The sequence below is a fragment of the Oncorhynchus mykiss genome, chromosome 13 (assembly GCF_057628025.1).
Source record: "Oncorhynchus mykiss isolate SJ-2025 chromosome 13, ASM5762802v1, whole genome shotgun sequence".
In the NCBI taxonomy this organism is placed as follows: Eukaryota; Metazoa; Chordata; class Actinopteri; order Salmoniformes; family Salmonidae; genus Oncorhynchus; species Oncorhynchus mykiss.
The window spans coordinates 16,546,968-16,617,880 of NC_143034.1; the positions used below are offsets into that span (position 1 = coordinate 16,546,968).

Here is a 70,913-nt window from a genome sequence, read left to right on the forward strand (position 1 = left end):
AATAATGATAATAATCATTATAATTATAATTATGATTCACAATCAACGTGTTCAAAAACTAATTTGTTCTGTCGTATCCAAATATCCTTCACCTACTAATAACTTGAATTCATAAATCACAATTGTATAAATAGCATGATCATGAGTAGAACCCAGTACAACTCTCTCTACAATTACTTTTTAGGCCTAGTTTTATATTGGTTAGAGCGTTGGACTAGTAACCAAAAGATTGCAAGTTCAAATCCCGGAGCTGACAAGGTACAAATCTGTAGTTCTGCCCCTGAGCAGGCAGTTAACCCACTGTTCATTGAAAGTAAGAATTTGTTCTTAACTGACTTGCCTAGTAAAATAAAAATATAACAAATATTATATATAAATTATTTTTTATTTTTCGTGAAGGCCTATTTTCATTGAATGTACCAAACAAATACAATTCAAGAAGGTTGATCACATTTCGTTCATAGAACAAGCATATGCCACTATGACCATTTAAAAATAGGCAAATGAATCTGCACGAGGCTATCAAAATATTCAAACTATAAAAATGTACTTCCGTGCAATTCCACTTTCACGCAGTATGATTCATACAGGAGAAACATTTGGCCTAAATGTAAACAACGTTTTAAAAGGCTACAATAAATGTATGTTTTTCGAGATGCTTGTTTTTTTTATAAGAAGTTAATGGAAAAATGTTTCAGTCGTTCGTGTAGCTATCGAAAATATATCATCCACTTAACCATCCATCAACAACGCATAGCCTAACTTTTCCCGCGTGAATCTCCTGAGCATCAAATCAAATCAAATGTGTTTATATAGCCCTTCTTACATCAGCTGATATCTCAGCTGTACAGAAACCCAGCCTAAAACCCCAAACAGCAAGCAATGCAGGTGTAGGAGCACGGTGGCTAGGAAAAACTACATAGAAAGGCCAAAACCTAGGAAGAAACCTAGAGAGGAACCAGGCTATGAGGGGTGGCCAGTCCTCTTCTGGCTGTGCTGGGTGAAGATTATAACAGAACATGGCCAAGCATTGGGGGCAAAACTATTTTCCAATGCTTCTCCTTGACCTCAGAACGCATCGCGTTACCCAACATTCGCTTGGCGTCGTTGGATTTAATGCTTATTTAAACTACATGAACGGACATGGTGACTCGAGCCCGGTTGTCAGTGTAAACACAGTCCACCGGTGGCCTTGTTAGGCACTATTTTACGAGCGTCCCGACTTCCACGAGGACATGACCTGTGGCGTTGATATACCACGAATCAGAATGCGCGCCGGCGTGTCTGCGAGCCGTGTAACCAGACTTCATCATCAGACATATATCTGACAATATCCGCCCTCCTCCTCCTCCTCCTCTAGGTCTCTTTCTAGTCAGTGAATCATTGTCACGAGTAGGCCTATACGCCTCTGCAGTGTCTTGCTATGGTTTATGGTTGGGCCTAGTCGGCATCTGTATTAAGTCAGATTTCAGGTCAGATTTCAGATTGCATTTGATTCGACTTTATGGCACAGATATGGTGCACGCACATTTGAACTAAGGAACACGCACACACACACACACACACACACACACACAGGCACACGCACACACACAAGCAGCAAATGGGTGGACTAATCTGTCTGTCAGAGCTAGCTAATACTATGGCACCTCTCTGCGTTGTGTCTGGTGAGGGAAAACCCTGCCTCGCTGCCATGCATGAAAAAAACGTTACTCGGGCTTCAAGAGTGTCTGTGTGAGTGAGGGACCGGTCTAGAACCGAGGGCACAAAGTGACAGCCGTGTATGTGTGTGTGTGTGTGTGTGTGTGTGTGTGTGTGTGTGTGTGTGTGTGTGTGTGTGTGTGTGTGTGTGTGTGTGTGTGAAACGGAAAGGGAGTTGATAGGGAGCAGATTGTATTGGCTAAAAACGTCAATCAGTTTTGCTGGAGGAATGTTAATTGCCGCGGATACCCTGCTTATCGTCCCCACGGAGTTATTAATATACCCGGATAAGAAGGCACAGAGACACCCGCCATGGGATACTGCTGCAGCTAGCTACTCTTCGCATAGGATTTTTGTTTACTTATAATGTGTACGATGTGCATGGCATCTTTGGACTAACGGGCTGCTGCAGAACGGCTAGCTTATAGGCTAGTCTAGGGCTAGGCTACTCATGTTATATCGGTTATTGCCAATGACCTACTGTTCAAATTTGGGAAATTACAATAGTGTTATGTTTGTTATCCTTGATCAAAAACGTAGATCTGTTGTTCCACAGCACTAATTAATGTGGGGACCGGTGCTGCGTTTTTGCATGCAGTCTGTGGAAGGTCGAAACGTGTACCTGCTGTGACACATCTGCTCTGACATTACATACAGATGTCGTTTTTTGAATGCAGTAGAGTTACACCCTTTCCTTCTTGATTCATTGGTGTATTGTGAAGCATATACACTGAGTGCACCAAACATTAAGGACACCTTCCTAATATTGAGTTGCGCCCCCTTTTGCCCTCAGAACAGCCTCAATTCGTCGGGGCATGGACTCTACAAGGTGTCGAAAACGTCCCACAGGGATGCTGGCCCATGTTGACTCCAATGCTTCCCACAGTTGCGTCAAGTCATCTGGATCTCCTTTGGGTGGTGGACCATTCTTTATACACACGGGAAACGTTTGAGCGTGAAACACCCAGAAGCTTTGCATTTATTGAAACACTCACACCGGTGCACCTACTACCCTACCCCGTCCAAAGGTACTTCAATATTTTCTCTTGCCCACTGAATGGCGCACACACACACACACACACACACACACACACACACACACAATCCATGTTTCAATTGTCTCAAACATTAAAAATCTTTCTTTAACGGGTCTTCTCCCCTTTCATCTGTCTGGTCCCGTGTGGCTCAGCTGGTAGAGCATGGCGTTTACCACGCCAAGTTAGTGTGTTCGATTCCCACGGGGACCAGTAGGAAAAGATCAACAAAAATGTATCCACTCAACAGTTTAAGTCACGCTGGATATGAGTGGCAGTTAAATGGCCAAGACGTAAACATTGAAGTGGATGTAACAGGGGCTATCAATGAAAGAGCTTGTGCTCATATTGTTTTGTACACTCAGCGTAGAGCCACATTTAATTTCAACAAACAGTGCAAGATACACATACCTATAAAACCGTACAGGCCTACTCTGTGGGCCGGTTCCCCGCAAAAAGATTAAGCGCTAGACTAAAACGCATGTTCAATGTTCAAACGGAGATTCTCTATAGAAAGTGTTCGAGTCCAATATCTCTGTGTCCGGGAAACCGGCATGTCTCTATGGAATATGTTGGCCTAGCAGAGGCCGGACACTTGACCTTCACGCAGTGACAGGCATGTAGCTCGGCGTTTTCTCCTCCTGCTTTTGCTCGATAGCCTGTACAGATTTCTCACTCACGTCCCCAAGACATATGGCACATCCACAACCTGTCATTGACGCACTCCAACACAATATGTAGATGAAGTTGACAAGTTCACAAAAAGGGAAATGACTATATGTTCAGTATTTCATTGTCACAGCGCATGATCAGCTGGGTTTAATTTATTCGTTTTCGCCTTGGCGTAAAAGTCATATTTGAATTCCAGTTGATGGCCTACTTTGAAATATATGTATATTTTTTTGTCACTGTGTATGCTATTTCATGCGCTCCTGGAAAGAGGGAGCATGCATATGCGTTTGGTGAGAGTTTTCTGTCTCTCCGTCGTTCTCAAATGTGATTCCGGACCAAGTTATTTTAACAAATCATCCAAAACACATGAATAAGAATAACACTGATAAATTCGTAAATTAATGGGCAACCTATATGCCTATAGCGTAGAAAATGTAGGGAGGGTATTATATATAGTGAGGGGGTGTACAATGGAGGCGGTTCACCCTCTTCAATACCTCCGCTCTTCTCCCCTCCCAAAGCGTCCAAATACTTAGCTCGCTCGCGCACTGGCTCCTCTCACCACCTTCCCTTTCTTTCTGTTTCGTACATCCCGCCCCAGACCCAGACCCAGTGACATCACGGGAAGAGACAAGGGGCTTCGCCCAGCCCTGCTCCCATCTCCAGTTACAAAAACACACAGGAACTCAATTGTCAAAAGATCGCACCGCACGGCTGGTTTGTCCGTAGCCTATGGAGAACCAGGCCACACTTATAGGACTAAACCTTTAACCAAACCTTTGTTTCTTTTCATCAGGGGATGAGTTGGGATATCCAGCCGTTTAGCGCGCGCACCTCCGATTACAGAGCCTCTAAATCAAGTATTATTTAAAACGGGGTATATAGTATCACATGTTACTCAGCGGGTTCCATTTCCTTGATGCGCGCGAGCAGGACCTCGATGGCATGATGCTCCCGAGCCCGCTCACTTCCACGCCGTTCTCAGTCAAGGATATTCTGAAACTCGAACAGCTAGAGCAGCAGCAGCAGAGGCAGCGATCTCAACAGCACCAATCTCGACATCTGGACCCGCTACAGATCCAACACCTGTCCCACACCCAACAACACTTAGTACACCCGGACTCGATTCAGCAACAGCAGACCCAGTCCCAGCACTTCCAGGCGCCACCGTCCTGTATGCTTGCTTCAGCGGTCGACAGCCCTCCGTTCTCGGACGGGGAAGACAACATGGCTTACCTGAGTTCTCTGGCGGCCCAGGACGGGCATGGAGAGGCCAGTCTGTCCCCGGAGATGTTCGTTCATCCCGGGATGGGTCACCTGATCGACCCGAAGCTGGAGGTAGACCTGGAGGATCAGGAAAACAGTGAGTTGAACAATAAGATGATTATTTTGATATTTTTGTTCTGCTGAAATGATGTATGAACAAAGGGACACAAAGCGTCGCTTTGAATAAAATACCTAATACAGCCTCTCAATATACACACTCATGATCGTTTGGATCGACGGTATATATACAACCAGAAAATGTAAGGATAAAGCAATACATTATTGCGGAAGGTGACAATGTGTCTTATAAAGTGTCTTGGTTTTAGGCTAAATGTTAGGCGCAGGAGTTTCGTGAGTGTGTTATGATTTCAAAAGACACAAACGAGGTCTGTTATAATTCGACAAAAATACATTTTAATCCCAAATGGGGCCTGGAGATTGTTAAATAATTAAATAATCTCGTCTTTAAATCTCGGACTTTTTGAACGTTTTACAAATAAAACATTAATTTAGGTAGGCAGGAGAATAAATATCTCAACGGGTATAAATATGTTTTCATTATGCTATTGTCTTTATTCTAAGGGCTGCATAGACTGAGAAAATAGTTGAAATCATGACACACAAATGTTATTGGACTATAACTACTTTATAACCAACAGAATAGCATGAATGTTATAACCAATATAATAGCTTGAATGTAAATATGTCTTTAAAATAAACGACACAGAGTAGGCCTAGCCTGCAACCAAGTGAAAGTAAACATTGTGGAAAAATAGTTGTCTTTGGTTTTGATTTATGGTCATAACTTTAGACAGTATTTCTCACAATATTGCGCTTTTGTTTCTTTTACTTCATTTATCTAAACTCATTTATCTAAACTCATTTATCTAAACTCATTTATCTAAACTCATTTATCTAAACTCATTTATCTAAACTCATTTATCTAAACTCATTTATCTAAACTCATTTATCTAAACTCATTTATCTAAACTCATTTATCTAAACTCATTTATCTAAACTCATTTATCTAAACTCATTTATCTAAACTCATTTATCTAAACTCATTTATCTAAACTCATTTATCTAAACTCATTTATCTAAACTCATTTATCTAAACTCATTTATCTAAACTCATTTATCTAAACTCATTTATCTAAACTCATTTATCTAAACTCATTTATCTAAACTCATTTATCTAAACTCATTTATCTAAACTCATTTATCTAAACTCATTTATCTAAACTCATTTATCTAAACTCTATTATCTAAACTCATTTATCTAAACTCATTTATCTAAACTCATTTATCTAAACTCATTTATCTAAACTCATTTATCTAAACTCATTTATCTAAACTCATTTATCTAAACTCATTTATCTAAACTCATTTATCTAAACTCATTTATCTAAACTCATTTATCTAAACTCATTTATCTAAACTCATTTATCTAAACTCATTTATCTAAACTCATTTATCTAAACTCATTTATCTAAACTCATTTATCTAAACTCATTTATCTAAACTCATTTATCTAAACTCATTTATCTAAACTCATTTATCTAAACTCATTTATCTAAACTCATTTATCTAAACTCATTTATCTAAACTCATTTATCTAAACTCATTTATCGTGAAGTATACACGTTTTGAATAGTTTGGACGTTTTACTGTCACGGTGTTCACAAGGTATACTGACTGACAAAATAATTATACATTCATGTCAGTAAAACGAAATGAGTTAGCTATACACATTCAAATAAGTTACATTATGAAATATATTTCCCAAAATATTTTGTATTTTTATAGGCTACTTTAATAAAACTATATTCCTATTTTCAGAGTAGCCTACAAAATATTTATGCTCATATCTTGACACCACAGAGAGCTGTGGCGTGGTGTCCAAGCCGCTGGAGGGTGAGGACAGCGGCCAGGGGGACTCGGATCGGCCGGCCAAGCAGAGAACCAGACGGAAACCCCGGGTCCTCTTCTCCCAAGCCCAGGTGTTCGAGTTAGAGCGACGCTTCAAGCAGCAGCGGTACCTGTCCGCTCCTGAACGAGAACACCTGGCGAGCACTCTCAAACTCACCTCCACGCAGGTCAAAATCTGGTTCCAGAACCGACGGTACAAGTGTAAGCGGCAGCGGCAGGACAAGTCCCTGGAGCTGGCAGGACACCACCACCCTCCCCCGCCAAGACGAGTCGCGGTGCCGGTCCTGGTCCGGGATGGGAAGCCCTGTCTGGGCGGGACTCAGAACTACAATGCTCCGTACGGGTCGAACCCCTATAGTTACAACGGATACCAGGCCTACACGTACAACAACCCGGCATACAACAGCAATTACAGCTGTACTTACACCAGTATCCCTACTCTCCCCCCAACCACCACGGCTAACCCCTTCATGGCCATGAACTTGGGGAACATTGGGGGGCTTAGCGCCTCTCCACAGCCCCAAACGCACCAAGGGACAGCGGTCACGACATGTCAGGGCTCACTGCAAGGGATCCGGGCCTGGTAGCCCCACTCCGGTTACACCTTGGATAAAACCAGAGCATTGTTTTACACCCTCACCGGTGACATTAATCGAATCCTCTCATGCCGTTTTTTAAAGGGTTCTTCCCCTTTTTAAAATAAAGGGAGTTATTTCTCTGCAGTATTTCGGAAACAGTGTTGTTTTTATGTAGTTATTGGCCTTCGTGTCTGCCTGGTGGGGTGGCTGTCGTTGGATTAAGACTGAAAAGGTGCAAATTCAACATGTTTACTCCACTCTCGGTGACGGTCATCAGAAAGAAGCTGTGCGTAACGGTTGAAATGGATTTATGACCAACAATGGTCGCATTTTATTTGAATGACCAACTATCCAGTTAACGTTGGATATATAGGATAGGCCTAGTCACGAGACTAGACGTTTGATAATTGTGATATACGGACTAAGGGTGGTCTAGTTACTTGTAAGCATGTGCTTAAAAGGATGTCCGGATTATTCAACACTGATGGCCTATAGGTGAAGTTCCCAATCTCAAGGATTTGCTTGATATTTCTAATGTTTCTTTAGCCACGATGACATGAGAAGTGAAAGAGAGTGTTTGATTGTTTTCAAGCTTATGTAATCCATTGACATTTATTTGATTAATTCCATTTTCTCATTAAAAAAAGTCCTGGAATGGCAGAAATTGAAATGGAATCCAACCTTGGGCTCTGAACACAACTAACACCATTTTATAAAATCTCATAACTTGCTTTCGAAAACGAATAAATTCCATATTTTGCTACTTTGCGCAAACTTTCCACGGTCCATTACATTCTTTGTGAGGCTCTTGAGAGTTTTCTATGGTGGGATCCTAATTCTCCCACTGTGCGTGTGCGTGAGTGTGTGTGTGAGAGAGAGAGCGAGCGAGATGGATAGGCTAACTTCCCGTTATCTACAAGTTGTTCTAATTTGTCAAGATGTCTGATATTATTGAAATATCACCTGCTTTTCGATGCGCCTTTAATTACGAGTATATAAAATGGGGATATAAATAAGCAATAATGTTACAACATGCTGGATAAGAATAATCTCTGCAAATCACTTTCATCACAATCATTTTCAAAAAGCCACATCTAAAGTAGAAAGACGACTGACAATGAATAGACTACATTGAGGCATGAATGGCCTCTTGGCAAGATACGACATGGATATCAAGACAAGAAAAGGCTCATTCTCTCTCTTTAGACACAATTCCACTCAACCGGTGCACAATATTTCAATGAAAGCTGTGCATTCAAAATGTCCTATTCCCGCAATAGCAGGTAAACGTATTGCAATTGTAGCCTACTTATTCGAACACATGAAAATAGCTTTTTTAGTGCTAGTCTGATTCAGGTTGTTAGCCACAGCTTTGTTATAAAATCTTGCCATTTGGAAATGTGTCGCGCCCGGAAGGCGGTTGGAGAAGGCCAGGCAACAGGCACACTCGAATTAATTGTGCGGGTGCCAGTCTGTGTGAAAAGAGGAAGTTACTCTCCATTTGAGGCGCTTTAAGGACGCGATTAGCAACCTAAAATACCCTGAAAGAAGCAGCTCGAGCGGGGCTGGAGAGGCCGAATAATAGGCCTTATTGGATTCCTGGACAAAAGGTGTATGGTAGGCTGGCCCGGACACTCAGCAAAGACAAAAGAACCCAAGAGCTGAGAGATTGACGTCCTAATATTCCAAATTGAGGCACAGGCAGTGCGTTATTTTAACTGGCTGCGTTATACTGCGATTGGGATAGGGAAAAAAAGTGTTCACTTTTGTTCGCTTTTGGGGAGGTTTTTGTTCCCGAAGAAAGGGCCTCTGATTGGGGCGGAGAGGGAGAGCCCCAGCCGGGGCAGCAGGGCTGGAGGTTAGGCAGCGGGGGGCGGCTGTGTGAATGAACGGTTATTATTGCTACAAGTTTCACCATTTCTGTCTATCTGCGGGAAAATGGAGGACAAGGAGCAGAGAGAATTCAAGGAGGAGAAGAAGCATGGCGGCCTGGTTATGAGAAATGGGGCATTGCGTTATGAGAAAATAATATTTTTACAGAATAGAAATATAATCCATAGGTATTTGATCTTTCTTTTATCAATTTTGCGACATGTCGAAAATACCAGATTTTGATAGCCTGGGCTATTTGAAATAGCCTACCATCGGCTATAGACTCAATGTCAGTCATTCAATACACACTGAACATTTTATTACGATGCCTACATCTAAGAAACTTGATAAGTCTAATTGATTAAAAGATTAACATATCAGCCCACTTGGACTGCAGTGAGTAGACAATATGATGTTTAATTTTCCTACTATGTGACCATCTGAATTCACTATTCCTTATGGGCGGCTCAAACCTGTCATCATGACCTTTTGTAACAGCCAAACGTTTTGGAAAAACGTTTTATTTAAAAAAAATGTGTGCATAATTTTTCTGTTCACGTTAACCTACAATTGTTCAATTTCTCATATTTTAATCATGACAGACAGAGCTAGCCTCTGGCGGCAATGCCGTTGTCCCGGCTCTGTGGGAAACCGCCAGGCTCACGCATACCACAGTGGGCAGATCTGCAGAGCGCGAGGAGAGAGGAAGTGGAAATTAGACAGACACGCGAGCAGGGGTTCAGGCCAAAGACATTATCCAGACGAGGAGCAGCCGTCATCACAAGGCCTTGTCGATGAGCGCCATAAATACTGGCCTGGGGAGAATCTCTGAGGATAACTCCCAAATGGCACCCTATTCCTTGTTTAGTCCAATATTTTACATAGGCCTTGGACAAAAGTAATGGACTAGGCGATATAGGGAATAAGGTGTATTTTAGGACGCACAATGGGGGATAATCTCTTATTACTAAACAGCTAAACTAGAGCATCAGATGAACACACTAAATACGTCCCAAATTGCACCATATTCCCTTAATAGTGGACTACTTTTGACCAGGGCCCATAGGGCATTATATTGGAAATAGAGTTCCATTTGGGACGTATCCACTGTTACAGGGACTGGGAAATGAAGGATCACTGTTGGCCTAGCTTAAGTGAGCTCCCCGTGGGAAAGCGTCAGAGCCCGAGAATAGTTGAAGAGTTGTCATGCAGCATAATCTTCCGGGGACATATGTTGAAGGGAGGAGAGGGGAGAGGCTCCTATACTCGACACAAATAGAGCATGATTTCAGATAAACGCTGGACCTGTTGGACAGGTTTGGTTAAAACAGGAACTAGCGATGGGCCTACGATACATTCTTAAAACGCAGGTCTATAGGCTACAAAGTATATATTTTTTAAATGTAACCTTTATTTAACTAGGTAAGTCAGTGAAGAACAAATTCGTATTTACAATGACGGCCATACACCGGCCAAATCCAGAAGACGCTGGGCCAATTGTGCGCCGCCCTCTAATAATAGTATAATACTAATAGTACATAATAATTATTGGTAATATTGTTATTAGGCCTTTATTAGTATATATTGTTACTATTGAACAACAGTGTTGCAATAATAGGTTATTAGAAGCAGTTGTAAAATCACAAGCAATCATGCAGGGTTCATGCGCTACAGACCACAAGAACAGTTCAACTGAATAATTCAACGGGAACTTTTGGTCTGAAGACAGGATTTTGACTCCAAATAGCCACTTGTTGTAGAATTATTTTCCCAAGCTCTCTGACAACTCTCATCCTCCTTTGCCTAATTTGTTTTTCGTCTTTCCCTTATCCCTCAGAGTCGCAAGAGATGCTCCCTCCACAACCACATTCTCAACCAGTTCGCCCCTCCAGCGTGTACCTCTTCGGCTATATTTGTCTAGATCGAAATAATCAAATAAACCCTGATGGTTTGGAACGACTCGACTACTGTATTGTCCTATCGGGGGCTCTATATCGGAACCATGCTCTCCCTAATCTCCTGTTGGGCCCAAAACAGATTTAAACCAATCAGGACTCGCCTAGTGTTCTTGCGCTACTAATGGGGATTAATTGAGACGTAAAAAAAAGGAGGCCTCGAACTTGTCACCCCACTGATAAGCAACGTTCTAGACTAGAGTCTAGCTGGTTCTTACTCCACCGCTGCGTCAGGAGTAGAGCCATAGAGCATACCTGCTGTCACAGTGCGGGACCAGCCACTTGATGTATGTAAATAGATTTGGAGACAGCATGGCGTCGCCTCAGGACGCTAGCAGCCTCGTCGCTGGCTGCAGCAGAGTTTACGTTTTTGATTTGCATCAGTTTTAGAATCAGCCAGGGCACCCATGACACAAGCCAGTATTTGACGTCCATGCAGGTATGAGGACGTCGGGAGATGACGTTGAAACCGCAACACTAAGGGCAACAGTGAGCGCTGTTACCTTCAAGTAGGTTTCGCTAGGCGTTATGGGATGGGAATGACGGGCGGCTGTGTAAGCGTCTGCCTCTGATTCCAAAGAATGCAAGTTTGAATCCAGCAATAGAAAGTTGTTTTTGATATTTTTGTTTTAAGCCTATCCCAAACCTTAACCCTTAGCTTAACCATTCGGATGAACGTCTAATTCTAACGTGAGACTGTGAGAGCTGGTAGTTTAGAATACCCAATTGTGGTGTGAGGCTCTCAAATTCAAAGGACCAGAGCAAGCTGCAGCTTGCTGTGTTGGAGTGACATGGAACTTAGATAAAGAGAAGCGATGACCACGAGGAAGAACGACACAAATAGGCAAATTAAGATTCTAATCGATTCTCCATGAGTGGAATGGGAAGGTTAATTTAGCCTTATGTCAATACAATAAAACAATAATTACCCAAATGTTTGTGTTTTTGATTTTACATCAACACCCATGGAAAAATACCAGAAAAGGTTGGTTTCAATTAGGCTATTGACACACTTGCAATTTGGTCAAGCTTTTTCAATAGGCATAGAGTTAAAGCAGCCAATGCTTAAATGTGATTTTTATGGATTAATATTATTTATTTTACGCCATTCATATATTTTTGTAATTATGCTATTATTCTTAAAATATTTTCTGACATTGTGACACACACGCAAACAGTTTGATTATGCGGTTCTCTCTACACATGACCCACAACTCTTTACACTAAACCTAACCACAACCGCATCCGGAGCCGTTTGTGTGTTTTCCTCTCAGATGGCAGATTAAGACATATTCAACACTTATTAGTCATTATTTCTCTTTAAATCTACACAGCTGTGTGTGTGTGTGTGTGTGTGTGTGTGTGCGTGCGTGCGCGCGCGTGTGTGTGCGCGTGTGCGTCTGCGTCTGCGTGTGCGCGCGTGTGCGTGTGCGTGTGCGCGTGTGTGTGTGTGTGTGTGTGTGTGTGTGTGTGTGTGTGTGTGTGTGTCGAAATCTCAGAAAATACTTTAAGAATAAACAAATATGCTTAAAATCAGAAAAACACAAAAAGATGCATGAAATCTAGGAGTTTACACAACATTACAATAAACAATAGTTGACAGGCACACAAATAATTACAAAGAGAGATTGGTTCCAGAAAGGTTCGGGCCAAATTCTCTGAATTGGACCGTCTTTGGACAAAAGGTGTCCGATTGGGTGTCACTTATTAAGATCAGTTCTGACCAGAAGAGAACTGTACGGAAACTAGAGTCTTTCAGAGTGAAAGAGAAGTGGATAGGGCCTTGGCCTTTGGTTTTGAAGAGAACGGGTGAAACAACACGCCCTAAGGAGGGCCTGGCACCCTATTCCCTATATTGTAGCCAGGGCTCTCATCAAAAGTAGTGCACAATATTGGGAATAGGGTGTAATTTGGGACGCATCACAGCCCTTGCTGATGCGGGTTGAAGACACATGACACCGCCTCCAGTTGTTGCTTTACAGTACCGCGTTTGGTTTGATTAATCGCCGGGGCCTTTAGTAACATCTCCGCTAAAGAGAGAGAGAGGTAGTTAGTTACAAACAGAACCGCCCGCACCTACTGTATTTACCTGTAAGTGCGGTTACCCCCCCCCCCCCCCCCCCCCCCCCACACACACACACTTTCCAAACTGAAGTACGTCATTAGCAGCTGTTAATGACTCGTGCACACTCACACAATATAGCTCTCTTCCTTGCTTCGTCAACATCGAAATAACATAGCCATGTTTTCACCAAGACGTGCCCAAACAGCGCGCGCGCAATCTTAACTGGGATAGGAGGAAGAGGGGCAGGGAAGGAAGGAAGAAAGAATCAACTGCTGTCATCACATTCCCCAAGCAGAGAAGACATGTTAGTTAAAGACTGCAGTTAACCATTGGATGGTGTGGGATGTCGGCAGCGCTTAATTTGAGCTGGATCCTGTCGGAACAGGACCTGGCATTTCTCGGTTTTGGACGGTTTCGTTCCGGTGCCTCTTTATTGCATGACCTTTTTTCTCTCACACATTATGCAATGTCACAATGATAATAAAAGCTATCAAAAAGTTCATTCGAGTTGCCTCTTCGTTAATTCTCAGTTTGTCAGTGTCAAAGTAGCCTGTCATTTCGATCATTTGTGCAGTAGGGCCTATTATGGTGCTTTCAAGACAACTGGGAAAAACGAGGTCAAATCATTACGTCAGTGATCTTCAGGTTGGAAGTCGGATCTCTAGAAAGAGGCCTGGATTCCAGACTTGGAATTCCGAATTGGATGACCGTTCAAAATGAATTTGCCCAGTCGGTGCTAGTTTTATTTCGATGAGTATGAGTTCCTAGTTGTTTTGAACGCAGCATTAAAAAAGATTATGCCAAAGTATTCAGTCATGTAAAAGGACGTAGAATTGCATGAAATGCGTTTATAAAAGGCAAACATTTTCCCGGACCCTAGTCCACTAAACATTTTCCCGAACCCTAGTCCACTAAACATTTTCCCGGACCCTAGTCCACTAAACATTTTCCCGGACCCTAGTCCACTAAACATTTTCCCGGACCCTAGTCCACTAAACATTTTCCCGGACCCTAGTCCACTAAACATTTTCCCGAACCCTAGTCCACTAAACATTTTCCCGAACCCTAGTCCACTAAACATTTTCCCGGACCCTAGTCCACTAAACATTTTCCCGGACCCTAGTCCACTAAACATTTTCCCCATGTGTGCAACTTCTGTAATGCCTCAACACCACTGCTCTGTGCCACTACAAAAATGTAGTGATATGCATGCAATGTTTTATTATTATAAAATATATTTGTTTCTCATGCGTTCCGGTAACTCAGAGCTCCCCAGATCACCCCCCTCTTGCACTCACTTTTTATTCCTGTACCTCATGATTTACAAATTAAGCACTGGATGTCGGTTGTGTATGCGGTTATGGCATGATGCAACATATAGGGCTGGCTGGACAACGGACTAAAGTAGAGGTCTATATTATAGGCCGTTAAATATGGGCACTATGGTTTACAGACAGTCTCAGACATCCGAACAGCTGAACATTTTCGTTTTCTTCTCCTTGCCAAGTTTGTCATCCAAGTTTTACTGTTTCTTGTGCTGGGAACCAGGCTTTGGCGCGGGTGCGGACCTCCAACCGGGCCGAGGATAGGTCGTTCATCAGCCGCAAACATCTAAATATTTATCCCCTCTCTGATCTAGGCCTTACACGATAACCACCCAATGCTACTTTCTAGGTCAAAACAGACCTCGTTTCTGGGAAATTTCGGTGGGAATCATTCATCCAGACCTGACCAACACAACTGTCATCGTTTACATGCGCGAGGCTAACAATAACATTGTATTATTGTTACGTGGCAACCGATTAGCACCCCAGCCTGGCTGAATCACACAGGACACTTAAACCCACCCCAAAATAAAACATACAAATGTTGTAGTCTATTTTAAACTTTTTTTGTGTGACACTAACTATTCTTGCCAAATTGAAGCCATGGGACTACAAGGATCTATGTGCGCAAAGCATAGTTCTGATATATTGAGCATTACACGTTTTCACATCCCAGATCTCAGAACGGTTTTGTTATTCTTTTATAACCCATTAATAGCATCACCTTAAAAGGTAGGCTACCTAAAATGCAGAGTATCAAAATCCTAAAACATTTGTAAATCTGTTTTTTTTAGGGGGGTGCAATCACAGATAGAACCGTATGGCTCTGAAATGTCAACCTGGGTTCAGCCATGAGGTTCTGTCTGGCCCAGAATGTACAAATTCTTTCAATAGAGAAGTAGGCTACAGACTTTTCATGATTAAATAAAGATCTTCTTTCTAATCGCAACATCAAATATATTAATTAATGTTCATCACACATTTGCAATAGTTCCCTAACATGACAAATTCACTTTATCCTATGGAGAACTAGCAACAATGCTAAAGCTTAGCTCTGGATGAGTAAACTGATGTAGTATTCTGGTGTCTGACACCCAAAGTCAGTAAACTACGTGCTAGTTATCAATAAAATGTGGTAAGATTGTAATTTTAGTGAAATAACCCTTCCATGGAGGTTTTCATATTAATATAAAACAAGGCAAAAACAACAATGTCTTTCCCAAGGGCCTTAAACATGCTCTAAGGCAGGGTTTCTCAAATTCGGTCCTGAGGCCCCCCCCCCCCCCATGGGTGCACGTTTTGGTTTATGCCCCAACACGACTCAGCTGACTCAAACAATCAAAGCTTGATGATGAGTTGGTTATTTGAATCAGTTGTGTAGTGCTGGGGCAAAAACCAAAACATGCATCTAAGGGGGTCCCAGGACCAAGTTTAGGAAACACTGCTCTAAGGCACCTGTATTTGTTTCTACCATAAACAACTTACGTTATGGACATTCTTCTGAAAAAGTGGTGAAAAAAAATTGAAGTAATTTAAAAAGAGGACCAGAACCCACAATATAAATAATCAAGGATGTCGGACTATAACGTTCTATCTGCAAAATGTATGGTTTTGAGATGAGCATTTTTAAAGTGATGTCTTTCATGCCTCAATAAGTATACTGAACCAAACTATAAATGCAACATGCAACAATTTCAAAGATTTTACTGAGTTACAGTTCATATCAGGAGATCAGTCAATTGGAATAAATTCATTAGGCCCTAATTAATGCATTTCACATGACTGGGTAGGGGCGCAGCCATAGGCCCACCCACTGAGGAGCCAGGCATAGCCAATCAGAATGAGTTTTTCCTCACAAAAGGTCTTTATCACAGACAGAAATAGTCAGTTTCATCAGCTGTCCGGGTGGCTGGTCTCAGATGATCCCGCAGGTGAAGAGGTCCATTGCTGGTGTGGATACACGTGGTGTGTGGTTGTGAGGCCGGTTAGACGGCTTGTGGTAGAGAAACTAACAAAAAATTCTCCGGCAACAATTCTGGTGGACATTCCTGCTGTCAGCATGCCAATTGAAACTGCACAGTGGCCTTTTATTGTCCCCAGCACAAGGTGCACCTGTGTAATGATCGTACTGAATAATCAGCTCCTTGATATGCCACATCTGTCAGGTGGATGGATTATCTTAGCAAAGGAGAAATGCTCACTAACAGGGATGTAAACAAATTTGTGCACAACATTAGAGAAATAAGCTCTTTGTGTGTATGGAACATTTCTGGGATCTTTTATTTTAGCTCATGAAACATTGGAACAAGACTTTACATGTTCCGTTTATATTTTTGTTCAGTGTATATAACACACACACACACACACACACACACACACACACACACACACACACACACACACACAAAGTATTGAGACCCTTTGAATATTTCCACATTTTGTTACATTACAGCCTTAATCTAAAATTGATTAAATCGTTTTTTCCCTCTTCATCAGTCTACACACAATACCCCATAATGACACAGCAAAAACATCCTCCAGATGTGACACTTGGCATTCAGGTCAAAAAGTTCAGTCTTGGTTTCATCAGACCAGATAATCTTGTTTCTCATGGTCAGAGTCCTTTAGGTGCCTTTTGGCAAACTCCAAGCGGGCTACTGAGGAGTGACTTCCATCTGGCCATTCTATAATAAAGGCCTGATTGGTGGAGTGCTGCAGAGATGGTTGTCTTTCTGGAAGGATCTCCCATCTCCAAAGATGAACTCTGGAGCTCTGTCAGAGTGACCATCGGGTTCTCGGTCACCTCCCTGACAAAGGCCCTCCTCCCCCAATTACTAAGTTTGGCCGTGCGGCCAGCTCTAGGAAGAGTCTTGGTGGTTCAAAACTTCTTCCATTTAAGAATGATGGAGGCCACTGTTTTATATGTGCCTCGACACAATCCTTTCTCGGTGCTCTGCTGGCAATTCCCTGGACCTCATGTCTTGGTTTTTGCTTTGACATGCAGTGTCAACTGTGGGACCTTATATAGACAGGTTTGAGCCTTTCCAAATCATGTCCAATCAATTGAATTTACCACAGGTGGACTCCAATCAAGTTTCAGAAACATCTCAAGGATGATGAATGGAAACAGGATGCCCCAGAGATCAATTTCAAGTCTCATATCAAAGGGTCTGAATACTAATGTAAATAAGGTATTTGTTTTTAATTTTCAAAACATTTCTAAAATGTCTAAAAGCCTGTTTTCTCTTTGTCATTATGGGGTATTGTGTGTGGTTTGATGAGGAAAACATGTATTTAATCAACTTTAGAGTAAGGCTGTATTTGAACAACATGTGGAAAAAGAGAACGGGTCTGAATACCTTCCGAATGCACTGTATATAACCCTACATATAACTATCTCTGATTGTCAACCCAGCAGTGTGATTGGATTACAGACATAACCTGCAGGCACAACGTTATGGTGTTTGCCCAGATAGAACGTTAAAAACAATTCTTTATAAACATACTTAAAAAATAATAATAATCTGACATCTCACATGTAAAGGACCACCTAAAGAGCAACTATGTGAATTAGATATTTTCTTACCAAAATGTCAGAACCTTATAGTCCTAAGGTCATGAAGTTTAGAATTGCTGTGTGTTTGGTTCAAATGAGAAACACCCTTTGAATGAAAACCATCTGAGTAATAAACTGTTTATTATGCTTCAGCCCTATTCCATCAGGACTAACCAGCAGCTGGTTAAGTCTGGTCTGTTCTATGGCTTATGTTCAGACTCCGGCCTAGAGAGGCCTGTCTCTGTTCAGCTAGTACAATCCTTGCCACTCCTGTCATTTGCCAAAGACAGGAGAGGCATGCTAGCTAAAAAGACCTTGGCAAAAGCCTTGGTAAACGCCTTAAGGGAAGTGCACAAAAATAAAGAGTATGACTAAATCACTAAGTCTTTTTGCTTAGACCTACTTCACCAACGTTGTCCATCTAACAGGGTCGGGGTCAATTCCATTTCAATTAAGAAAGTGAAACAAATTCCAATTCCACATTTTCCATATTAAAGAGCTTTGAGCAGAACCGAAATGTCAGTGTATTTACTGAATTGACTGGAATTTAAATGGATTTGACCCCAACCCTGATATCCTAGTAATTTTATCCTAACCTAATGCAATGAATGATATAGGCTAGGCCCCACATGCTATTGTAACATGGTATACCTCGGGCTGTCGTCTCTCTGGGTGCAACTCAGAACCAGTATGACAGTGGATAGACTAAACATTCATCATTCTCTGTGTATTTCCAGGAGATATTATGCTCGTGTAAAACACACAAGTAACTGCCAAAATAAAGGAAACAATATTATGAAGTGTTAATAGGGCATTGGGCCACCATGAGCCATCCAAACATCTTCAGTGCATCTTGGCATAGATTCTACAAGTGTAGGGGACGCGACAGTTCTTCCACCAGAAATACCATCATTTGGTGTTTTTTTGTTGGTGGTGGAAAATGCTGTCTCAGAATCTCTCAAGAATCTCCCATAAGTATTGAATTGGGTTGAGATCGGGTGAATGACACACACACACACACACACACACACACTTTAAATCACCTACGCTCCTTTGAGACCCCTCTTACAAATCACTCAAATCTCTTCTAGTCATGGCAGGCAAAATAATGGTCAACTGGGTAGTTTTCTACATGACCCTAAGCATGATGGGATGTTAATTGCTTAATTAACTCATATTCACTTTCTATCTCTCATGTACTTCAATGTTTCCTTTATTTTGGCAGTTACCTGTATATCATAGGGGTGCGGATACAGCTGACACACGCCATATTACCAAACTTAATTATGACGGATGTTATTTACACACTATCCACTCAAGGCTGTGATGATGTGAGTTATTATCCCGCGTCCCAAATGACCCTACAGAGTGCACTACTTTTGACTAGAGCCCTATAGGCCCTTACCAAAAGTAGTGCACTAAATAGGGAATAGGGTGCAATTTGGGCTGCAGCCATTGTCTGTGTGTGTTTCATCTGCCACCAGCGGCATCACTGATGAAAAGGGTTTAGATTTTCATCCCACATTAAAACACCACTGACACACAGTTTAACAAACTATGGACAGGGCTGTATAGGCTGGCTACAGCTGAGGTTATTCTTGAAAATATAGGCCTATGCACACGGGCAGACAGACAGATGACACACAGGGTTTGTGAGGAGGAGGGGTAGGGATGGAAGAGGGGTAAGGATTGAGGAGAGTTAGGGACGAGCAATACAAGCCACCTTAGTATACAAAGTGCAGGGGCAATACTTTCTACGACAAAATAAAAAGGTACAGACTGCAGCTTTAACATGCACTTTTCCAGTGTTTTACTGTTAAAATAAGACATTTCTCACAGAACATTTTCAGGAAAAAAAAGAGACAAGACACATTGTAATGGATCATTTCTCTCCAGCACGTGGGGGCAGCAGTCCCAAGAGAAGACCCTGCTTCTGCGAGGCGCTGCCCATTAGCCACTATTTATTTACAATTCACAAAGTAATACAGGAAGAAGTTTCTCTTTCAATACAGATCAATCCTCTTCTCTAGCTTTTCCTCATTTTCATCACATCAAATTCACCCATCCCCCGTTCTTTCAGTCTTTGGTTTCCACTCCCAAACATGGCATACGGCAGGAAACACTCCTACATTCAGTTCTCTTTTCTCTCAGCAACTCCTTTAAAGGGGAAGTTCAGTATTTTAGGAGCTAGCGGTGGCTAAAGTTGGCTGACGTTTGTAGCGGTTGTTTAAAAAGCCCTGAAGCATTGACACGTTTCTTCTGGCCCATAGACTACTTTCAGGATGAGAAACCATCTGACAAAGTTGTAAAATAGTGAACTTCCCCTTTAAGTTAACTGTTAACATATTCAAAACGTTGTTCGCTACTTGTGTATTCAGTATGTTGTTTCTACCTATAGGTTCTATAGGGTGCCGTTCTGGGTGGCAGTTGGTTAGTCTATATGAGGGGGATATCCTGCCAAGTAATCTATTACAAGGATCCAAAATTGCCCTAACTTCCCCAAAATGCCAGGTTTTCCAACAGGTCATTGTTGGGGATTCAGGATGCCCTGCTTTTCCCCCTAATGATTACAGGAACATTCCTGGATAAACTGAGAATTTTGAAAAGTTCCCAGAATTTTTCAACCATATTAATGAAGGAACCTATATATTAAATCTTCATTTATCTGGTCGGTTCCAGAACACTTGGCTGAAACTCTACTCCTTTACAGATAGAATGAGTTGATCTAGGATAAGAGTAGTCCTACTCACACGTGTTCTTCTCTGTGATAACATGGCTTCAGAAATGAAGGTTCGGGTCCAGCAGGACTTTGTATTTGTGCGTTTGACTCATGGCGGCTGATTCGAAGGCCGTGTGTACGTAGTAAATGTTTCTAAAAGTTACCATAGGATAAGTAACCACATGTGTATAAGTTACTATTTAAATGATTAGTTACCATAGGATAAGTAACTACATGTATGTAAGTTACTATTTAAAGGATTAGTCACCACACATAACTGTAAATGACTATAAGTGCTAGAAAGTGGTGCGTGGTCAGAAGGTTCCGTCCCAAATGGCACCGTATTCCCTATATAGTGCGCTACTTTTGACCAGATCCATATGAGCCGTGATCAAAAGTAGTACACTATATAGGGGCCAAGATGCCATTTTGGACACTACACGCACTCTCAAGGGAAACGTCTTCTGCTCCCTGTGGGTCCTGGCCAAAAGTAGTGCACTATAAAGGGGAATAGGGTGCCATCTGAAACAAAGCCCATACATCTCAACAGTCTGGTAGACTAGAGGTGTAGCACACCCTCCCACCATCCTCAGAGGTGCTGTCCCAAATGGCACATTATTCTCTATATGGTGTCCTAGCGCTTTGCACTCAGTGATCTAGCGCTTTGCACTCAGTGATCTAGCGCTTTGCACTCAGTGATCTAGCGCTTTGCACTCAGTGATCTAGCGCTTTGCACTCAGTGATCTAGCGCTTTGCACTCAGTGATCTAGCGCTTTGCACTCAGTGATCTAGCGCTTTGCACTCAGTGATCTAGCGCTTTGCACTCAGTGATCTAGCGCTTTGCACTCAGTGATCTAGCGCTTTGCACTCAGTGATCTAGCGCTTTGCACTCCTATTTGATTTATTTCTCTCTTCCTCATTCAGTCAGTCACATCCACACACAGTCAACACCACTGTCTTGATCAACTCCAATGGGCTAAGTTGAACATTTCAAGTCAAAATACTCATATTCCTCAATGTCTACATACAGGCGGAGAAATACATTAACACAAGCCCAGTCACTATCTCAAAGATGGAAAAGGCAGTTATTGTTTTAAATAGCGTTGCATGAAACAATTTCTGGTGAATTTAATTCCCATTTCAGAATGCTAGACGAGTGGTAGTCCAGTGGTAGTCGTGACTATAGATATATCCTTAATGCTAAATCCACTGACTGCAGTCATCATCCAATACAGAGGTCTTCACTTGGTCCAAGTCCCCATGACCTCACCTTCCTCCCAAAGTGTGCCCTTGTTCACTTCCCTTCACTGGTTTGAAAGGTAATGACTGGTATAATAAATATGGTGGAAACTAGCCCATTCCTCCACCAACCTAATACTATTAGATTAGTGGGAAGTAGTGAACGAGTGCACATTTGCAGGAGAAAGTAGATATTATTGGGACTCTTTTAGATCTGTCCATAAAGTCAATGGAGGAGGGAGGTCGAGACTCAAAGCCCCCTAGTGGTTATAGTAGGGAAATGCAGAAATATAATTCTAATATATACAGTAACTGGACAGTTTATTAGGTACATCACCTCATTCACCAAAATGGATCGCTCCTACAGACAGTGAGTAGCGTGGCTGTGGCTTGCTATTTAAAGCAGGCAGACAGGCATTCAGTTACTGTTCCATTGAAAGCTAGAATGGGCAAAACGAGTGACCTAAGCGACGTTGAGCGTGGTATGATTGTTGGTGCCAGGTAGGCCAGATCCAGTATCTCAGAAACGTCTGGCTTTTCACACAAGACAGTCTAGGGTTTACTGAGAATGGCGCGACAAACAAAACACGTCCAGTCAGTGGCAGTCCCGTGGGCGAAAACAGCTTGTTGATGAGAGAGGTCAAAGGAGAGGGGCAAGAATGGTGCAAGATAACAGGCAAGCCTCAAACAGACACATAACGGAGCAGTACAACAGTGGTGTGCAGAACATCATCTCAGAACACACAACTTGTCGGTCCTTGTCACTGATGGGCTATTGCAGCAGACGACCACACCGGGTTCCACTCCTAGCTAAAAACAACAGGAAGCAGCTCCAGCGGGCACAAGATCACCAACACTGGACAATTTAGGAATGGAACAACATCGCCTGGTCTGACAAATCCCGGTTCCTGTTGCGTCAAGCTGATGGCAGAGTCAGAATTTGGCGTATGCAGCATGAGTCCATGGACTCATCCTGCCTGGTGTCACCGGTACAGGCTGGTGGCGGTGGTGTACTGGTGTGGGGAATGTTTCCTGGCACACCTTAGGTCCCTAGATACCAATTGAGAAAATAACTTTTCCGACACCTTGTAGAATCCATGCCCCAAAGAATTCAGTCTGTTCTGGAGGCAAAGGGAGTCCGACCCGGTACTAGATGGGTGTACCAAATAAACTGGCCAGTGAGTGTATATTTGAATTAAAGTGCCATGTACAGTATGTCTATAATAAACTATGTGAAAGATGGGGACTTGTTCTCTTATGTGAGAGGATAAGAGGAGGTCAGGTGTAGATGGGACACAGCTTTTGGCAACAAAAAACAAAAACTTCACTTTTGCTAACCTTAACCTAATTCTCCTAACCTGCTGAGTAAGTTCTAAACCTGCTGTGTAAGGTGAATGTGGACAAAAGCTGTATCTCTTCTAGTCAAAAATACTAGGGGGGGGGCTTTTATTTCCTGGTTAGTTTAGAAGGTCAGAGGTCAAATGGTTAGAGGTGGGGTTACTGTGGGGTGGTTATAGAGTTAGATAGAGGGGGAACTTGGCCCAAAGATAGGAGCTGAGCCCTCTAGTACATATCTATGGGGTGGGTTCCTTGGGGACATTTTGAATGAAGGTCTTCCCTCCCTCTCTACTTCTCTCCGTCTCGGTGGTGCAGCCTTCTCTCGTACTGGCGCTTGGTGATGACGTATTTGAAGAACTCGTAGACGGACCAGCTGATGGCGGTGGAGGGCATCTGATAGATGATCCTGGCCTGGACGCCCTTAAAGAACGCCGACCCACCCCCCATCCTGTACACAGTCCGGAACGCCTCCCCTAACCCCGAGATGTGGCGCCCCCCAGTGGCAGACGCCGTCCCTACACTTGCTCCAACCCCCAGCGCTCCAGGGACCTCAGCATGGACCGCTAGGGCCTCCTGGGTGTTGAGGAGGGTCTTACAGACATCAAGCGGGGTGGTGGCGGCGGCAGCAATGGCCCCGGCAAGCGCCCCGGAGATGACGTGAGAGGAGGGGTTGTACTGTCTGTGGGGGTTGAGCAGCTCCTGGAGGTACTCGTAGGTCATGAAGTGGAGAGCCTGGAAGGGGACGTTCATGGTCAGCTGGGTGGTGTAGGAGCGGTAGAAGGCCCCGGGGCCCTCACGCCTCCAGATGGAGCCCACGCAGTCAGACACGCCTCGGTACGGGGAGTTGTACATCTGCATACGCTGCTTCACCACTAGAGGGGAGAGAGAGAGACGGTTTAGAAGAAAAAAAAAAACAGATGTTGAAAACACACTGGAGCTTTTCAAGTACACAACCATACAGAGAGGAAGGTCAGCCTAGAGGAGGAAAAGGGAGAGGAGAGGAAGGTCAGCCTAGAGGAGGAAAAGGGAGAGGAGAGGAAGGTCAGCCTAGAGGAGGAAAAGGGAGAGGAGAGGAAGGTCAGCCTAGAGGAGGAAAAGGGAGAGGAGAGGAAGGTCAGCCTAGAGGAGGAAAAGGGAGAGGAGAGGAAGATCAGCCTAGAGGAGGAAAAGGGAGAGGAGAGGAAGGTCAGCCTAGAGGAAAAGGAAGGTCAGCCTAGAGGAAAAGGAAGATCAGCCTAGAGGAAAAGGAAGATCAGCCTAGAGGAAAAGGAAGATCAGCCTAGAGGAAAAGGAAGATCAGCCTAGAGGAAAAGGAAGATCAGCCTAGAGGAAAAGGAAGATCAGCCTAGAGGAAAAGGAAGGTCAGCCTAGAAGAAAAGGAAGGTCAGCCTAGAAGAAAAGGAAGATCAGCCTAGAGGAAAAGGAAGATCAGCCTAGAGGAAAAGGGAGAGGAGAGGAAGGTCAGCCTAGAGGAAGGTCAGCCTAGAGGAAAAGGGAGAGGAGAGGAAGGTCAGCCTAGAGGAAGGTCAGCCTAGAGGAAAAGGGAGAGGAGAGGGAGGTCAGCCTAGAGGAAGGTCAGCCTAGAGGAAGGTCAGCCTAGAGGAAGGTCAGCCTAGGGGAAAAGAGAGAGGAGAGGAAGGTCAGCCTAGAGGAAGGTCAGCCTAGAGGAAGGTCAGCCTAGAGGAAAAGGGAGATCAGCCTAGAGGAAAAGGAAGATCAGCCTAGAGGAAAAGGAAGATCAGCCTAGAGGAAAAGGAAGATCAGCCTAGAAGAAAAGGAAGGTCAGCCTAGAAGAAAAGGAAGGTCAGCCTAGAAGAAAAGGAAGGTCAGCCTAGAAGAAAAGGAAGATCAGCCTAGAGGAAAAGGAAGATCAGCCTAGAGGAAAAGGGAGAGGAGAGGAAGGTCAGCCTAGAGGAAGGTCAGCCTAGAGGAAAAGGGAGAGGAGAGGAAGGTCAGCCTAGAGGAAGGTCAGCCTAGGGGAAAAGGGAGAGGAGAGGAAGGTCAGCCTAGAGGAAGGTCAGCCTAGAGGAAGGTCAGCCTAGAGAAAAAGGGAGAGGAGAGGAAGGTCAGCCTAGAGGAAAAGGGAGAGGAGAGTCAGCCTAGAGGAAGGTCAGCCTAGAGGAAGGTCAACCTGGAGGAAAAGGGAGAGGAGAGGAAGGTCAGCCTAGAGGAAAGTCAGCCTAGAGGAAGGTCAGCCTAGAGGAAAAGGGAGAGGAGAGTCAGCCTAGAGGAAAAGGGAGAGGAGAGGAAGGTCAGCCTAGAGGAAGGTCAGCCTAGAGGAAGGTCAGCCTAGAGGAAAAGGGAGAGGAGAGGAAGGTCAGCCTAGAGGAAGGTCAGCCTAGAGGAAAAGGGAGAGGAGAGGAAGGTCAGCCTAGAGGAAAAGGGAGAGGAGAGGAAGGTCAGCCTAGAGGAAGGTCAGCCTAGAGGAAGGTCAGCCTAGAGGAAAAGGGAGAGGAGAGGAAGGTCAGCCTAGAGGAAAAGGGAGAGGAGAGGAAGGTCAGCCTAGAGGAAGGTCAGCCTAGAGGAAGGTCAGCCTAGAGGAAAAGGGAGAGGAGAGGAAGGTCAGCCTAGAGGAAAAGGGAGAGGAGAGGAAGGTCAGCCTAGAGGAAGGTCAGCCTAGAGGAAGGTCAGCCTAGAGGAAAAGGGAGAGGAGAGGAAGGTCAGCCTAGAGGAAGGTCAGCCTAGAGGAAGGTCAGCCTAGAGGAAAAGGGAGAGGAGAGGAAGGTCAGCCTAGAGGAAAAGGGAGAGGAGAGGAAGGTCAGCCTAGAGGAAGGTCAGCCTAGAGGAAGGTCAGCCTAGAGGAAAAGGGAGAGGAGAGGAAGGTCAGCCTAGAGGAAGGTCAGCCTAGAGGAAAAGGGAGAGGAGAGGAAGGTCAGCCTAGAGGAAGGTCAGCCTAGAGGAAGGTCAGCCTAGAGGAAAAGGGAGAGGAAGAAAGAAAAGGTGATGGCAGGACCGAGAATAAAATAATAGTTGAAAGGAGAAGAGTAGCACATCTAGTCAAAACAGAGATATTAGGCTTTTAATGAGGGACACAGTTGGGACACACCATCAAGGGATTCCCCATTGCAGCCAATCAGAATGAGATGAAACCAGTCTCTAAAGGAAACGCTACTTAGGAAAGTAAAAGGAAATGGGGCTTATGGAATTCAGAACACCAGAAAGTTCAAAGCGTCCAATCCCGTCCCTAGTGACCCAGCCGGTGGACCAATGGCACAGCTGGCTGGTACACCTGGGCCCGGTCAGGTTGCTATGGAAACACCAATCACCATGGCCAAATGTGTGTGAGCCAGCGGATGTTAATGCTATAGAGCTATACACTTGAGGGAGCAGGATGTAAACACACACCTGCAAACCGGTCGACTAATGACACTCACAGATGTGTGTTCCGATGCCCCTTTAGTTAGATGATGCTAACCCTCAACACTGATCTAAGGCCAGTTTTACTTTTCCTGCCCTCAAGGTCAAGGATAGGATATGACTCATGTAAGCTGATCCTATATCTGTGCCTACTAGCAACTTCTACCCAGGTGCTGCTCCTAATGGGCACCCGCAGTCCAGTCTCAGAGCTCCCCCTAGTGTCCTGTAGCAGTATATAAAGAGTTGTGCTATAAATATTCATACAGAGAAGGGATTACTGTTCTATTAATGTATCAGGGAGTCTGACGCTGCAGATATCTACAGTGTGTATCAGGGAGTCTTGAGGCTGCAGATATCTACAGTGTGTATCAGGGAGTCTGAGGCTGCAGATATCTACAGTGTGTATCAGGGAGTCTGACGCTGCAGAGATCTACAGTGTGTATCAGGGAGTCTGAGGCTGCAGATATCTAGTGTGTATCAGGGAGTCTGACGCTGCAGAGATCTACAGTGTGTATCAGGGAGGCACCAGAACATCACATCCATCATTTATTAGGTCCTCAAATCAGCTTTCTGAATTACCATAGAAGCACCAGAACATCACATTCATCAACATTTTGAAGATTGCTCCACAAAATGAGGTGCAAAATAAGTAAAAGCTGATCTACCTAACTCTGTAGAGACCACAGTAGTTCCCAGAGTGAACCATCCCTGAGACGGTGAGGTAACACACGTCTCACGTTTAGTGAAGATGTTCGGTACAGCGGGGACGTTTTGTAACGGGGCTTTAGAAATGAATAAACACAGCAATGTATCAACCTACGTGACATCAGCAGACTGCAGTGATGAGCACTGAAATGGTCCCCCATAATAAAACACAGTGATGAGCACAGAAATGGTCCCCCATAATAAAACACAGTGATGAGTACTGAAATGGTCCCCCATAATAAAACACAGTGATGAGCACTGAAATGGTCCCCCATAATAAAACACAGTGATGAGTACTGAAATGGTCCCCCATAATAAAACACAGTGATGAGCACTGAAATGGTCCCCCATAATAAAACACAGTGATGAGCACTGAAATGGTCCCCCATAATAAAACACAGTGATGAGCACTGAAATGGTCCCCCATAATAAAACACAGTGATGAGCACTGAAATGGTCCCCCATAATAAAACACAGTGTTGAGCACTGAAATGGTCCCCCATAATAAAACACAGTGATGAGCACTGAAATGGTCCCCCGTAATAAAACACAGTGATGAGCACTGAAATGGTCCCCCATAATAAAACACAGTGTTGAGCACTGAAATGGTCCCCCATAATAAAACACAGTGATGAGCACTGAAATGGTCCCCCATAATAAAACACAGTGCACTATGACCCGCGGCACCTAACGGCTTTAATGAAGTGGCAGCTGCGTTCATACAGATGATGTCGCCGTATTCTACGGCCAATAGGAACGTCAACTGAATGACCTGCGTTCTGCTATTTAGCGAGAGGCAGGACCTATTTCTACAGAAGACCATTTTTAATTCTCAGCTTTTTACCAACTTATCAATACGCTTTTGAAAAAGACAGCTTTTCATCTATCCAGACGCCCAGATATTTGTAAGCAGGGACACAATCAATATGGACGCCACCCAAAATACATGCTTAAGTCAGAGCTATTTTTACATGTGCTCCAGAGAACAACATGTGCTTAGTTTGACCTGCATTCAATACTAATTTCAGGTCAGTAAAGTTTCTGTTATACAATGAAGGCAGACTGTAGTTCAGATGCCTATTCAACCGTAGGGAATAATCACATAAACAACTGTATTACCGGCATACAAGTGCAGGTTACAGTTTTTTTTACAGACACCTCGATACTGTTAATGTAAACAGTACAAAGTACAGCACCCAGAATCCACCCCTGCGGGACACATTTTGTAGTATCCAGGAAACCTGATACACGTTGAGTTCTATCTGTTAAGTCATTTTTAAACCAGTTACATGCAGGCTGGTCCAGACCAATTGAGGAAAGACACAGAATTGGCAGTGAGTGATCAACAGGAAGCCTTTGAAAAGGTCAATGAAGAGGGCAACACAATGTTGCCTTCTAGCCATAGTTAACCACATCAAGGAGAGATGCAGCAGAGAAAGTGCTACGACCTGGTCTAAAACCCAACGGATGGACATTTACAATACATTTCTGTAGCTGAAAATGAATCAAGGATTCTAATAGTTTAGCAAGACATTTCAGAAATAGCGCAATCATTATTTAGGTCACAAGGACATTATTCTGGTGACATGATGATCGATGCTTGGCTGCAGTTTGTGACAATTTAAAATAATCTTGCTCTTTTGTCCAAAATCATCTCATCATCTAGGCTAGAGCCCTGCACGGGTATGAATAATTTTAAGAACAAGCCCTACCCTACCCAGGCCCGCTGGCTTCTGCCAAAAGTAAGGCCCGGCCTGGCCCTGCCTGAAATCAGAAATAACTGTTAGTTAATCCACAAACTGCTCCTCTGTCTGTCATTCGCTCCCTGCACACAGCTCGCTCTGCACGCCGAGTATCCATAGCAACGGCTCAGCTTGGGCTGCTCTGCTCAGTATAGAGACATGCGCACACACAGTACACACACACACACACACGCACAAAGTACACACAATACGCACACACAATACGCGCACACAGTACGCGCACACAGTACGCGCACACACATACATACACACAATGTATGCACGCACAGTATGCGCGCACAGTACACACACACAATGCCCACACACACACGCACACAGTACGCGCACACACACACACACACAGTACGCGCACACACACACAGTACGCGCACACACACACAGTACGCGCACACACACACACACAGTACGCGCACACACACACACAGTACGCGCACAAACACACACAGTACGCGCACAAACACACACACACAGTACGCGCACACACATTATGCACACACAGTTTTACCTTCTGCTGGGTTCATGATTGCATCATGGAGTACAGTGGCCATGCAGCCTGCCATTCCTGTTAAAAGAGACAGCAGAGGGTAGAGAGATGGTTGGTTACCAGTACAAGACAAACACACAGCAGTAGAGAGATGGTTGGTTACCAGTACAAGACAAACACACAGCAGTAGAGAGATGGTTGGTTACCAGTACAAGACAAACACACAGCAGTAGAGAGATGGTTGGTTACCAGTACAAGACAAACACACAGCAGTAGAGAGATGGTTGGTTACCAGTACAGTAAGACAAACACACAGCAGTAGAGAGATGGTTGGTTTCCAGTACAAGACAAACACACAGCAGTAGAGAGATGGTTGGTTACCAGTACAAGACAAACACACAGCAGTAGAGAGATGGTTGGTTACCAGTACAGTAAGACAAACACACAGCAGTAGAGAGATGGTTGGTTTCCAGTACAAGACAAACACACAGCAGTAGAGAGATGGTTGGTTACCAGTACAAGACAAACACACAGCAGTAGAGAGATGGTTGGTTACCAGTACAAGACAAACACACAGCAGTAGAGAGATGGTTGGTTACCAGTACAGTAAGACAAACACACAGCAGTAGAGAGATGGTTGGTTTCCAGTACAAGACAAACACACAGCAGTAGAGAGATGGTTGGTTACCAGTACAAGACAAACACACAGCAGTAGAGAGATGGTTGGTTTCCAGTACAAGACAAACACACAGCAGTAGAGAGATGGTTGGTTACCAGTACAAGACAAACACACAGCAGTAGAGAGATGGTTGGTTACCAGTGCAGTAAGACAAACACACAGCAGTAGAGAGATGGTTGGTTACCAGTACAGTAAGACAAACACACAGCAGTAGAGAGATGGTTGGTTACCAGTACAAGACAAACACACAGCAGTAGAGAGATGGTTGGTTACCAGTACAAGACAAACACACAGCAGTAGAGAGATGGTTGGTTACCAGTACAAGACAAACACACAGCAGTAGAGAGATGGTTGGTTACCAGTACAAGACAAACACACAGCAGTAGAGAGATGGTTGGTTACCAGTACAAGACAAACACACAGCAGTAGAGAGATGGTTGGTTTCCAGTGCAGTAAGACAAACACACAGCAGTAGAGAGATGGTTGGTTACCAGTGCAGTAAGACAAACACACAGCAGTAGAGAGATGGTTGGTTACCAGTACAAGACAAACACACAGCAGTAGAGAGATGGTTGGTTACCAGTACAAGACAAACACACAGCAGTAGAGAGATGGTTGGTTTCCAGTGCAGAAAGACAAACACACAGCAGTAGAGAGATGGTTGGTTTCCAGTGCAGTAAGACAAACACACAGCAGTAGAGAGATGGTTGGTTACCAGTGCAGTAAGACAAACACACAGCAGTAGAGAGATGGTTGGTTACCAGTACAGTAAGACAAACACACAGCAGTAGAGAGATGGTTGGTTACCAGTGCAGTAAGACAAACACACAGCAGTAGAGAGATGGTTGGTTACCAGTACAAGACAAACACACAGCAGTAGAGAGATGGTTGGTTACCAGTACAAGACAAACACACAGCAGTAGAGAGATGGTTGGTTACCAGTACAAGACAAACACACAGCAGTAGAGAGATGGTCGGTTACCAGTACAAGACAAACACACAGCAGTAGAGAGATGGTCGGTTACCAGTACAAGACAAACACACAGCAGTAGAGAGATGGTTGGTTACCAGTACAAGACAAACACACAGCAGTAGAGAGATGGTTGGTTACCAGTGCAGTAAGACAAACACACAGCAGTAGAGAGATGGTTGGTTATCAGCGCAGTAAGACAAACACACAGCAGTAGAGAGATGGTTGGTTACCAGTACAAGACAAACACACAGCAGTGGATGCCGCAACTTTCCTTCATCTGTCGGTCTCGCAGTGACCGTTGGTCAAATTAGCAACATTGCTAATACCTCTAAGGTACAGTACGTACGCACATGTCAATGTCTCAGGGAATGTGTGGCTGTAACACCGTACCATTAGCAAAGTGGCTGTTAGCTCCCGGGTGGACCACGTTGCTGAGTGAGAACTTGAGTTTCTCATAACAGGCAAAGTACAGAGCATGGGCTGGCCCCGCCCCTATCGCCATGACGTTCAGCCCCCTCACAGGTCGCCACACCCCCTCGGTACGCACGATCTGGCGTAGGGCGTCCATCACGTTACGGTAACGCGCCCCCGGCTCGGGCTGCAGGCTCTGCATCCGCGTCTGGAGAGAGAGAGAGAGAAAGAGAAAGAGAGAAAGAGAGAGAGAAAAATAAAGAGAGAGAGAGAGAGAGAGAAAAAGAGAGAGAGAGAGAGAGAGAGAGAAAGAGAGAAAGAGAGAAAGAGAGAGAGAGAGAGAGAAAAAGAGAGAAAGAGAAAGAGAGAGAAAGAGAGAGACAGAGAGAGACAGAGAGAGAGACAGAGAGAGGGAAGACAAGGAGGGATAAAGGGGGGAGGAAAGGAGGGATAAAGGGGGGAGGAAAGGAGGGATAAAGGGGGGAGGAAAGGGACAGAAAGAATGTAGAAGAGGGGGCGGGAGAAACGAGACGAAAGGGCATCAATGCATGGTCAATCCACTCTTTCATAGTTCAGCTAATTAGTGGGTCAAGTGATAAGAGAGCAGTTCACCAGTTCACCAGGTCCAATACACTAGACATTTCTCTGTATACCCCAACAGTATGTTCCTGTTTACTGGCTCAAAGTCAGTTAGGTAGGTAGACATAATAATAACTAGGCCTGAGGCTACTGGGTTCCACCCTTCCTCTGTCAACAGGGCACCAGTCACTGTGTCACAACAGAATAATGCTCTGTATGGGAAGGATGGAGCAATAACCAAACTTCTGAGATTGCATCAAGAGTAGAATAGCCTCCTTTATCCAATCACAGAGGACACCAAGATGGAAGGGTGGGGAAAGACCAAACGTCTGAGATTGTGTCAAGAGTAGAATAGCCTCCTTTATCCAATCACAGAGGACACCAAGATGGAAGGGTGGGGAAATGACTTCTGGAGGGCAGGGATGGAAATTCCCACTCATGACTACACACACTTCTGGGAAACGGAAAGTCAGAATGAATGTGGAGGAACAGTGTTTTGTTGTCATATATATATATATATTTTACACAAGGCTCTAAAAGACTGCCCCAACTTTCATTGTTTCTAAAGTGGTTGTAGGCGTTTTATTTTGCAGTGACAGATATCACAGGCCTTACATTTTAAAGGCCATTTCTGCACCTCACCAATTCTCAGAACCAATACAACAGTGTTAGATAGACCTCCACACCAGTCTGTCCTTGGCATCCCACTCCAACCCATGTTACTAGAAACACTGAGCTAACAGTCAACACCATCTCTACACAAATCACAAGTACTACCATGTTTATTTCCATTTTACTGCCCTGTTCGTTTTCACATGCGGCGTCATCTACGCCCTGTGGAAGTTGCAGTGCACACACACACAACGCAAACATAGCACACGTGTGCTATGTTTGCGTTGTGTCTACAGCAACAATGGTACACTTTCAACCCCCTCTCCTCTTCAGGAAATGTAAACATCAGAACACACCCGGTTGCATAACGTTCATGTGACCAGACTTAGCACTTCCAGGGTATAGACAGACACCTGAGAGTCCAGCTTCAGGGGGAAATGAAAGGATAGGGGGTTAACTTAACACGGCTGAATCCCCTGGGAAAGCCCCCCCCCCTTTCTGAATGATTTCTTGCCCTCTCTCTTTCCCGCCCTCGTCTCTCTGGTCCCCCCCTCGTCTCTCTGGTCCCCCCCTCGTCTCTCCGGTCCCCCCCCTCGTCTCTCCGGTCCCCCCCCCTCGTCTCTCCGGTCCCCCCCCCCTCGTCTCTCCGGTCCCCCCCCCCCCCTCGTCTCTCCGGTCCCCCCCCCCTCGTCTCTCCGGCCCCCCCCCCCTCGTCTCTCCGGTCCCCCCCCCCTCGTCTCTCCGGTCCCCCCCCCCTCGTCTCTCTGGTCCCCCTCGTCTCTCCACTATATTGAGAAGCCCTAGATGTGCAGTCCAGTCAGGCCACAGGCCCCTGCAGCAACAGAGTACAGTACACAGGACGGGGAAACCAGCTCAACATATTACTGGTCTTCTCTCCTGTATCCCAAATGTCACCCTGTTGCATAGCCTATATTTCAGTGCCTCTGACTGGAGACCTACTGTAAGGGCCTTGGTCAAGTAGAGCACTATAGAAGGAATATGGTGTCATTTGGGATGCACCAAAACAGTGTTTGGCCTTGTCCTGTGAGGAAAGTCATGGTTGTCGTGGCTGCCTTTGACACTTCATGTTGGTTTATACTCAACTCAAGCGCTCGTGGCTGTAATAACACTCGTCATCATGGTTGTTATAACACTCGTCACCATGGTTGTTATAACACTCGTCATCATGGCTGTTATAACACTCGTCCTCGTGGCTGTAATAACACTCGTCACCGTGGCTGTAATAACACTCGTCATCATGGCTGTTATAACACTCGTCACCGTGGCTGTAATAACACTCGTCATCATGTGTTTTGGGGCTTTGATCCTCATGGCTTGGCAACTGCCATTCCTCTTCACTGTCACAGTGACCTCAATATAAACGGTCTGATCAGATCCAATACCACATTTAGAAGCTACTAGCATCGTCCATTAATTCATACCAAGAATGATTCTTATTGTGAATCCCTTAAAGGTCTAGTGTGATCATGCCTCATACTGGCTGTGCATTACAGTAAATCTCTATTGGCAGCTTTCTGAAATAGTTTCTGTATTGTAGCTGAATGGGCCTAACTGGAAATCATGCACCTACACCGATGATGCCAGGCTCAGGTCAACCGGCGTTAAGGCACCCACAGGCCGGCGTCACGGCGCCCACAGGCCGGCGTCACGGCGCCCACAGGCCGGCGTCACGGCGCCCACAGGTCGAGCTAAAGGCCCTTTAGAAGTCCTGGGTCGTATTCAAAGGGGCGGGCAGTGAAGAGAAACTGCTCCTCAGATCAGAACAGGGTGACTGTGTCCTAAATGGCACCCACAGGCCAGTGTTACAGCACCCTGTACACTGAATAGTGCACTACCTTTGACCATAGTCCTATGGCACTACAAAAGGAATACACTGCCATTTGAGACACAGAGAGACAGTGACACACCTTGTAAAAAGGTCCCAGCAGCAATGAGGAAATGGGTATTTTGAAAATCTATGGAGGAAACAGCGAGAGATGGGAAGGAAGGAGTGCCAACGCAAGTTCCTTTATCTGTCAGAGCACCGTTTCAACAAGGCAGGACTCCGGGCTAGGGAAATTAACCAGATCAAATGAGGAAGTAGTAGTCTAACTAGCTCATGAACACCAGTATCAGCCTTACAACAACCCAATGACTTGAGACATGTCCCTAGTAAATGAGTGACAGGAAAGTGTGCAACAGTCAAGATGGATTCTGAAAAGGTCAGAACAGTGAAAATACAGTGCCTTGCCTTCAGACGGTATTCACACCCCTGGACCTTTCCCACATTTTGTTGTACTACATCCTCAACTTAAAATGGATTCAAATGTAGATGTTGTGTCACTGGCCGACACACACAATATCCCATAATGTAAAAGTGGAAATATTTTTGAAAAGTTTACAAATGACTCAAAAACAAAATGCTGAAATGTCAAGTGAATAAGTATTCAAACCCTTTGTTATGACAAGCCACAATACATTAAGGAGTACAAATGTGCTTCAGTCACATAATAAAGTTACAAGGACTTAAACAATGTGCATAATAGTGTTTAACGTGATTTCTGAAAGACTACCTCATCTCTGTACCCCACACATGCAGGTAGGTGTAAGTAAGGTCCCTCAGTCAAGCAGTGAATTTCAAACACGGATTCAACTACAAAGACCAGGGAGGTTTTCCAATGCCTCGCAAACAAGGGCACCTATTGGTAGATGGGTACAAAAAAGAAAAAAGAAGCAGACATTGAATATCCTTTTGAGCCTGGTGAAGTTATTAATTACACTTTGGATGATGTATCAGTAGACCCAGTCACTACAAAGATACTTCCTTCTCAGTTGCCAGAGACAAAGGAAACCGCTCAGGGATTTCACCACGAGGCCAACGGTGACTTTAAAACAGGTGCAGAGTTTAACGGCTGCGATAGAAGAAAACTGAAGATGGATCAACAAACTTGTTGTTACTCCACAATACTAACAGAAATGACAGTGTGAGTGAAAAGAAGGATGCCTGTACAGAATTAAAAAATAATCCAAAATATGCATCCTGTTTGCAATACGGCATTAAAGTAAAACTCAAAAAATGTGGCAATGAAATTAACTGTATGTCCATAATATAAAGTGTTAAGTTTGGGGCAAATCCATCACAACACATCCCTCACTGAGTACCACTTAATATTTTCAAGCATGGTGGTGGCTACATCATGATATGGGTATGCTTGTCATCGGCAAGGATCAGGGAGTTTTGGGTGGGATAAAGCTAAAGCTGAATAGAGCTAAGCACAAGCAATAACCTATAGGAAAACCCGATTCAGTCTGCTGAGAGACCAATTCACCTTTCAGCAGGACAATAACCTAAAACCCAAGGCCAAATATACACTGGAGTTGCTAACCAAGATGATATAGAATGTTCCTGAGTGACCTAGTTACAGTTTTGACTTAAAAATCATCTTGAAAATCTATGGCAAGTCTTGAAAATGGCTGTCTAGCAATGATAAACAACCAATTTGACTGAGCTGGAGAAGTTTTTAATAATACATGCTCTTAGAGACTTACCCAGAAAGACACACAGCTGTAATTACAGCCAAATGTCAGTCTAACATTTATTGACTCGGTGGTGTGACTACTTATGTAAATTAGATATTTATGCATTTCATTTTCAATAAATCTGCAAACATCTCCAAGAACATGTTTCACTTTGTCAATATGGGGTATTGTGTGTAGATGGGTGAGACTAAAATAATTAAATACATTTTGAATTCAGTCTAATAACAAAATGTGGAATGAACCAAGGGGTATGAATTATTCCTGAAGGCACTGTAAATGACGGGCCTTATGGTCGGCCAGGGCTCCAAAGCTTTCAGCCATTAATAACTAATTTAAGGCAGACTGCCCAGAGCCAAAAGCAGAGACCACGGTATACAGTGGTAGTATGGGACAGTGGTATTCTAGACCAAAGGGTATGTATGGTTGTACCATGGTTGTACAGGACAGGGGTATTCTAGACCAAAGGGTATGTATGGGTGTACCATGGTTGCACAGGACAGGGGTATTCTAGACCAAAGGGTATGTATGGGTGTACCATGGTTGTACAGCACAGGGGTGGAAGCTTGAAGCCCGTGGAAGTCAGACTCTTACAGGATTCTTTATTAAAGGGCCAGTGCAGTCAAAATATTTTGTTTCCCTGTGTTTTACATCATATTGTACAGCAACTGATGAAACTAACACCATAAAAAAGTTAAGTTATTTCATGATAGTTGCTGGTTGAAAATACATTCTAGCATTAGAATGTACAGTACTAGAGGCCACCAAAGTAGGCAGAAATAAAAAGCTTAGCACCCCGAGCCCGAGGGAGCCTGCCTTGCTACTTTTTCTATCTGGCTGGCTACTCCATGTTCTTTCTGAAAACACTAGGTATTCTAGACCAACGGGTATGTGTGTATCATGATCGTATGGGGCAGGATTATAAGGTAACAGAGGTTATAGGTGTTCAGTTGAGGTTCTCATTCTCACCTTACAACCTATTAATCTGTCCAGGTGGTGAGAGAACAGGGGTGAGGACAGCCAACAGGTGCCAAACCCTGTTTAAACTCAAACTAGTTGGATCAGTCAGTGGCTGGACAAAGTTCAGATACACAACCTAGCTATGCAAATAGGGCATAGGATGAACCAAAAACTCCATGTTGAGTTGAGAATCAATGGCATCCATTCTATAAAATAGCTACATGTATCTGCAGTTCTGTTTCAGCGAACCCACCAGCGGTAATAACTCAAGTAAAAGCTTGTAATCATGTGCAACAACAGCAGCCCAGCTGACATCAGTGAGTAGACAGAGGAGTCTATTGAGTATCTCCAATCCAGGGCCTTGTGACCAACATACACTTTAACCAACACTAACCAAATACTTTCCCTTCTCCTTGTGGATTATGAAACAAAGTGGTGATTATGCAATGATCTAGCCTAGCTCGATACAAATATGGATTTGATGACAACCATAACAATTATGTTCCTTTATAGCTTTTAGCTAGTGTCACTGCTACAAAACAAACCTGTGTCATATAGTTCGATTGACAAGCTTCAATGCATTATAGTTTGGAGACTAGGAATGTATACAGTGTGAGGCAAGTGTGTACAACTAACTAGGCCCTACATGGGTACATAAGAGCACTTTGTGTGATACTTGGTTAGGTAGCTAACGTTTCATTACACACTTCTCAGTGTACATATGTGACGTAACCTGGCTGGCTCCTCTCCTGTCGGTCAGCTAACATTAGGAAGTTAACTAACGCGGGTAATGATTAACCTTGGCTTAAAAGTACAACCACATTTTAAAAATAACAAACGAGCAGCCTAGATCATTATTTGGCGACATGTCACTTTCACCTTCGCTAGTTAGCAACCTACTCGAGCTCAGGCTTGGGCCTACCCACAGGATGTATGTCAACAACGGCTGAGATTCTGAATAACACCGTTAGCTAACAAACTAACTTAGTTAGCAATTTAAACAACTGCTGGTGGCTCCTCTGACAACGTACATGTCACCGGGGAATGTGTATATGTGTTATTTTAGCAACACTTGTGTGCAGACGTGCTGTATCTACACAATTAGTTAGCTAACTATTCCTCCCCTCTTTCCATTCTGGAATAATTGTGAACAGCTAACTAGCCTCGGACACCGGTAACTGACGCTACAAGCGTAGCTACATAATAGCAATCAAGCGCCTGGCTAAAGACTAATTTATTCATGTTGACTAGTTCGTTTTTTATAGTTTTTTTTATTTAACCTTTGTTCTTTTACCTTAACACAGTCGATGGGATACATTAGGCAGTGTTCCATGATGCCAGCCACGGCGCCGGCTAACATGTGTGTACTGGTGGCTACACCCTGGGGGAGCCCCTCGTAGTCTATTTCGGTCTCCGTAGCAGCCACCGTGGGCTCTGGGGCTGCTCGAAGTTGCAACACCGCAGTAAAGTCCGGTTCCGCTGTTATCCGAGGCGGTGACAGACCACCAACAAACCCCTCCGTAGCATCCAAAATCCTCCCGCCGAGCCATCGAATGTCTGCCCCTGCAGCTCCAGCAGCAACCCCGGCATCGACGCTTGGTGTGTCCACCCGCCTGGACACGAAACCATTCGCTTCCATGCAGATACGATATAGTAAAGTCCAAGCTGCGCGGTTATTCCTCGGTTTCGACACTTTCGCCGCCAATCTCTTGAGGGTTGTCGAGGATAGCTCCAGCCGATAACGGGCCCCACCAGACCGACACTGGCTCAAGGGGAGGCTAAAGTCGGCAAGGGGAATAATGCACTTGGCGGACTGGAGAGGGCTTGTCAGTGAGTCACGCCGGAAACGGTTACATGATTGTGTATTTCACCGGTCAAACATTATGAAATATGGAATGAATCCTAGCGATTGGCTGATTTGCAGTGTAATTATTCATAAAATAAGGCGGGAATAGACCAAAGGGGAGGGATGTGGAAGGCTGGCAGTGACAATTTTATAATCTCCATTTTGGTAACCACAGCAGTCACATGTTTTACTGTAGTTGTTTCCGAATCCAGGGTGTGTGTAATCACCACCAAGGTCAATCATTTGATTCAAATGACATGCATCGGCGCTTACTGCTCATTGGGTTTAGTTATATTAAAATGTGTCCCCAGCATTGGCTTCGAAGGTCATCACTGTTCTGTCTGCTGTGAAATTACTGCGTGAAATGATGCATGACAGGCTCACTGTGCATGCAATGGAAGCAATGCAAGAATGTAAATGTATGCAGATAAATAATATACATCAAAAGATACACAACAGCTATAGATTTTAAACTGACCAATATCAATATGCATTGGTCAAACATGAATGTACAAATCGCACGCACCACACGGGGGCATCATTCAGCACATTGGACAGCGACGTGTTCCGTGACGTGTCCACGTCGGCTACCGGAAAGTACGTCATCTGATGGATTTAAAGCTTTTTATTTTATTTTGCTGGATAAAGATTAATCTCGTTCGAAGAAAATTGATTTTTGTCGTTAATCTGTGACTCGGGGGTAGGATCCACCCGTGATTAAAACGACTGGTATGACGTGACGGACAGTGTTAATTTGTATCAAAGTGAGTTTGGAACGGTGACAATGTCACAATGTATGACTATATCTAGCCACCTGGCTACAGCTGTAACATTCACCGGAAGCCGGTTAGTTATCAGTATTGTTGTTCTAGTTTTAGTCAATCGAAATCGCTATGTTAATACAAATTCTCTGCACAGGCCACATATTCATTATTTGTTGAATTGCAGTCAGTGGGTGAATTGAGATTAGTTTAGCTTGTAGAGCTAACAATTTACTGGCAAGTAATACATCTTACATAACGTAAAACACTGTTTAAATAATATATTAACTCGTTGGCAGAGCAACCTGGACTCAGGGGTAGACGTAACATGTGGGGGGGGATGTATTAATGTGTGGATGCCCATCATCCATTTCGTATGATATGTTACGAATTGCAATTCGTTAGCTAGCTAGTTAGGCGTAAAGTTAAATGGTAAGTGGAAGGGTTAGCTAACATGTAAAGTAGCTAATGGTAGTAAGTACTTGCAAGGTTGCCTAAACATCAAACTGTTGCCCTGGTTTCTCCATGGATATTCAGTTTGAAAGAAGTCGCTGTAAAAAAGACTCCATAGTCTCTACAGGCCAGAATGTTGATAAAACATGTATCTGAGGTTACTTTACAGGTTGTCCTTTTGTCAGAAAGTAGTGGGGATCAAATGTAGACAGTAAAGATTTGTTAAATAAATAAAATACAATTGTTTTTGCGGCACTGGTAGGTTCTGTCATGTGTATTTTCCATCTCCTGACGCATTTCATGTGATGCACAAAAATTTAACAGTAGCCGAATGTACCTTCTACATAAGGATAAATCAGCGGACAACAGGTAATGTACATTCAAATTAATTTTTTCAACATTCTGACTTCTGATGGGACTGTTCATAAAAAGTGAGCCTACATGTTAATGTCAAGAAAGGAGTTTACTTCTCGTATTCATAGAGGCTAAAGTTGTCCGTGATGAGATTCGAACATGCAACCTTTGGGTTGCTAGAAGTTTGCGTTCTACACCCACCCTGACCAACCACACTCTTTTCATTTTTTCCTTATGTAACCATACCAAATATAACATATACTAATTTGAGTTGCCCAGATTTTTGTTTACTATGTTACGTCTAGTCTGAGACCAGTCTGGGCAGAGGTATGAGGGTGCGTTTCTATTGCACATGCATGTGCTGTATCTATTCCTGTTGACACTGCTTTGAACTCAACACATCTAGCTACTTGGCTGTTCCTTGGTGCCTCTGTGATTTACGAATGATAGGCCTAGCTACCTATGTTTCATGTCCACAACTAACTTGAAGGGATACGTGGTGACAGACTTTTCTTCCGACGTGACTATCAATTCAATTCAAGGGGCTTTATTGGCATGGGAAACATGTGTTAACATTGCCAACGCAAGTGAGGTAGATAATATTCAAAAGTGAAATAAACAATAACAATTAACAGTAAACATTACACATACAGAAGTTTCAAAACAATAAAGACATTATATACACACACACACACACACACACACACACACACACACACAGTGTTTTAACAATGTACAAATGGTTAAAGTACACAAGATAAACTAAATATACTATCTCTATGTCCTTCTCTCCAGATCACCAGGAGAAAGCAACACCTGGGTCCACGTAGTACGTTCCCAACCATGAGGAGGTGACAGCAAGATAACTCTGCTGCTAGGTCTTGCTGCTTGGACATATGGCAAGGTAACACACACTCTTTATTTGTGGGTTGTATTATTAGCCAATCTAGCTCGAATCTCCACCCGCGTAGGATAACCATCCATCGAAATACAGGGATATGTCTAGAGCTAGACCAGGGGTAGTATGTCTAGAGCTGGACCAGGGGTGGTGTGTCTGGAGAGCTGGACCAGGGGTGGTGTGTCTGGAGAGCTGGACCAGGGGTGGTGTGTCTGGAGAGCTGGACCGGGGGTGGTGTGTCTGGAGAGCTGGACCGGGGGTGGTGTGTCCATAAACACTCTTCCCAGGTGATGGATCAGAGAGGATAAAAAAAAAATTGAACAAAAATTGAATCGGCACACTGGTGTAATAGTGTTCTCAAAGGACAACATCTGGACCACAAACTGGTTGTTCTTCAGAAGGACCACGAGGCAACACACACTAACTGGACTGCTGTGTTCACGTGATGGCAGGATGTGAACTTCAGCATGTGTTTAGGTGAAGAGGTCTAATGTTTATGATTGTTTGAAATGTTACCACAGTGTTATGTTATACAGAACTAGTAATGTAATAACTGTGCGTGTCTATGCGTTATGTTGTAGTAGGCTATATCTATGAAAGTAATGCAAACCTCCTCCTCCAGGATCACTTTCTCATGCCTGCCAGCCTCCTGGTACTGCAGTGTGTCCTTGCTGTCTCTGGGTTGTGTGCCCAGGCAAAGGGCCTTCTTCCTGGTGTTTCTCACCTGCTCTGCCCTGGTTTTCTTGGGGGTCTACCAGACTGAGCTCTGGGGGCCCCAGCGCCACAGGGGACACGTCAACAAGTGAGTGAGACGTCAGATGAATGGACAGACAGAATGACAAAGAGAGAGCGAGAGACAAACAGGCACACACACACACACACACACACACACCAGGCAAAGTGTTTGCACTGCACTACTACTAAGTCAACCCAGACTCTGCATTCATAGTGTATGGTGTCTAACATGTTTCTCTCTCCATCTCCCGCTATCACCCCTAGATACCTCTCATCTGTGGAGACCATGGAGGCTACTGATGTCACCAACGCAGCTCTAAACTATGGGATTGTGGTGGACTGCGGCAGCAGCGGCTCCAGGGTGTATGTGTACTACTGGCCCCCCCACCATGGAAACCTCCACACCCTGCTGGACATCAGGCAGATGAGGGACCACGACCGCCACCCTGTGGTCAAGAAGATCAAACCTGGTGAGGGGGGTTAGGTGAGGAAAGAGTGGGGGCGGGGGAGAACAATGTAACTGTTGAATGACCAGGAGAAAAGGATGTTATCCTCTCCAATGCCGTCGCCACATCACAGCAGAGAACAACGTAACTGTTGAATGACCAGGAGAAAAGGATGTTATCCTCTCCAATGCCGTCTCCACATCACAGCAGAGAACAACGTAACTGTTGAATGACCAGGAGAAAAGGATGTTATCCTCTCCAATGCCGTCTCCACATCACAGCAGAGAACAACGTAACTGTTGAATGACCAGGAGAAAAGGATGTTATCCTCTCCAATGCCGTCTCCACATCACAGCAGAGAACAACGTAACTGTTGAATGACCAGGAGAAAAGGATGTTATCCTCTCCAATGCCGTCGCCACATCACAGCAGAAACGATTTGTCTTTACTCTGTCAGATGCCCCTCTACCTCTTTACCTCTGGTACAGGGAGAGCTAACATACAGTAGCTAGTTACCGGTAACTGCCAAAATACAGGAAGCGCCAACAGAAAGTGTCTTAGTAGGGCGTTGAGCCGTTACAACTGCCAGAACAGATTCTACAATCTGTGTCTGGAACTTTACTAGAGGGATCTTCCATTAGAAATTCCTTCATTTGATGTTTTGGGTGGTGGTGGAAAACATCTCAGGTGCAGCCCAAGAATCTCCCATAAGTGGTCAATTGGGTTGAGATCTGAACACACACACACAAACACACACACACACACACACACACACACACACACACACACACACTTTAAACCCACTAAGCTCCTTTGGGACCCCTTTTTCAATGTCCCTGAGATCCTCTTGTTCTAGCCATGGTTGCCAAAATAACGAGCAACTGGGTGTTTTTCTACATGACCCTAAGCATGATGGGATGTAAATAGCTTAATTAACTCAGGAACCACACTTGGGTGGAAGCACCTGCTTTCAGTATACTTTGTCCCTCATTTACTCATGTCTTTCCTTTTTATTTTGGAAGTTACCTACATGTTCACCATGTAGGGGCGTGGCACCCCAGAAGAAGTTAGTTGTTGTCATACAGTGTGGAGGGTTTCTACCTGTTTTCCCATGTTGTCAGGCCACATGTCCTCAACCTGCTCCTTATCGCAACATTCTTTCCATTACCCCCTTATTGGCCTGATACCTGAACACACTGGGACTGAGTGGGACCGGGGACTGAGTGGGACCGCAATTACTAAGCAGTTAGCAGCTGCTTTGTTCCCACTAAATGAACTGTAGAATTGACAGAGAAATAGTGAATCTGCCCTGTTACCCCCCAGCCAAGGCCACTACCTCATCCTCAACCCAGCTATCGCTAATCTCTCTCTCTCTCTCTCTCTCTCTCTCTCTTTCTTTCTCTCTTTCTTTCTTTCTTTCTCTCTTTCTTTCTTTCTTTCTCTCTTTCTTTCTCTCTTTCTTTCTCTCTTTCTTTCTTTCTTTCTTTCTTTCTTTCTTTCTGTCTTTCTCTCTTTCTCTCTTTCTTTCTTTCTCTCTTTCTCTCTCTCTCCTTCCTCCCCCCCCCCCCCCCCCCCCCCCCAGGTATTTCCACCATGGCGCTGAGCCCAGCCAAGGCCACTGCCTCGTCCTCAACTCAGCTATCGCTAACCTCTCTCGCTTTTCTCCCCCCCCCCCAGGTATTTCCACCATGGCGCTGAGCCCAGCCAAGGCCACTGCCTCGTCCTCAACTCAGCTATCGCTAACATCTCTCGCTTTTCTCCCCCCCCCCCCAGGTATTTCCACCATGGCGCTGAGCCCAGCCAAGGCCACTGCCTCGTCCTCAACTCAGCTATCACTGACCTCTCTGTCTCTCTCTCTCTCCTTCCCCCCCCCCCCAGGTATTTCCACCATGGCGCTGAGCCCAGCCAAGGCCACTGCCTCGTCCTCAACTCAGCTATCGCTAACCTCTCTCGCTTTTCTCTCTCTCCTTCCTTTCCCCCCCCCCCCCAGGTATTTCCACCATGGCGCTGAGCCCAGCCAAGGCCACTGCCTCGTCCTCAACTCAGCTATCGCTAACCTCTCTCGCTTTTCTCTCTCTCCTTCCTCCCCCCCCCCCCAGGTATTTCCACCATGGCGCTGAGCCCAGCCAAGGCCACTGCCTCGTCCTCAACTCAGCTATCGCTAACCTCTCTCTCTTTCCTCTCCAGGTATTTCCACCATGGCGCTGAGCCCAGCCAAGGCCAGTGACTACCTCCACCCCCTCCTTTCCTTCGCTGCCACCCATGTCCCCAGGAAGAAACACAAGGAGACTCCTCTCTATATCCTCTGTACTGCTGGCATGAGACTGCTGCCTGAGAGGTAGGCCTCAGCCCTCCACCTCCACTTTGTCAGGGTCCAACGGTCAGCAGGGGGTCAAGCACAGGATCCCCCCCCCTAGAGATCTGTGGGAGGTTTAGAGCATTGATTTATACATCTCTAACAGTGGTTTAAAAAGTGTTTTTCTCCCCAGTCAGCAGGCTGCTATCCTGGAGGACCTGGTAAGAGATGTTCCAGTGGAGTTTGACTTCCTGTTCTCCAGCTCCCATGCAGAGGTGATCTCTGGGAAACAGGAAGGTGAGACAGAGAGCTGTGAGCCTGATGGGAATATGGTGCAGTTGTACCGAGACACTGGTCGGTTCCTGGGATCACCCAAACACAAACTGTATGCACCACTAAGTGGCTTTGGAGAAAAGTGTCTGCTGAGTGTGTATATACTGGTGTGAAAAGGCCAAATGGTGTAATTGAACTAATATACTGCACCTGTCCTCTGTGTGCTTTGTGGCGTTAATGTTAACACTGCCTTTCTGCCCGCAGGTGTGTATGCATGGATTGGTATTAACTTTGTGTTGGGACGCTTTGACCATGCAGAGTACGGTGAGTGTGAGGTTATGGCTTCGTTGATGATGTCGCTTGTTTGTCCACTGCAAAGGATGAGGCTGGATTTTGTTATGGCTTAGCTGTAGGCCTGAAACATGTCGCTAACCACCATTTTATAGGGCGTTAGATGCCGTACATGGCGGCTATACCCATGTCTCAAGGCTAGGTTAAGGCCTTCGCAAACAATCATTTTGAGCCATGTTATGACACAATTTTGCCGTCCCAAACCAAATGTCCACGTCGTGGGCAAATTCTTAGGTTGTAAACGATTATCGTCCGTCTTGGCTCATTCAGTGCGACCGGGTCTAGTAAGTAACGCCACGTGCGGTCGTAGGCTCTGACAAAGTTCTAGCAGTGTCAGAATTGATTTGCCTTTATCGTATAGTGTGGCTGGTGTTACGAGCCAATCCCGGTGACTGACCAATAGGAACGCGGCCGGCACGGAGTATGCATACAACACGATTATTGCGAATGTTCAGATGAATATAATAGTTTGATCTAAACGTTTAGCCTACATGCGCTGCAAGAATAACGGTTTTCCTGATCATCCTGTTTACATGGACACATCTGAAATCAGGCTACCTGATGGCCATTTTCAGCATTTATCAATGAAAATAAACGTTCTACCACAGTGACCATGTTATTTTGGGTAAGCCTATTTGATTCTGAGTTCGGACATATAAAGTTTGTATGTGAAAAGTATGTCTAAGATGCATAGGGGGAGAGGCAGGGTGAAAGTAACGCACCCATTTGCTCAGATAACACAGAATTTAGAACGCCGTGGTGAAGTCCGCACGTTCAGAGGAAAAAAACAGCCCGGTCCGAACATGTTTCGCCGAGTTATTAACAAAAAGTGGTTTTGAGTGACGTTTAAAAATACCGACCCGGAAGTGTTTTCCGGCTGTGGAGTTGTTTAGGACTTTAATGGTTCCAAACATATTTATTTTTCTTCACCAATCTAGTGACTAAATGACATCACAGGTTCCAAGTATCATGCTGGCTAGTCTTGTGTGTACGCCTGGGAGAAGTTACAGGAGAGATGGGTGGGACCAAAGTAACACAATGTAAACTGATGACCTGGAATAAAATCAACTCCACTTCTAAGCACGGGGCCATTGTCTCATCTCCCTCTAGTTCATATTGCTTTTCTAATGACAGCAAAACATTGACATGTGATGGAATGTTTGCAAATGATATGACATCATTACAATTCTGCCTTAATCAATTGACTTGACAGATCAGCTTTTCACAAACTTTTATCGGCAGGTTAGTGGTTAAAAATATATCTTATATATATTCTTGTGGTCAGTTATCTTCTGTCAAGCCGTGGAAATGTGATGAGCAGGATGATTTTGCCGTTTGTGAAGAGAATGAAGTCGTTTATTCTATCAAGACACGAGAAGCGCGCCTGACAAGGACCGCTGCAGCGCACCTGATTGGTAGAGCTAATCATGAATAGTCAGTGATTATTGTGAACAACATCTCCTACTACGTACCATTAAAGTGAGATGAGAAAATGATGGTTAATATAGCTGTTATGTGATCCATTTTAGTCCCATGTTTAGTATTGTGGTTGGTTAATTTTCATAAATTACGAACCTATAGCATTAATTATTCAAATTGACACAAACATGCAATGATGGCTGATGGTACATTTGTAAGTAAGTAGCGAGCATGACAAACTAGGAACGTGGAGATACTGTAGATAATGTGCACTTCTCGCCAGCTGTTGTTTCCGTCCCAAAGCTGTGTTCCTCCCTCTCTGTTGGCAGGTACAAAAGTAACGTTGCCGTAGTTCTGTGTTCTCTTGTCTATTTCATTTCAACTCATTTACCCTAGAAGTGCTATTACCGTTGCTAATGGTAGAGGACATGTATAAGTTATGTGTCATAAAATATGGTGTCTCTAGCTCTGTCGATCTCTGAGTAATTAGGAAAAAAACAGCGTTACTTTCGTCCCAGTTCTCACTTTCAGTTTTCACTGACTCACTTCACTCACATGCGCAGATCAAATACAGAACTGAAGCAAGTTGTCAAATCTGGCCAGGATGATCAATATTTTTATTTGGTATAACATTGCGCAGTGTGACATGATAATCGTAAAAGACTGAATCCGACTAGTTAATTATGATGATGAACCAGATTTGACAGCATCTGATGGCTTGTTTGCCAAAGGGTGAAGCCGGGGTTTGTGTATATGGACATGCATTTTTGAACAGACTGTTGGTTACCCATCGTTGACCTGACACTCAATTCTCCATTTTCCTAGAAGATGATGCAATGGTGGAGGTCACTACAGGGTCACAGAACCATCACCCAATTAGCCGGCGGCGTACAGTGGGCATCATGGATATGGGCGGAGCCTCGCTGCAGATAGCCTATGAGGTGCCTAGCGCGGTCCACTTCAGTTCACCTGAACAGGTAAGGAAGGATCCAGCTGAGCGCTCGTATTCTCATTGTATTTGTGTGGTATGACTGGTTGTTGTGTATACTGGTAGGCCTGATGTTAGGGTTTTGTAAACCACACCATGTATTGGAGATAATGTCTGCGTCCTGATTCTCCACACCATGGTCGCATTCATTAGGGCACACCGTAGCAAAACGTTTTGTAACGGACAAAAATAACATGTGCATTTCGTATTGGACACATTCAGGTAGTCCTTCCCTGTTTCCATGTGTTTTCTTCCATTTGGTGCCTTTATGATTCTCCCATTTATCGCAAATAATTTAACGGCAAGATCTTTACAAAGCTATTATTCAAGGAGTAGGGTGAAGTTGCTACTGATCTTGGGCCAGTTTAGCATTTAGCATGTATATGGTTCTCTGTCTCCCTCTACAGGAGGAGTCGGGTAAGAGCCTGCTGGCAGAGTTTAACCTGGGCTGTGATTCAGAGCACACGCAGCACGTCTACCGTGTATATGTCACCACGTTCCTGGGCTTCGGGGGGAACATGGCTCGACAGCGCTACGAAGACCAGCTGGTCAACTCCACCATCACCAAGAACAGGTAGGACCGGCAGGGACATACATGCACACACACGCACACACACACACACACACACACACACACACACACAGTACCTATTCAGACCCCTTGGCTCTTTTTCTTTTTCTTCATCAATCTACACACACTACCCCATAATGATAACGCCAACATGTTTTTAGAAATGTTTTCTAAGTTATAAAAAATCAGTGGTGTAAAGATACTTTAAAGTACAACTTAAGTAGTTTTTTGGGGTGTCTGTACTTTACTCTACTATTTATATTTTTAAACTACTTACACTTTTATTTCACTACATTTCTAAAGAAAATAATGTACTTTTTACTCCAAACATTTTCCCTGACATCCAAAAGTTTTCATTACATTTAGAAAATGGTCCAATTCAGACACTAATCAAGAGAACATCCCTGGTCGTCCCTACTGCCTCTGATCTGACGGACTCACTAAACAGAGAACATCCCTGGTCGTCCCTACTGTCTCTTATCTGGTGGACTCACTAAACACAAATGCTTCATTTGTAAATGATGTCTGAGTGTTGGAGTGTGCCCCTGGCTATCCTTAAAGAAAGAAAATGGTGCTTGTCTGGTATGCTTAATATAAGGAATCTGAAATGATTTATGTTTTTACTTTTGATACTTAAGTATATTTAAAACCAAATAATTGTAGACTTTTCCTCAAGTAGTATTTTACTGGGTGACTTTAACTTTTACTGGAGTCATTTTCTATTAAGTCTTTACTTCTACTTAAGTATGACAATTGGGTACTTTTTCTACCACTGTAAAAAAAAAAAAACATATCACATTTACATAAGTATTCAGACCCTTTACTCAGTACTTTGTTGAAGCACCTTTGGCAGCAATTACAGCCTTCCTGGGTATGACTCTACAAGCTCGGCACACCTATATTTTGGGACTTTCTCCCATTCTTCTCTGCAGATCCTCTCAAGCTCTGTCCGGTTGAATGGGGAGCATTGTTGCGCAGCTATTTTCAGGTCTCTCCAGAGATGTTCGATCGGGTTCAAGTCTGAACTCTGGCTGGGCCACTCAAGGACATTGAGAGACTTGTCCAGAAGCCACTGTGTGCTCGTTTTTATTTAACCATTATTTAACTCGGCAAGTCAGTTAAGAACAAATTCTTATTTACCATGATGACCTACCCCGGCCAAACCCGGACGAAGCTGGGCAAATTGTGCGCCGCCCTATGGGACTCCCAATCACGGCCGGATGTGATGCGGCCTGGATTTGAACCCGGTACTGCAGTGACTCCTTGAACTGAGATGCGGTGTCTTAGACCACTGCGCCACTCGTTGTCCTGTTGGAAGGTGAAACTTCGCCCCAGTCTGAGGTCCTGAGTGCTCTGGAGCAGGTTTTCATTAAGGATCTCTCTGTACTTTTCTCTGTTTATCTTTGCCTTGATCCTGACTGGTCTCCCAGTCCCTGCTGCTGAAAAACATCCCGACAGCATGATGCTGCCACCACCATTCTTCACCTTAGGGACGGTGCCAGGTTCCCTCCAGATGTGACGCTTGGCATTCAGGCCGAAAAGTTCAATCTTGGTTTCATCAGACCAGAGAATCTTGTTTCTCATGGTCTAGAGAGTCTTTAGGTGCCTTTTGGCAAACTCCAAGCGGGCTACTGAGGAGTGACTTCCGTCTGGCCACTCTATAATAAAGGCCTGATTGGTGGAGTGCTGCAGAGATGGTTGTCCTTCGGGAAGGTTCTCCCATCTCCAGAGAGGAACTCTAGAGTTCTTGGTCACCTCCCTGACCAAGGCCTTTCTCCCCCGATTGCTTAGTTTGGCGGGGAGGCCAGCTCTAGGAAGAGTCTTGGTGTTTCTACATTTCTTCCATTTTAAGAATGATGGAAGCCACTGGGTTTTTGGGGACCTTCAATGCTGCAAAAAATGTTTGGTAACCTTCCCCAGATCTGTGACTCGACACAATCCTTTCTCGGAGCTCTGCTGGCAATTCCTTGGACCTCATGGCTTGGTTTTTGCTTTGACATACACTGTCAACTGTGGGACCTTATATAGACAGGTTTGAGCCTTTCCAAATCATGTCCAATCAATTGAATTTACCATAGACGGACTCCAATCAAGTTGTAGAAACATCTCAAGGATGATCAATGGAAACAGGATGCACCTGAGCTCTCATAGCAAAGGGTCTGAATACTTTTTTATGTGAATAAGGTATTTCTGTTTTTTATTTTTAATACATTTGCAAACATTTCTAAAAACCTGTTTTCACTTTGTCATTATGGGGTATTGAGTGTAGATTGCTGAGTTTAGACTTATTCTAATTTTTATTATTTTTTTATGTAACAAAATGTGGAAAGAGTCAAGGGGTCTGAATACTTACCAAAGGCACTGTACATACATGCATACATACATACACAAAGGCACATGCATATACAGACACATTCACACTTGCATAAACAGAGGGTCACATTCTTAAATTCATCACCTTGCTACAATTTCATCTCAACACCTTGAGTCTGAGAACTCAATGATTGATTGATCAACTGACTATCCCTTCCTTCGTGACACTTCGTGGTTGTCCTCCAGGCTGACAGGCGATCAGACAGGCATGATGGAAGCCACGCCCCTTGCGGACCCATGCCTCCCTGTCGGCCTATCAGACGTGGTGCGTCGGGACGGCCGTGCGGTCCACCTGAGAGGGCAGGGGGATTGGGCGCGGTGCCAGGGGGCAGTCAGGCCTTTCCTGGGTCTCTACAACGGCACCATGGGATCCCCCAGGGGGGTGTACCAGGCCCCCATCGACTACAGCAACTCAGAGTTCTACGGCTTCTCTGAGTTCTTCTACTGCACCGAGGATGTACTGAGGATGGGGGGACCGTACGACAGCGCTAAGTACTCCAAGGCTGCCACGGTAACCACAGCTCATCATTCTAGAACTTATCATGATCAAATATTCTAGACCTGGGTTTCCTCTGTCATTAGCTAGGCAGGTTAGGTTTCTCCTCACTTAGCCCTCTTGTTCCCGATTTTTATTTATTTATTTTAAGTCTGGTTTCAACAAAAAAACAAGTCCTTTGAAGATGCCTTTCTGTGCACTGCCTAAGAAATCTAAGGGAAAATATTGGTTTTGTGAAAGGCAAGAAAATTACTTTTGTCATTCTCTTCAAGTTAGCCTGGTACCAGTTGGTTTGTGCTGTCACGCCACTCCTTGTCAGGTTTGGCATGATGATGAGGAGTTGGAATGATAGCCTGGTACCAGTTGGTTTGTGCTGTCACGCCACTCCTTGTCAGGTTTGGCATGATGAGGAGTTGGAACGATAGCACCAACAGATCTGGGAACAGGCTGTCACTCCACTCCTTGTCAGGTTTGGCATGACGAGGAGTTGGAACGATAGCACAAACAGATCTGGGAACAGGCTGTCTTTTAAGCTCTTATATCGCCAAGAGATCTTTCCAGAAGGTAACTCCGTTCTCTCCTGTCTGTCTGCAGGACTATTGTGCCACCAAGTGGTCAACCCTCACCAAGCGTCTGGACAGCAAGCTGTTCTCTAAACAAGCAGATTCCTCCAGACTGAAGTAAGAAACCCTTCAACCCAGTTACCCAGGCTACCACTGTACTCAATATGTCTACTAGATATTCATCTGTAACCCCAGTTACCCAGTCTACCTCTGTACTCAATATGTCTACTAGATATGCATCTGTAACCCCAGTTACCCAGTCTACCACTGTACTCAATATGTCTAATAGATATTCATCTGTAACCCCAGTTACCCAGTCTACCACTGTACTCAATATGTCTAATAGATATTCATCTACTACCATCTGTAAACCCAGTTACCCAGTCTACCACTGTACTCAATATGTCTACTAGATATTCATCTGTAACCCCAGTTACCCAGGCTACCACTGTACTCAATATGTCTACTAGATATTCATCTGTAACCCCAGTTACCCAGTCTACCTCTGTACTCAATATGTCTACTAGATATGCATCTGTAACCCCAGTTACCCAGTCTACCACTGTACTCAATATGTCTACTAGATATGCATCTGTAACCCCAGTTACCCAGTCTACCACTGTACTCAATATGTCTAATAGATATTCTTCTGTTACCCCAGTTACCCAGTCTACCTCTGTACTCAATATGTCTAATAGATATTCATCTGTAACCCCAGTTACCCAGGCTACCACTGTACTCAATATGTCTAATAGATATTCATCTGTAACCCCAGTTACCCAGGCTACCACTGTACTCAATATGTCTAATAGATATTCATCTGTAACCCCAGTTACCCAGGCTACCACTGTACTCACTATGTCTAATAGATATTCATCTACTACCATCTGTCTGGAAATGCCTATCTAATAAAAATGGAATGCGTATTGTGCATACCTTACCTCAGCATACCTCACCTCATCAACCACCTCTCTCCCTGTCCAGGTACCAGTGTTTTAAGTCAGCCTGGATGTTCCAGGTACTCCACTCAGGCTTCAGGTTCCCTAAGGACTACCCCAGCCTGAAGACTGCTCAGCTGGTCTATGACAAGGAGGTGCAATGGACCCTGGGAGCCATCCTGTTTAAGACACGCTTCCTGCCTCTCAGGTCAGTAGGCACTTTGTGTGTCTGTCTGTGTGTGTGTCTGTCTGTTATTAATCCATCTCTCTCTCTCTCCTCTCTAACAGGGACCTCCAGGCAGAGTCATTTAAACAGGGCCACTCCAACTGGCTGCGTTCCTCCTTCGTCTACAACCACTACCTGTTTTTTGCCTGTATCCTGGTGGTCCTGCTGGCCATTCTACTGTACATCCTCCGCCTCCGCAGGATCCACCAGCGAGAACAGAGGCAGGCAGAGGCCCTGGACCTGCTCTGGGTGGAGGAGGGGGAGGCTCTTCTGGCCTGACCCAGGATCAGTTTAGACTCTTTCTTGACCTGAGGCCTTGGGTGTGGGGGGGTTACTGATCTAGGATGAGTCGAGATGCTCTCAGTAACTGGTGTTCATAGCCTGGTATGCACAGCTCTAGGATCAACCTTTCACCCTCTGAGTTGTAGGCTTGACTGGTGCTCTATTTGTTAAGAGGCACTGATCTAGGATCAGATTATCAACCGCAAATCATGACCTTGACTTGGACCAACGCCCTGTTGGGACAATGATCTAGGACCAGCTTAGTCACGCTGAATCATAAAGTTGACATGGCTAGAAATGCAATAGCAACGTCATCCTACAACATAGGTTAATTATGGGGGTGCTGGACACTCCCGTTTTTTACAAATCTTTACACCCCAGATACAGATATCAACGTTGACCTGATCGTGAGCACCCTTGTAAAACAGAAAATATCAACCAAGGTCCAAATCACTATTTATAGTAACCTCTGACCTAGAGTGTTGATGTAAACATAAGTAGGAGGGGCCATGGAACTGGAACCTTCAAAAGGGGGAGGAGAATTGCAGGATGTGGGCGAAACATCATAAAGGGAGAACTAGATCGTTAAAACAACGAAACAGGAGAATCCCAACAGGTGAAAGCCTGAGGACCGAGCCATTCTATTTCTATTGTAGATAATTCACTGTTGCAGAGGGACCACTGTGTTGGCCTTTTTGTGTGAAGGAAGGTGAAGCTTGACGTTTGAGGCTGAAGTTGCCCTTAACCACAGATCTAGAATCAAGTAACCTACTCCTAATCCTAACCTTAACCATGAGGGGGATGCAAATAAAATCTGACCCTGTATCTGTGGTTAGTGGTAACTTCTAGCTACTCTTTGATGAAAAGGGTGCCTCTATGATTGTCTGTTTTGGACAGTATTGTAACCATGATGATAGTTTCTATCTGACCAGTATACTTCCTGTAAATCTCACAAACAGGAAGTGCATTAATTCCTTAATAATCCCACTGTGGGAATGCTTTTGTATTGGAAAAACTACAATGAGGAATCAAACATGGGGTGGCAGGTAGCCTAGTGGGTTACAGCGTTGGACTAGTAAACGGGAGGTTGCTTGATCGAATCCCCGAGCTGACAAGGGAAAAATCTGTCGTTCTGCCCCTGAACAAGGCAGTTAACTCACTGTTCCACAGGCGCCGAAAGATGAGGATGTCGATTAAGGCAGCCCCCCCCGTACCTCTCTGATTCAGAGGGGTTGGGTTAAATGTGGAAGACATTTCAGTTGAATGACTGGGACCACTGACTAGGTATCACCTTTCCCTTCTCAAACAATTTATTACAGGGGTTCATTGAATGTCCTTAACGTTTTTAAACTGTTTGTTTTGGTGCTGGGAACAGATTGTTCTGAGCCAGTTATGTTGATGACAAACTAGGAGTGAAACGGTTTGTCAGTGTTTAATGGATTGAAGTTGATGCCTTCTGATTGCATTGTGTTGAACTGTGGTACACACACACACACACAACTGAACTCCCAAGTTGTGTGTTACAATGGGTCTATGTCAGACTGTCAATGTTAGTTACCCACCAGCTCCTGCCCTGTACTGTAAATATCCAATCAGACATCACTATCAGTCTGCTCTACTCCTCTTGATAATGTTGGGAGGTATTGCTGTTGTTAAAGGAGATGCATTGAATTGCTAATCAAAGGAGCCATCTTGTTATTTTGAAGCTGTATAATTTGAGTCATCACAGTGCAAGTGGAAGTGTAGCGTCAGTGATTTTAATGTCAATTCATCACACTTCCTTTTCGCTTTGGACTCTTTCTCCGGCTGAAACCTTCAGGGCAGCATTTGAATGGGGTCTTATACCTTCCCTCGGTTTGACCCGTTTGTTTTGTTGTTAAAATCTACAAGAGGAAGGGGCCTCTAATTGTTGCAGCTCTATTTTGAATTTTGACTCTTCCTAAAGAAGGACCAATGATCAACTGGACCAAGTTTGTGTTCCAAATGGCACCCTATTCCCTATATAGTGCACTACTTTAGAGCAGGTCCCATAGGGCTTGGGTTAAAAGTATTGCACAATGTAGTAAATAGGGTGCCATTTGGGACGTACTCCTAACTGTCTTGTCGGTCTCTTATTGAGGAAAAATAACTACATGGATGTGGAAAACAAACATCTGTTTTAAATAAATCAATGTTTTAAAACATGTTGCTTCTCTCTGGGTACTTTCTCTTTGTTTAGGACCAGGGTCGTATTCATTAGTGCACATGGTAGCAAAAATGTTTTGCAACGGAAAACCAAGTTTTCTTATTGAACAAGTTCAGGTAGTCCCTCCCTGTTTCATTCCATTTCTTCTGTTTGGTGTCTAGTGTATATGACTGAGCTGGTTCAGCAGGTCTTGGTAACGTGTGTCAATGTGCCCTGACATGAACCGAGGTTGGCAGCTGGCACTTTCCAGGGCATTCTGGGTGTTTATATCATCCAGGTAGGAGAGACGGGTGCAGGTCGATGTGCCAACGGACCAAGGCTGACACTCCCCGTTTTACTTTCTTCAGGGATGGAATTATCCAGAATAAAACTCTTGTGTTTGGCTTTCTCTCAGTTTGCTAACAATGTAGGAAAGGAAACAAGGAAAGGAAACAAGAAGGGGAAGCTTTAAGAAGATTTGGTCACTGTCCAAACAAATTCTTCTCTAGGGGAAACAAAAAGAGCACCCTTACCAACCTGTTTTCTTAAAAATAGACTTTAATACAACAGCTGCATATAAATATTAAAATATTCATTATAATGGTGTACAGTACACTCACACAAAACAAATATTAGGCTTCTATTTGTACGGCACTTTGTACTCTTTTTTTTCTTGCTGCTTTTTAATGTTTTTAAAAATGTTATTCCATTCTGTATTTTGCCAATCCAAAGCGTTTATTGTACTATTGTGATTATTGTAGGTTATTGAAAACAGAGGGGGGGTTAGAGTTGTGAAGGGATATGGGGGGTGCTGTACATGACATGATGACACTGTGTTCTGGAATGTATCCTGTTTGTAGTCCAGAAGAGATTTTTGCAGTTCCAAAAGAGCTCCTTGTGTCCTAGAATCTGTGTTCTAGAATGCCGATTCCTCTTCTTACTTCGCTCTGTTAGAAAATCATTGGTTTGGGTATCCTCTGTCTAAACCCCATCAGGACTGTCAGGGTAACAAACCCAGAGTCTCCGAGCTCTCCTGTCTCGGGGCGTCACGTCATCTTTGAAACAGGAGAGGGCCTCCAGTCTCTGGGAGGACAATGTGTGTGTGTGTGTGTGTGTGTGAGAGAGTCTTCAGTTCAGGACCAGTCACTGAGGGGTCACTGTAGTCCCACCAGGGTCATCTTACATCCAAGCCCATTCAGGCTTTAAACAAAACACACACATGCCTTCTTCGGCTCTCTCACACACACACACACACACACACACACACACTGATTGAGCTAAGGGGGAATTCACCTCCTTAGTTTCCTCCATTTCAGACAGTGAATGGAGAGAATCGTGTTCTCCACCTACAGAAGACCAACTAGATTAGAACACGAGGTAATGCTCCATTCTTCCTGGTATGAACATGGAAAAAGTAGCAAGAATACTTTGTATTGTTGTCAACCTCGTTATAACATACTACAGTATAGGCCTAGACATTTGGCAGAAAAATGCATCCTACACATGTAATACAGTGCTCAAACTTGTTGAACCATTTGTCAGTTCAAACTGGATTCAGCCCTTGTTGTCGATTGCTCAAAGGCATTCTAGAACTGGGTTTCTAAAGGCAGTATTATCAGGAAGGATCCGTCTCTGGGATCGGCTAGCTCTCCCTTTTGGTATGTCAGAGCCCTCGTTTAGTTTCCCTTTAGTGTGAGGCTGTGTTAGACCAGGGAGCTGGGTAAATGGCTGGTCTGAAATGGCACCCTATTCCCTATAGGGGACTACTTTTGACCAGCGCCCTACAACCGGAGTCCTATGGGCCCTGGTGAAAAGTAGTGCACTATATCTTGAACAGGGAGTCAGTTCGGATGCACCCAATCTGTGATCGACCAGATGGCTGGCTTCTTGTCGTCCCCCCCCCCCCCCCCATATGCCAGGTGGCAAATCGGGCTGAAGGTGGAGCTCTGACTCGACTTCTTTCCCCTGGCACCCCCCTTCTATTCAAGGTAAAACATAAACAGTGTTCTGAGAAGCAGAGTGAGTGGGAGGAATGCTAGCAGAGTGTAGAGAGAGTCCTTGCCAAGACCTCGCCGCCACTCCCGCTCCATCAAAGTTAACCCAAAACACAACCCATGAAACGGTACATGAACAGGAAGGGAAAAAACACATCCAGTTAGTGTAGGCCTAAGTGGGAGGAAAAAAACAACAGTTTGTGAGTTTGTTAGTTATTTCTACAGTTGTTGTTGTTGTTGCAGAAAGCAGCAGGAGGGCAGTGCTAGTGCTCCTGCCAGAGAAGAGATCGTGTGACTATTCTGGCACGGTGTGTGTGTGTGTGTGGAGAAGAGAAGCCTCCCAGAGAGAGAAATATATAACCACAGTACAGTAACACTCACTCTCCACCATTTTACCAACACAGAGCGAGGCAATCAACCAAAGCTTGCATTCCAATTTCAATACTAACCAGCTTGAAAGACATGACTTTATCAGGACCAGATTACAACCAGTTCTGGTAATAAACTAGTTGTAATTATTACTTCAACCAGCTTTTGCCCACTGGGTACACAACACTATCTGCCCACTACATTGCTCCATAATACATAGTACAGTAGTATGCTAGTATGGACATTTGGAACACAGAAAGTCCTAACTTTGAGTCGAATTGTCACTTAGTCATGTATTGAAATCAATGGGAAAATGTCACTTACGCGGAAGTTACTGTTCACCCCTAAAAGAGATGATGATTATCATACTAGCCACTGTGAGCTCAAATCACAACGTGTGTTTGTGAGTTCATCATGATACACATTATGAGTAACGTTAAAAAAAAACATTCAGAGAGCATTGTGTTGTTTTGGGTTGATTTGGAAGAGGCCTGTCCCCTAGTAAAAGGTGCCTCAACGTAATGTCAGACCTGCCTGTCCATTTGGTCGTCCTCTCCAGTGTCTCTTCTTTTAATCCAGCCACCATCTGTCTTTGGCATCGTGTTCCCTTATAGTGCTCCGGGCTGCATTCAGGACTACCAAAGTTACACGGAAACGTTCCAGATTGAAGCCCGATAAGGAGTTTTTCCGTTTTTGTACTGTGTAATAACCAGCCTGTGTCCTCTTGCTCTGTTTTAAACTTTTAAAAATGCTGCATTCCTTCTTTCCTCTCCTCCTTGAAAATCATATTAGTGATAATGTCAAGGAAGAGAAGGATGTTTTTAAAAGTATTGAAACAGGACATTGGTGTTTCTATGTATCTTCACACCTCAGTATTGAGGACCAGCAGCAGCCGGTGGACCTGAGCACCAAATAGTTGAAGGTAAATGACCCTTTAGCCTGCTGGAGCGGCGTTCTAATGGATGGAACTTCCATAGGTGAGAATGGAACATTGGCTCTGGAACGCAGCCCGGGTTTCTCAAGCTTGGTTCTCTTTGAAAAAACAGAAGAGTATTGCTTAACATCGCCATGGCGATCTGTCACTCCCACCTCTGAAATTGTCCTGCCGTGAATGTATTTATTTCTCCTCTTGTTTGGTTGCTTTGACTGTGTACATCGTTGGGGAAAACCCCACTGGGCACAGACGGCAATTCAATGTTTATTCCACGTTGGGTCAACATAAATTCATTTGAAATGAAGTGGAAACAACGTTGATTAAACCAATCTGTGCCCAGTAGGTATGTTCATTGCTAGGTTGTTTTGTTCAGGCATACTGTACTGTAGGTTATGTGGCTCATAGATCTAGTAGGCACTACAAACACAACATTTGCCTTTCAACTTGAACACAACATTCCACTCTCTATGTTAACACATTTCCCTTTCAACGTTAAAGGCCCAGTGCAGACAACATTTTGATTTCCTGTGTTTTATATATATTTCCACTGCACGGCAAGAGGTACAGGAGCGCCAAGTCTAGGTCCAAAAGGCTCCTTAACAGCTTCTACCCCCAAGCCATAAGACTGCTGAACAGGGTCAGGTACTTCATTTTCACTCAGAAATATTTGATATTAAGATAAAATGGCTGCATTGGACCTTTAACAAAGTTTCAACTTCAGCACAACATTGCCCTTTCTAGGTTACCACAACATTGCCCTTTCTAGGTTACCACAACATTGCCCTTTCTAGGTTACCACAACATTGCCCTTTCTAGGTTACCACAACATTGCCCTTTCTAGGTTAACACAACATTGCCCTTTCTAGGTTAACACAACATTGCCCTTTCTAGGTTACCACAACATTGCCCTTTCTAGGTTAACACAACATTGCCCTTTCTAGGTTAACACAACATTGCCCTTTCTAGGTTAACACAACATTGCCCTTTCTAGGTTAACACAACATTGCCCTTTCTAGGTTAACACAACATTGCCCTTTTAACGTTAGCAGAATGTTCTGCCACGTTGTTGCTCAGGTGAGAAGTTACATTTCACCAAAGCACCGTATAGTATACTGAACCAGAAACCATATTCACCATTTACAGACCCAGACAACAGTTTCTGTTGCTGAAAACCATGACCAAATACAACAAATAGGCTGCCAATCAGTAATCTTGTTTAAAAAAAAAAAAAAAAGGTGCAGATACATGACTCTTTAGAAGGTGTTTGGTTGTACCCACCGCAGTGCAAATAGGTTTTGTGACTGGCGTGACCAACGACACTCTCTGGCCTTTAAAACACAATGTTCTCTGGTCTGCATCACGTCGGACTTCTGCTACAACACCACCTTTGGCTTGGCCAACAAAGGCAGCACCATAGAGTTAGAAAGAGGGCTGTAGAAAAAAAAGGAGACCCTCTTTCTAACTCTATGGGCAGAACAGAACTCAGACACTCTAGTCGCTATAAGACCATCCCCACTTTGTGGGAGCATGGCTTTGTGAGTAAACAAAGCAACAAAACAGAAACAACTTTAAAGACAAATGTAACAAAAACGCTCCACCACAATAGCTGTTGACTCTTGTTGCCTTTAAGAAAGGAAGGTGCACTACAGGTTCACATTAGGAGTCGGACGAAGCAGAAGGCGTGGAGAAGGCGTGGAGAAGGCGTGGAGGACAGACGCATCCCTTTGTGTTTTCTGTTTATATCGAACACAAACACCCAGACAGCGTTATGCTGTAGCGCTAAAGGCAGACCGATAGGAGCTTTCAGTCACTTCCATAGAGATGGGAAAGAGAGAACACCTAACTTTATGGGAAGTGCACCCTCTATTCATCTCTATGGGCATGTCCTGTATACGCTAGCCTTACCCAACACTCCTCTCAGATTGAAATGTTAACAGTGATTTAATGAATGTCTGATTGATGTATCAAATCAACCATTTTTTGGCAATAATACAGGTAGCAAAAGGCATCCTTTTCATAAAGAATGTGTGAGGGTAAACATCAAAACGATCAACGTTTTTTTTAAATGAATCAATTCAACTTCATCTTCAGATTGATGATACAATGATTGGATAACGGCAGTAGTAGGAGTGAGAGGGTTGGGTAACAGCAGTAGTAGGAGGGAGAGGGTTGGATAACAGCAGTAGTAGGAGTGAGAGGGTTGGGTAACAGCAGTAGTAGGAGTGAGAGGGTTGGGTAACAGCAGTAGTAGGAGGGAGAGGGTTGGATAACAGCAGTAGTAGGAGTGAGAGGGTTGGGTAACAGCAGTAGTAGGAGTGAGAGGGTTGGGTAACAGCAGTAGTAGGAGTGAGAGGGTTGGGTAACAGCAGTAGTAGGAGTGAGAGGGTTGGGTAACAGCAGTAGTAGGAGTGAGAGGGTTGGGTAACAGCAGTAGTAGGAGTGAGAGGGTTGGGTAACAGCAGTAGTAGGAGTGAGAGGGTTGGGTAACAGCAGTAGTAGGAGTGAGAGGGTTGGGTAACAGCAGTAGTAGGAGTGAGAGGGTTGGGTAACAGCAGTAGTAGGAGTGAGAGGGTTGGGTAACAGCAGTAGTAGGAGTGAGAGGGTTGGGTAACAGCAGTAGTAGGAGTGAGAGGGTTGGGTAACAGCAGTAGTAGGAGGGAGAGGGTTGGGTAACAGCAGTAGTAGGAGGGAGAGGGTTGGGTAACAGCAGTAGTAGGTGTGAGAGGGTTGGGTAACAGCAGTAGTAGGAGGGAGAGGGTTGGGTAACAGCAGTAGTAGGAGGGAGAGGGTTGGGTAACAGCAGTAGTAGGAGTGAGAGGTTTGGGTAACAGCAGTAGTAGGAGTGAGAGGGTTGGGTAACAGCAGTAGTAGGAGTGAGAGGGTTGGGTAACAGCAGTAGTAGGAGTGAGAGGGTTGGGTAACCGCAGTAGTAGGAGTGAGAGGGTTGGGTAACAGCAGTTGTAGGAGTGAGAGGGTTGGGTAACAGCAGTAGTAGGAGGGAGAGGGTTGGGTAACAGCAGTAGTAGGAGGGAGAGGGTTGGGTAACAGCAGTAGTAGGAGTGAGAGGGTTGGGTAACAGCAGTAGTAGGAGTGAGAGGGTTGGGTAACGGCAGTAGTAGGAGGGAGAGGGTTGGATAACGGCAGTAGTAGGAGGGAGAGGGTTGGATAACGGCAGTAGTAGGAGTGAGAGGGTTGGGTAACAGCAGTAGTAGGAGTGAGAGGGTTGGGTAACAGCAGTAGTAGGAGTGAGAGGGTTGGGTAACCGCAGTAGTAGGAGTGAGAGGGTTGGGTAACCGCAGTAGTAGGAGTGAGGGTTGGGTAACAGCAGTAGTAGGAGTGAGAGGGTTGGGTAACAGCAGTAGTAGGAGGGAGAGGGTTGGGTAACAGCAGTAGTAGGAGGGAGAGGGTTGGGTAACAGCAGTAGTAGGAGGGAGAGGGTTGGGTAACAGCAGTAGTAGGAGTGAGAGGTTTGGGTAACAGCAGTAGTAGGAGTGAGAGGGTTGGGTAACAGCAGTAGTAGGAGTGAGAGGGTTGGGTAACAGCAGTAGTAGGAGTGAGAGGGTTGGGTAACAGCAGTAGTAGGAGGGAGAGGGTTGGGTAACAGCAGTAGTAGGAGGGAGAGGGTTGGGTAACAGCAGTAGTAGGAGGGAGAGGGTTGGGTAACAGCAGTAGTAGGAGTGAGAGGTTTGGGTAACAGCAGTAGTAGGAGTGAGAGGGTTGGGTAACAGCAGTAGTAGGAGTGAGAGGGTTGGGTAACAGCAGTAGTAGGAGTGAGAGGGTTGGGTAACCGCAGTAGTAGGAGTGAGAGGGTTGGATAACAGCAGTAGTAGGAGGGAGAGGGTTGGGTAACAGCAGTAGTAGGAGTGAGAGGGTTGGATAACAGCAGTAGTAGGAGGGAGAGGGTTGGGTAACAGCCGATCACTTCAGCTTTCATTTCAGTTCTTTGAAATGTCAGCTGTTCGTGTCATCTTTGGTCGGTTGGATTTAATAGCTACTTTTTTTAAAGTACATTTTTCTTTCTTCTAACTCTGTGACGAAAGCTCCGCAAGTCTTAGCTGCTACAGTTGCTTTGATGTTTGGTGTGATCACAGTTCATCCTCTGTTCTCTGGTCGTTCTGAGAGAAGGAACTTGCATGTTCAGGGTCATGTTCATTAGGGCACCTAACAAAACGTTTTAAGATGTTTTGCAATGGAGAAAACAAACATTTGCATTTCTTATTGGAGAAGTCCAGGTAATATTCCCTGTTTCAGTCATTTTTGTTACATTTAGTGCCTGATGAACAGGACCCAGGTATTTCTCAAAGGGGAATAGACAGGATACAGCTACGAATCAAAGTGCTCATTTATGCCCTCTGTGGCAAGCACCAATTATGTCGCTCGCTGGTCAAAAAAGGCTCATCCCACTGATGTTTACTAGCAGGGTTGATTCCAGGAGGGTGTAACCAAGCCTGCTAAACGTTGCAGATAGCAATGTTGTGAATAGAGAAGACATTACTCCTTACTCTAGATGTCAGAGATGCACATCTGTTCCATACAGTCTATTTCTTTCTGAACCTTGCAAGGAACGTTGTGGCCTACTGAACATGACCCCCCCCCCCCTCCCCTCCAACTTCTCTCCTTACCCTACCCTCATGCCAACCCCTTGCCAACTTCTCTATCATCTACAAACAGTGCAATGTCTATTCATATAGGCACAATGGGATACCAATACAGTTTACTGAAGAAGGGAGAGATTAAACCAACCACACACATTCATACTACACACACACACACGCACACACACACACAGCCACAGATCAGCTGACTCACACACACATGGTCAGCAGCTAGCCTGTGTTGGTGATTAGCTGAAGGTAAGAAGTTACAGAGCGCTACTGAAGAGACAGAAGGAAACAGAGCTGAAACAGAGGAGGTTTGAACTCAAACCTCAGTCTCCCCCACCTCCTCCATCTGCTCCTCCCTCTCTTTCTCCATCCCTTTCTCCATCCACCTATTCTCCAGGTGACAGAGTGTAGTGGGGGACGGTATGAGTGGATGGCTGTGTCCGAGGGGTGTCGCAGGGGAGCTGGTGGTGTTGGCCAGTCCATTAGGCAGCTGTCTCCTCTCCTGGTCCAGGGTGGGGCAGGGGAGCTGGTGGTGTTGGCCAGTCCATTAGGCAGCTGTCTCCTCTCCTGGTCCAGGGTGGGGCAGGGGAGCTGGTGGTGTTGGCCAGTCCATTAGGCAGCTGTCTCCTCTCCTGGTCCAGGGTGGGTCAGGGGTGATGGGGGGGGTACATTAGGCAGCTGTCCCCTCTCCTGGTCCAGGGGGGGTCAGGGGTGATGGGGGGTACATTAGGCAGCTGTCCCCTCTCCTGGTCCAGGGGGGGATCAGGGGTGATGGGGGGTACATTAGGCAGCTGTCTCCTCTCCCGGTGCAGGGGGGGTCTGTGTGTCTTTGCCCTTGGCCCCAGCCTTGGTCAGCCCCCCTCCACTCACCTCCAGGATCCTCTGGACAAACTCTTTGGTCCGTCCAGCCACTAGAGGACCTGAGAACACACAGATGTTGAGGTTAGAATAGAGATACAAGATGTTCCTTCCTTTCCCTCCATCCACCTCCCTCTCTCCCTTCCTTTCCCTCCCCCCATCTTCCACTCTCCCTTCCTTTCCCTCCCTCCATCTTCCTCTCTCCCTTCCTTTCCCTCCCTCCATCTTCCTCTCTCCCTTCCTTTTCCTCCCTCCATCTTCCTCTCTCCCTTCCTTTCCCTCCATCTTCCTCTCTCCCTTCCTTTCCCTCCCTCCATCTACCTCTCTCCCTTCCTTTGCCTCCCTCCATCTTCCTCTCTCCCTTCCTTTCCCTCCCTCCATCTTCCTCTCTCCCTTCCTTTCCCTCCATCTACCTCTCTCAATTCCTTTCCCTCCGTCCTCCCTCCCTGCTTCTCTCAATTCCTTTCCCTCCGTCCTCCCTCCCTGCTTCTCTCCCTTCCTTTCCCTCCGTCCATCTCTCTCCCTTCCTTTCCCTCCCTCCATCTACCTCTCTCCCTTCCTTTCCCTCCGTCAACCTCCCTCCATCTACCTCTCTCCCTTCCTTTCCCTCCGTCCCCTCCCTCCATCTTCCTCTCTCCCTTCCTTTCCCTCCCTCCCCCCTCCCTCCATCTACCTCTCTCAATTCCTTTCCCTCCCTCCATCTACCTCTCTCCCTTCCTTTCCCTTCCTTCATCTACCTCTCTCCCTTCCTTTCCCTCCATCTTCCTCTCCCCCTGCCTTTCCCTCGGTCCCCTCCCTCTCTCTCCCCCTTCCTTTCCCTCGGTCCCCTCCCTCTCTCTCCCCCTTCCTTTCCCTCGGTCCCCTCCCTCTCTCTCCCCCTTCCTTTCCCTCGGTCCCCTCCCTTTCCCTTGGTCCCCTCCCTCTCTCTCTCCCTTCCTTTCCCTCCGTCCCCTCCCTCCATCTTCCTCTCTCCCTTCCTTTCCCTCCCTCCCCCCTCCCTCCATCTACCTCTCTCAATTCCTTTCCCTCCCTCCATCTACCTCTCTCCCTTCCTTTCCCTTCCTTCATCTACCTCTCTCCCTTCCTTTCCCTCCATCTTCCTCTCCCCCTGCCTTTCCCTCGGTCCCCTCCCTCTCTCTCCCCCTTCCTTTCCCTCGGTCCCCTCCCTCTCTCTCCCCCTTCCTTTCCCTCGGTCCCCTCCCTCTCTCTCCCCCTTCCTTTCCCTCGGTCCCCTCCCTTTCCCTTGGTCCCCTCCCTCTCTCTCCCCCTTCCTTTCCCTCGGTCCCCTCCCTCTCTCTCCCCCTTCCTTTCCCTCGGTCCCCTCCCTCTCTCTCCCCCTTCCTTTCCCTCGGTCCTCTCCCTTGGTCCCCTCCCTCTCCCTGCCTTTCCCTCGGTCCCCTCCCTCTCTCTCTCCCTGCCTTTCCCTCGGTCCCCTCCCTCTTTCTCTCCCTGCCTTTCCCTCGGTCCCCTCCCTCTCTCTCCCCCTGCCTTTCCCTCGGTCCCCTCCCTCTCTCTCCCCCTTCCTTTCCCTCGGTCCCCTCCCTTTCCCTCAGTCCCCTCCCTCTCTCTCCCCCTTCCTTTCCCTCGGTCCCCTCCCTCTCTCTCCCCCTTCCTTTCCCTTCCCTGTCTCTCCCCCTTCCTTTCCCTCGGTCCCCTCCCTCTCTCCCCCCCTTCCTTTCCCTCGGTCCCCTCCCTCTCTCTGTCCCCTCCCTCTCTCTGTCCCCTTCCTCTCTCTGTCCCCTTCCTCTCTCTCCCTTCCCTGTCTCTCCCCCTTCCTTTCCCTCGGTCCCCTCCCTCTCTCTGTCCCCTTCCTCTCTCTCCCTTCCCTGTCTCTCCCCCTTCCTTTCCCTTCCCTGTCTCTCCCCCTTCCTTTCCCTCGGTCCCCTCCCTCTCTCCCCCCCTTCCTTTCCCTCGGTCCCCTCCCTCTCTCTGTCCCCTCCCTCTCTCTGTCCCCTTCCTCTCTCTCCCTTCCCTGTCTCTCCCCCTTCCTTTCCCTCGGTCCCCTCCCTCTCTCTGTCCCCTTCCTCTCTTTCCCTTCCCTGTCTCTCCCCCTTCCTTTCCCTCGGTCCCCTCCCTCTCTCTCCCCCTTCCTTTCCCTCGGTCCCCTCCCTCTCTCTCCCCCTTCCTTTCCCTCGGTCCCCTCCCTCTCTCTCCCCCTTCCTTTCCCTCGGTCCCCTCCCTCTCTCTCCCCCTTCCTTTCCCTCAGTCCCCTTCCTCTCTCTCCCCTCCCTCTCTCTCCCCCTTCCTTTCCCTCGGTCCCCTCCCTCTCTCTCCCCCTTCCTTTCCCTCAGTCCCCTCCCTCTCTCTCCCCTTTCCTTTCCCTCAGTCCCCTTCCTCTCTCTCCCCTCCCTCTCTCTCCCCCTTCCTTTCCCTCGGTCCCCTCCCTCTCTCTCCCCCTTCCTTTCCCTCGGTCCCCTCCATCTCTCTCACTTTCTTTCCCTCCATCTCTCTCACTTCCTTTCCCTCCATCTCTCTCTCACTTCCTTTCCCTCCATCTCTCTCTCTCACTTCCTTTCCCTCCATCTCTCTCTCTCACTTCCTTTCCCTCCATCTCTCTCTCTCACTTCCTTTCCCTCCATCTCTCTCTCACTTCCTTTCCCTCCATCTCTCTCTCACTTCCTTTCCCTCCATCTCTCTCTCTCACTTCCTTTCCCTCCATCTCTCTCTCTCACTTCCTTTCCCTCCATCTCTCTCTCTCACTTCCTTTCCCTCCATCTCTCTCACTTCCTTTCCCTCCATCTCCCACCGCTGGATCCTTTAGTACAGGGATCATCAACTAGATTCAGGATAATATTTCTTGGGGCGGATGGTCAGGGGGCAGGAACATAATTACAAATAATTAGTAGACTAGAAATTGACCACAAGAAGCCCAAACATTCACTTTACTGGTCAAAAGTTTTAGAGCACCTACTCATTCAGGGGTTTTTCTTTAATTTTCTACATTGTACAATAATAGTGAGGACATAAACACTATGAAATAACACATATGGAATCATGTAGTAACCAAAAAAAAGTGTTAAACAAATCAAAATATATTTTATATTTTAAATTCTTTAAATAGCCTGCTTTTGCCTTGATGACAGCTTTGTGCACTCTTGAAATTCTCTCAACCAGCTTCATGAGGTAGTCACCAGGAATACATTTAAAATAACAGGTGTAGCTTCTTAAAAGATAATTTGTGGAATGTATTTCCTTCTTAATGCATTTGAGCCCATCAGTTGTGTTGTGACATGGTAGGGGATATACAGAAGATAGCCTTATTTGGTAAAATATCCATATTATTAATATGGCAAGAACAGCTCAAATAAGCAAAGAGAAACAACAGTCCATCATTACTTTAAGACATGAAGGTCAGCCAATATGGAAAATGTCAAGAACTTTGAAAGTTCAAGTGCAGTCGCAAAAACCATCAAGTGCTGAGATGACACTGGCTCTCATGAGGACTGCCACAGGAAAGGAAGACCCAGAGTTACCTCTGCTGCAGAGGATAAGTTCATTAGAGTTACCAGCCTCAGAAATTGCAGCCCAAATCAATTATTTACAAAGTTCAAGTAACAGACACATCTCAACATCAACTGTTCAGAGGAGACTGTGTGAATCAGGCCTTCGTGGTCAAATTGCTGCAAAGAAACCACTACTAAAGGACACTAATAATATGAAGAGACTTGCTTGGGCCAAGAAACATGAGCAATGGACATTAGATCGGTGGAAATATGTCCTTTGGTCTGGAGTCCAAATTGGAGATTTTTGGTTCCAACCGCAGTGTCTTTGTGAGATGCGGTGTGGGTGAATGGATGATGTCCCCATGTGCATTTCCCATCGTGAAGCATGGAGGAGGTGTGATGGTGTGGGGGAGCTTTGCTGGTGACACTGCCTGTGATTTATTTAGAATTCAAGGCACACTTAACCAGCATGGCTACCACAGCATTCTGCAGCAACACGCCATCCCATCTGGTTTAGCCTTAGAGGGACTATCATTTGTTTTTCAACAGGACAATGACCCAACACACCTCCAGGCTGTGTAAGGGCTATTTTACCAAGATTGAGGTGGTTTGGGATGAGTTGGACCGCAGAGTGAAAAAAAAGCACTCCTTCAAGGCCATTGGAAAAGCATTCCAGGTGAAGCTGGTTGAGAGAATGCCAAGAGTGTGCAAAGCTGTCATCAAGGCAAAGGGTGGCTATTTGAAGAATGTTAAATATATTTACATTTGTTTAACACTTTCTTTTTGTTACTAAATGATTCCATATGTGTTATTTCATAGTTTGATGTCTTCACTATTAGAAAATAGAAAACATAAAGAAAAACCCTGGAATGGTACTGTATAACAGTACTGTATAATATTTATCTAAAACATCATCATCTCACAAGCCTGGCTTACATTTCACATATACCGCTCTATTATGCGTGGGAATACTTTGGAACAGATTTCCAAAAATAAAAACACTTGGCTGGTGTTTTTACTCTTTTATGTCCAACAATAAAACATTTAAAAATAATTCCCAGAAAATCCCCTCCCCCCTCCCTCACCACTGGACTCTTTCAGTATGTCCTCCAGTCTCTGGGTCATCCCTCGTTCATCTTTGTCCACCTCCTCTCCGCTGCGCTCCACCCTCTGACCAATCACCTCCTTGATCCTCAGCAACGCCCCCAAAAGGTTCTCTACACACACACACACACACACCACACCACACACACACACACACACACACACACACACACACACATAAAAATCTGTTGAAGTAGCAGTATACTATTCAGTTCATAGTATAATGAAATCAATGTGCTCTATTTGAATGGGCTTCAGTTGGCAGGTAGTTAGAAGATGGATAATGCAGCATGATGTACTACAGTTCCCATAATGCTCTCTGTCTCCTTAATACAGATAATAATCTCCCTGTAGGGGACACAGCCCTCCCCTCCCCTCCTCTCACACACATCCTTCGCTCCAGATTTCCTTCTATTGCCTCCAAAGGACAGGCTCTCTGGGAGACACTAAACACACGGACACACACACACGGACACACGGACACACACACACTACTTTGTAGAGTAATGGAGGTCAGGCTGTCCAGAGTTGGCAGGTGTCCCAGCTCCAGTCATTTCGAAGTGAACTCCCCAGTCCACTGCTTATACACATGGAAACATGAGGCTTGTATACACATATAAAATGAGAGAAAGGGAGGAAGAGAGAGGGGAGTGTGTATGTTTATGGGGTGGTGGGGGGTGAGAGAGAGAGCAAGGGAGGAAATGAAGAGAGGGAGCAAATGAGGTGAAACTCCTGCCTAGCCTCCAGCTCCTAGACCTCTGTTAGTGACGGATGGAGGGAAGGAAGGGGACTAAGGCCAAATCACAAGCCCCCGCCCGTTCAGGCAGCGGAATGTTGGCCCGCCTTCTGGAATGTTTGGAATTCCAGCAACAAAAGAGCTGTTGGGAAGATTCCAACAGGTTAACCCGGGGTTGCCAGGTTTGACTGGGGAAGCGGAGGGGAAATTTGACTGGGGGAGAGGAGTGGGAGATTTGACTGGGGGAGAGGATGGAGAGCAGAGGGAGATTGTCAGGTCTGGATGGGACTGGGTAGGGGAGGGAGGTGGGGAAGTTGCCGGGTTTGGGCAGAGGAAAGGGGAGAAGAGGTTTTGAGTTGCCAGGTTTGGATTGGGGGAGGGTAGGGTTGCTAGGTTTATCTGGAGAGGAAAAGGAGGGTTAGGTCCAACTAGGGAAAGAGGGAGGGAGGGTTACACTTCAGCTCCGCTATAGGCGGTGTGCTGTGTTGCATTCCCATCAGTGTTACTGTGACGTTCTACCTGATACACAGAGCGGGTTGTTTTACAGAGGAGAGGAGCAGCGGGGGGAAGAGCGTCTTTGTTCTATGTTCCCCTACTGCTGTACCATAGAAACCATTATGCAGATGTACAATACAGAGATGTAGGATCTTAATTTGATCCGTCTTTTGTTGCTGAGAATTTTCCTGCACTGCAGGAAATGAAAACCTTGAATACACTGCAAGTTTACAAAGGCTTCTAAAGTTTGTAATTTCCACTTTAAAATGTCAGACTTATTTTGCACTAATGTAAAAATGTATCAACCCCTACAAGAAATTATAGTCCACATAATAATTCAGATTTCCTGTTGTTGCAGGATTATTTTCCCACTGTTGCAAACTCAAAAATGAAGATCCTACATCTGTAGCTTCCCAATGGGCTCACCACGTCATTTCAACGTGGAAATGTGGGTAATACTTGGTTGAGACTAGGGGTGAAAGTAAGGCAGTACGGCATCCTGGCAGAATGAATAGCGGGGGTGCTCCATAACGGTAAAACACGAGTCTATCACCAGAATTAAAACTAAATGTCTAGAAAACTGTAGGATATTACACCCTTATTTATCATTACCGCATGTCAGATGCATGAGAAA

General features: G+C 45.1%; 4 protein-coding genes across 18 annotated transcripts in view; 2 read left to right on the forward strand and 2 right to left on the reverse strand.

The window, feature by feature from the left end:
* The first annotated feature begins 1,921 nt into the window (after positions 1 to 1,921).
* On the forward strand, positions 1,922 to 7,954 carry LOC110485576 (homeobox protein Nkx-2.5). The gene is made up of 2 exons (XM_036940102.2): positions 1,922 to 4,770; positions 6,555 to 7,954. Exons 1-2 carry the CDS (start codon positions 4,299 to 4,301, stop codon positions 7,187 to 7,189), a joined length of 1,107 nt encoding a protein of 368 aa, XP_036795997.2. The 5' UTR covers positions 1,922 to 4,298; the 3' UTR covers positions 7,190 to 7,954.
* An 11,874-nt stretch (positions 7,955 to 19,828) lies between these two features.
* Positions 19,829 to 39,133, reverse strand: LOC110485578 (mitoferrin-2). 2 transcript variants are annotated; one of them, XM_036940115.2, is made up of 4 exons: positions 38,604 to 39,133; positions 31,601 to 31,829; positions 29,580 to 29,636; positions 19,829 to 24,121 (listed from the first exon to the last, which is right to left on the reverse strand). In XM_036940115.2, exons 1-4 carry the CDS (start codon positions 38,946 to 38,948, stop codon positions 23,538 to 23,540), a joined length of 1,215 nt encoding a protein of 404 aa, XP_036796010.2. In that variant the 5' UTR covers positions 38,949 to 39,133; the 3' UTR covers positions 19,829 to 23,537. The 2 variants fall into 2 exon arrangements, with proteins under 2 accessions (XP_036796010.2, XP_090051614.1); XM_090195488.1 differs by lacking the exon at positions 38,604 to 39,133 and adding an exon at positions 32,234 to 32,414.
* On the forward strand, positions 38,718 to 55,761 carry LOC118940329 (ectonucleoside triphosphate diphosphohydrolase 7). Of its 10 annotated transcripts, none has more exons than XM_090195458.1 (13): positions 38,718 to 39,139; positions 41,519 to 41,627; positions 42,244 to 42,423; positions 42,621 to 42,826; positions 44,990 to 45,140; positions 45,292 to 45,395; positions 45,636 to 45,695; positions 47,967 to 48,118; positions 48,537 to 48,703; positions 51,260 to 51,584; positions 52,164 to 52,249; positions 53,117 to 53,278; positions 53,359 to 55,761. In XM_090195458.1, the coding sequence occupies exons 2-13, from the start codon at positions 41,620 to 41,622 to the stop codon at positions 53,573 to 53,575; spliced, it is 1,818 nt and encodes a 605-aa protein (XP_090051584.1). In that variant the 5' UTR covers positions 38,718 to 39,139; positions 41,519 to 41,619; the 3' UTR covers positions 53,576 to 55,761. The 10 variants fall into 10 exon arrangements, with proteins under 10 accessions (XP_090051584.1, XP_090051589.1, XP_090051585.1 ...); XM_090195463.1 differs by having other exon boundaries at positions 38,730 to 39,139; positions 47,970 to 48,118; XM_090195459.1 differs by having other exon boundaries at positions 38,794 to 39,919; positions 47,970 to 48,118.
* Positions 55,762 to 63,049: 7,288 nt separating this feature from the next.
* Positions 63,050 to 70,913, reverse strand: part of LOC110485582 (uncharacterized) — a 36,951-nt gene continuing 29,087 nt past the window's right edge. For all 5 annotated transcript variants that reach the window (XM_036940112.2, XM_036940110.2, XM_036940113.2 and 2 more), the window contains exons 8-9: positions 69,030 to 69,161; positions 63,050 to 64,563 (exon numbers count right to left, since the gene is read on the reverse strand). In XM_036940112.2, coding sequence (XP_036796007.2) covers positions 64,427 to 64,563; positions 69,030 to 69,161 — 269 coding nt within the window. In that variant the 3' untranslated portion in view covers positions 63,050 to 64,426. The remainder of the gene's footprint in view (positions 64,564 to 69,029; positions 69,162 to 70,913) is intronic.

Excerpts from the sequence above, each read along its gene's own strand:
- LOC110485576 (XM_036940102.2), top strand. The coding sequence starts at position 4,299 with ATGTTACTCAGCGGGTTCCATTTCCTTGATGCGCGCGAGCAGGACCTC. Across the intron at positions 4,771-6,554 it reads CCTGGAGGATCAGGAAAACA|AGAGCTGTGGCGTGGTGTCC; the intron begins GTGAGTTGAACA and ends TTGACACCACAG.
- LOC110485578 (XM_036940115.2), bottom strand. The coding sequence starts at position 38,948 with ATGGAAGCGAATGGTTTCGTGTCCAGGCGGGTGGACACACCAAGCGTC. Across the intron at positions 31,830-38,603 it reads ATCCCATCGACTGTGTTAAG|ACGCGGATGCAGAGCCTGCA; the intron begins GTAAAAGAACAA and ends CTCTCTCTCCAG. Across the intron at positions 24,122-29,579 it reads AATCATGAACCCAGCAGAAG|TGGTGAAGCAGCGTATGCAG; the intron begins GTAAAACTGTGT and ends TCTCCCCTCTAG.
- LOC118940329 (XM_090195458.1), top strand. Across the intron at positions 42,827-44,989 it reads GGTCAAGAAGATCAAACCTG|GTATTTCCACCATGGCGCTG; the intron begins GTGAGGGGGGTT and ends TTTCCTCTCCAG. Across the intron at positions 45,141-45,291 it reads ATGAGACTGCTGCCTGAGAG|TCAGCAGGCTGCTATCCTGG; the intron begins GTAGGCCTCAGC and ends TTTTCTCCCCAG.